The 70341-nt window shown below is 51.1% G+C and overlaps 1 protein-coding gene across 13 annotated transcripts; it reads left to right on the top strand.

Moving 5' to 3' along the window:
• Positions 1-30263: 30263 nt before the first annotated feature.
• ZNF362 (zinc finger protein 362) lies at positions 30264-69831 on the top strand. 13 transcript variants are annotated; one of them, XM_046010282.1, is made up of 11 exons: positions 30264-30629; positions 33768-33858; positions 43856-43981; positions 48622-48728; positions 49491-49554; positions 49731-49977; positions 53117-53438; positions 54192-54416; positions 64298-64376; positions 64524-64682; positions 68027-69831. In XM_046010282.1, exons 5-11 carry the CDS (start codon positions 49492-49494, stop codon positions 68141-68143), a joined length of 1212 nt encoding a protein of 403 aa, XP_045866238.1. In that variant the 5' UTR covers positions 30264-30629; positions 33768-33858; positions 43856-43981; positions 48622-48728; position 49491; the 3' UTR covers positions 68144-69831. The 13 variants fall into 13 exon arrangements, with proteins under 13 accessions (XP_045866238.1, XP_045866192.1, XP_045866176.1 ...); XM_046010236.1 differs by lacking the exon at positions 48622-48728; XM_046010244.1 differs by lacking the exons at positions 30264-30629; positions 48622-48728 and adding an exon at positions 30664-30860.
• Positions 69832-70341: the final 510 nt, after the last annotated feature.

Raw genomic sequence — 70341 nt, 5'->3', positions numbered from 1 at the left:
CAGAGGGAGAGGGGAGAGAAATCTTAAGCAGGCTCCATGCCCTGCACAGAATCCAATGCGTGGCTTGATCCCATGACCCTGAGATCTTGACCTGAGCTGAAATCAAGAGTCAGATGCTTAGCTGACTGAGCCACCCAAGTACTCCTTCCCCAAATTATTTTTCATTATACATTGCTGCCTTCTAACATATCATATCCTTTATTAATTTATGATTGTGTTTTAAAATTTTTTTGGTCTCTCTTAACTTATATAAATTTAAGCAGATTGATTCAATTAAGACTACTTATTTAAACTAACTTTAGCTGGTTTTTTTAAAAGATTTTATTTATTTTAGAGAGAGAGATAGAGAACACGAGAAGGGGGAGGGTTAGAGGGAGAAGCAGACTCCCCACTGAGTGGGGAGCCCGATGTGGGACTCAATCCCAGGACTCCAGAATTATGACTTGAGCTGAAGGCAGTTGCCCAATCGACCAAGCCACCCAGGTGCCCAACTCTAGCTGTTTTTACCAGGAAGGCTATTAAGGGTACTTAATACACCATGACGTCAGAGACAGAAGTCCCCCTTCATTCATCAGTTCCCTTGTTTAAACTTATTCTCATTTTTTCCTGTCTTTTATTGTAAAATAAGTCTAATTCTCTCTGAAAGCAGATGGGATGTAGATAGATAGAATCTGATATATGTTTAAGTATGGATGTTTTCAGTTGCAAGTTACAGGAAACCCAACCACTAGTGACTTAAAGAATAAGGATATTTATTATCTCACATAAGGAGTCATCCAGAGTGAGGGCATCTCGAGTGGTAGCTCGATGCTGACATCTATTTGCTTTCCATTTTCACATTTATCACACTCCACATGCTGATTGCTGTGCATTTTCACAAGAAGACATGACAATATGTTGCTAAAGAGGGATAGGCTACTTTTTCTGCATTTCTTGTTTAAGGGCTAAGAAACTCACTTTCTGCAGTACTCCCAGCAGACCTCCTTCCTGTCTCATTCACCAGGACTGTATCACTAGGCCATTTCAAGAACATTTATAGGAAAGGATGATGGATTACTATGATTGGCTTAGCTTAGACTGATCATGATTTGTCTGGTGTCGTGGAAGGGGTCCAGACCCATGAGACAGATGGTTTCTTCATGCTTGACCAAAATCAGGGTTCTGGTCCTGAGAAAAGGGGGGTGGTTGAGTAGCCGACCCGAAGTCTCTTTTACATAGTATCTGTCAGATATCATTCTGAAAGTCACTTCACATCCTTGAGCTCATGTGACCTTACGTGTTCAGGAGTATTTTATCATCCTATTTTGCAGAGGAAGCTCAGCGATGTTGGGTAACTTCCTGAAGGTCGTAGAGCTAGGACATGTTAAGATCCCATTGGGGGCCCACTATCCCTGGATGTCCTGTCTGTGGATCAGTGGTGGTTTAAAAAACTGGCCGCAAAGCTTGTCCGTGAATGTTCACAGCAGCATTATGCTTAAGAGTTAAAAGGTAGAAAATAACCTAAAGGTCCACGCACTGGTGAATGAATAAACAAAATACGGCACATCCATGTGATTTAATTATGATTTGGTCATAAGAAGAAATGAAGTTCTGACACAGGCTTCAGCATGGATGAACCTGGAAAACATGATGCTAAGTAAAAGAAACTAATCACAAAAGACTACATACGTGATTGCATTTATATGAAATGTGCAGAGAAATCAAATCTATGGAGACTGAAAGTAGACTGGTGTTTTTCAAGGGCTGGACGGAGGGGCGGAGACAGTGATTTTGGGGTATCTGGGTGTCTCAGTGGGTTAAGACTCTGCCTTCGGCTCAGGTCATGATCTTGGGGTCCTGGGATCGAGCTCCACATCGGGCTCTCTGCTCAGCGGGGAGACTGCTTCCCCCTCTCTCTCTGCCTGCCTCTCTGCCTGCTTGTCATCTCTTGCTCCCTGTTAAATAAATAAATAAATAAATAAAATATTTTCTCAAAAGGATACAGGATGGAGCTCCTGCGTGGCTCAGTGGGTTAAAACCTCTGCCTTCGGCTCATGTTATGATCCCAGAGTCCTGGGATCAAGCCCCACATCGGGCTCTCTGCTCCGTGGAGAGCCTGCTTCCTCCTCTCTGTGCCTGCCTCTCTGCCTACTTGTGATCTCTGTCTGTCAAATAAATAAAAAAATAAATCTTTTAAATAAATAAATAAGGATACAGGATTTCTTTTTGGGATGATAAAAATGTTCTAAAATCGAGTATGATGAAAGGTTGCACAATTTCGTGAAAATACTTAAAAGTATTCAATTATATATTTTAAATGAGTGAATCAGGTGATATGTAAATGATATATTACTAAAACTTACATAAAATGGCTGCAAATGGGGCGCCTGGGTGGCTCAGTGAGTTAAAGCCTCTGCCTTTGGCTCAGGTCATGATCCCAGGGTCCTGGAATCGAGCCCCACATTGGGCTCTCTGCTCAGCGGGGAGCCTGCTTCCTCCTCTCTCTGCCTGCCTCTCAGCCTACTTGTGATCTCTGTCTGTCAAATAAATAAATAAAATCTTAAAAAAAAAGTTTTCTCCTTTTTAAAAAAAATGGCTGCAAATGATTTTAAAAGTGCTGCTATGGAAAGCTGGGTCTAGGTCCCCAGTCCTTGAATCTGAATTGCTTGGACCGCTTTGACCAACCGTGTATGATGGAAGGGACAGTATGTGATAATATGTGACTTCTGAGTCTGGGCTTTTTAGCAGCTTCTGCCTGGCTTTCTCTAGACACAGGTTCTTGGGACTGTTCTTGGGACTGAGTTCTCACTCAGTGCTGTTAAGAAGGCCAAGTCATACCGAAAGGCCACATATAAGTGCGACGGGGGACACTCGCAGTCAAACCCGGCCTTCAGCCATTCAAAACCAGGAGCCAGACATGTGAGAAAAGGAGCCTCCAGATGATTCCAGTCTCCAGCCGTCGTAGTCTCCTTCCTTGAGGCCTCAGACACTGTAGAGCAGATACAAACCACTTCTTTGTGCCCTGTCCAAATTCCTGGCCCCTGGAAGGCATTAGCATAATAAAAAATGTTGTTTTATATTACCAATTAGGAGTGGCTTGTTGTGCAGGAACAGATAAGCAGAGTCACCTTCTTACCCCCAGCTGTACAACCATTATCTCTGTTCCATCTGTTCTCCCCTGTCTTGTAGGAGTCCATCCAGGTGCCCTGGAGAGACAGATGGTTCTCAGAACTGGGGAAGGCCGTCTTTCTTTTCCCCTCCACACCATTCTTCTCTGAGGGTGTTTCCCTCACATTACACATGGTTGAATATTTCACCTGCAGGTTCAAATTCCTAGTTTAATCCCTGGAACACCTGCATTGACACCTGTTTGCCCCGACTCTGGGAATTGGAAAAAGGGCTCAGCTTTGCGTAGATTTGCATCTCTTTTACATACATTTGCTGGAAGCTCAGTTACCCTCTGTCTCTCTATTTCTCCCTCTCTTGCCCAGACCTCACTCTGAGCTTATGGTCTCTAGACCAAACTGCCTGCCAAGCCACTCCCTGCCACTCTGTGACATCCTAAAGTACCTTGAAATCTGGTGTCCACAAGCAAACACTTCTCCTTTCCTTTGAAACCAGCTCCTCCTCCCATGTCCTCCATCGCCAAAGAAGGAAAACCATCCTTCCAGTAACCAGAGCCAGAAACCTAGATATCATTCTTCTCCTCCTGTACTCATTCCTGGATCTCTCATCCATTTCTTGGGTTTGAAATACCATCTGTATGCTGATGACTCCTGATTTTTGTCTTTGGCTCTGACCTCTTCTCTGAACTTCTTTCTAGTATGTTCTACCTGCCTACTGGACACCCACATGGGCATCTGAAAGGTATCTTGAACCCAACATGACCCGCTTCAACTCCTGTCTCCTTCCACGAATCTGGTTCCCAGGAGGCCTTCGCCTTCTCAGAAAATGTCGACTCTGTTCTGCTGGCACAGGCCACAGATTTTGGGCTCGCTCTTGACTCCTCTTGCTGACTCCTCCATTCAAAGTACATTCAGAATCCAACACTGCTCACTGTGACTCTACTCCGAAACCACTGTCATCTCTCCGCCGGATTATTGCAAAGGCCTCCTAACTGGTCCCCCGCTTTCAACTTTGCCTGTATCTATCTCTCACACAGCAGCCTCAGTGATCCATTTAAAATGAAGGTCAAGCCTGTCACTTGCTTGAAGCCTCTGACGGCTTCCCATCTCACTCAGAACAACACTCCAAGTCCTGACAGTGGCCGACTTCCTTTGGCCCCCTTGCCTCCCTAATCCCATCCACCGCTGGTTCCCCTCCCTCCTCTCTGCAGCCATCCTGACCTCCTTGCTCTTCTTTGACACCCAAGATGTCTTGTCACAAAGTCTTTGTGACGGCTCTTTCCTGTGCAAGGAGTGGTTTTGCTCAAGATACACACACAGCTGCTTCTCTCGTTTCCTTCCCACTCTGCTGAACTGTTTCCAAAGGACGGGGTCTTCTTTGGTTGCCCTCCACCCCACTCTGGTGCTCTCTATCCCCCCATGTGGCTCTACTTCTCTGTCCAACACTTAACCCCTGACTCATCAGGCACTGATGAGTTTATCATCCAGCTTCTTCCCAGTGGAAAAGAAACTCTACAAGGTTGAGGACTGACCTGTCCTGTGGAAGCCTGGTTCCCAGAACAACTGCAGCAACACGGGTCTGTACCTTAACAGTCATCTGTGGAATGAAAGAATGAATGGATCCTCCTTCGCACATGTTCAGTCAGTCACAAAGTCATTTCTGTGCTTGTCCGTACCTGCTGTCCACACCGCACCCCCCCCACTGCCCCATCAACACTCCGGTTCAGACTTCACCTTCTCCTTTTACATACATTTGTAAATAATGTTTATTATTATTAGAGTTGATCGCTGCAACTGTTTACTGACCTGACCTGTGTCCCTCCCTCAGCTTCTCATTCATCTAGGCACTTGCCACAGTCATTTAGAACATTAATTTGGTTTATTTTCCCCCAATGCCAAAGTAATATATGTTGCTAATGGAAAACTTAGAAGACACAGATCAATGAAAAAGCAGGGGGGAAAAATCCCCACTCATATTCCTCCCATCAAGAGAATGTGTTTTCCCACTGGCCTTTTCTCCTGTGCACTAGCTGCTTTTTTTTAAATGTTTAAAAGATTATTTATTTATTTATTTGACAGAGAGTCAGGCAGCAAGAGAGGGAACACAAGCAGGGGGAGTGGGAGAGGGAGAAGCAGGCTTCCCGCTAAGCAGGGAGCCAGATGCAGGGCTCCATCCCAGAACCCTGGAATCATAACCTGAGCTGGAGGGCAGACGCTTAATGACTGAGCCACCCAGGTGCCCTGTGCACTAGCTATTCTGTTTGCTTGTTTGTTTGTTTGTTTGTTTGTTTGTTTTTTACAGATAGCTATGCTTCTGCGGACTCTCCAGATGAACACTGACTTTGGAAAAAACCAACAAGCAGAGCAGCTAAGGTTCAAATGTACTGGCTAACTGAAAGCATCCGGTTTAACCTACGCCCTCAGGTGCCTCACCTGTAAAATGGGAATGATATCAATGCCTCCCTGGCTGGTAGGTGGCCAGGATTAAATCTAGAAAGTGAATCTGCTAGATGCTCAGCGTTAGCCGCCCCACTTGCCGGTGCAGTATTGGCTGCCGAGTGCTTCCGCCTTTCCAGGCACTACTCCGAAGACGAAGACGGCAAGCCGCGCTGCGCGTGTCAGATGCGCTAACTAGTGGAATCCTCCCCACCTCCCCCAGAGGTAGGTGTGGTTCTAACTTAGCACCGCGAGCTGAAGAAGCCTCAGTGGTTTACGAAGGGAAAGGAAAGCAGAGCTGGGGTGGCTCCCTCCGGCTTACAGTCCCATGCTCCCGCCATCTAGGGGGATACGTGATATTAAAAAGAGTCGCTAGTGCTCCCCAAGCCCTTACTGTCCGTTGAGCCCGGTGCTAAGTGTTTGCACGCGCAGGCATTCCTCCCACAGCGCGGCTTTTCAGAACCAGCTCGGTGCAGAGCTTGATGGATCAATTAGGCAACGCAATTTGCATCCTGCGGCTTGCGATTGGTTAGACAGTCCTGCAAGGAGAAAGCAGCCTGGAAGCCGAGGCTGCGGCGGCTGGCTGGGTCTCGCTTTGTTTATCCTAACAATGGTCGCTCCTCAAGGTGTGTTATGGATAGAAATGGGAAGGCTGGTACTCCGGAGGAAAATCTAGGTGCCATCAAGCTCGGGGACGCTCGGGGACGTTTAACATTCCTGGCCATACACGTATTACGATGACAAACACCTTTATTGTTGAAATAGCATTGAGAAGAACGGCTTTGCAGTCTTCAGCCTGAAGATGCCGAGCCACATTTTCATGTGCGTGTTTATGTTTCATTTCAAAACAACAAGCCGATAATAATAGCGCTCACTCACATTTCTGGAGCTTACATTATGGCAGGCCTGTGCCGAGAGCTTTGTAGTTAAGCTTTACCATGGCTCTATTTGTTATTGGCTCCATCTTGCGGATGGGGAAACCAAGGCACAAAGAGAGGATGCCATTGCTCATTGTCCCACAGCCAGAAGGAGCCGGAGCAGGTTCCCAGCAAGTGCACTCTGACTCTAGCCAGAAACCTCAGCGGCTGTGCTGTGCTGGATTGTGGAGAGCTAGAGGTTTCTCAACTACTGTAGGATGGTCCAAAAGGCCACCTTCTCTCCTTTTGTCATCCTACCAATCCCAGGGGACAGGTACCATTGTTTTTGCTGGTTTCCAATGAGAGCAGGGCATAGAGATGTCAATCAAATTGACTTTGAAGAGTCACACAGCCAGTAAATGGCTGAGCCTGGGCTCAAAATGACACTACCCAAGTCCAAAGCCCTTCACCTCCCTGCCTGGGTCAAGTTTCCCTGCTATGTCCTCTCATGGCATCAATGCCAGTCCGTCTACGACCGATCGTGGGTGTTGCTGCACGCACACACCTGTCTGCTTATCCCATTGGCTCCCCAGTTAGGGGGTAAGCTCTGTAAGGGCAGGGTCCATGTCAAGTTTTGCCCATTGTTTGTCCCCACTACAAAGTAGGTGCCCAATTAATATTCATGGATTGATAAGTGAACGATGGATCCTGCTGGAGGCACTGAGCTGGACCCAGGGGACACAGGACATGTAGCCCAACTCCCCCAGCCCTACTGAGGCGGTTTCTAAGGTACAGGGCATTGCGCTCAGTCTGTCCTGATCTCAGGGGTCGTAGAGTGATCTTAGGACCTGAATCCAAGCAGGTAGGGAAATGGGATTATCCTTATTGCCCAGAGCTTGGACCCAGATCCTTGGAGTCACAAATAATGCTAATGGTCTGGCCAAGTCTCTTTCCTTTTCTTCCTTGCTGGAAAGGCTTATTTTATTTGGGTCCTGTCACACTGAGGCCAAATACTCAGGGAAAAAGCCCCTTCTCAGCCCTGGCTGAACCCAATCATGATGATTACATTCCCTTTGCCAGGATTGGTTTAGTGAAAAGTATGTGATTTAATCCTGGCCAATGGGACCTGAGGGGAAGTCTGATAGGGAGACTTTTACTAAAAGTTTTCTATCTTTAAAAATGCATAGGAGATGGGACGCCTGGGTGGTTCAGTCAGTCAAGCTGCTACATTTGGCTCAGGTCATGATCCCAGCATCCTGGGATCGAGTCCCGCATTGGGCTTCTTGCTTGGCAGGGAGCCTGCTTCTCTCTCTGTTTCTACCACTCTGCCTGCTTGTGCACTCACAAATGCTCTCTCTCTATCTGACAAATAAATACATAAATAAAATCATTAAAGGTGCATAGAAGGAAATGCCTTCTTCAGTAAATATTATCATGTCTATGCGTGATGGCAGGCCCTGCTGCATCCATCTTGTGACTACGAGGCAAGGCATTGCCAACCAGGAAGGAGGCTGACACCTCTTTGAAGACATCATTGAGCCACTGAATTTCCAAACTGTAGAATTTCCCTCCGTTGTTAAGTTTGAAAATTGACTCTTTATGAATTAAATCATATTTAGTTGGAGTTTCTGTTCCTTGCTGCTCATAGCCTCCTGATTGGCATACAGGGAGCCTCTGGCTCCTGTGGCATTTGTCTAGTTGTTCAGCTGCAAATCCACATCTTGGCTCCTAACTTGAGGGTTGGTAGATACTGGAAATTAACATTTGTGAGGTTCCTACTACACATGCATTATTTCATCTCTTCTAGTAGGTTATTTTACTCGCAGTTTATGGCTAGGGAAACTGAACTGCAGTCAGGTAAAGTGACTTTTCCAAGGCTACACAGCTTGGCTTCCATTGCCCATTGGATAAAACCCAAACTTGTTGCTGTGGCATTCAGTGCCACCTTCAGGATTCTTGGTCCTTCTACCCTCTTCCTCCCCACCAGACTCCAAGCTCTAGTCAGACTGAACTTCCTTTAGTCTCCCCGCTGTGCCCATCGCACATGTGGCTCCCTCTGCCCGGGACCTATTTCCCTTCGGCCTGACTTGTCACTCCTTAAGCGCAGGGCTGGCTGTCACATTCTCCCAGAGGCTTTCTTGATCACTCAAGCCGGCTCACCCTTCCATTGCACACCTTCAGTGCCCTGCACTTCCCTTACCCGTGCCCTTTCACACTTTATAGTAATTGCCTGGATTCATGTCTGTCTTCCCGAGAAACTGGGAGTTTCAGGACGTTTAACATGGCAGTGTGGACCAATGGTCAAAAGCATGGACTGTGGCAGCTTGACTCCCAGCTCCATCACCTCCTAGCTATATGACTATAGTGCACGGCTTTTTATTTATTTATTGGTTTATTTTAAAAGATTTTATTTATTTATTTGACAGAGAGAGAGATAGTGAGAGCAGGAACACAAGCAAGGGGAGTGGGAGAGGAAGAAGCAGGCTTTCCGAGCAGGGAGCCCAATGCAGAGCTTGATCCCAGGTCTCTGGGATCATGACCTGAGCCGAAGGCAGAGGCTTTAACCCACTGAGCCACCCAGGCACCCTAAGATTTTATTTCTTTATTTGACACAGAGCGAGAGAGTACAAGCAGGAGGAGCAGCAGGCAGAAGGAAAGGGAGAAGCAGACTCCTCACTGAGCAGGGAGCCCTAAGTGCACCACTTTTTAAAAAGATTTTATTTATTTATTTGAGAGAATAAATTGGGAGAGGAGCGGAGAGGGAATCAGGACTCTATCCCAGGTACCCGGGGATCATAACCTGAGCCAAAGGCAGATGTTTAACTGACAGCCACCCGGACATCCCTATGATCCATCCTTTTCTCTCTCCGTGCCTGTGTCGCTCCCCATAAGACAGAGAGTATTCAACAGGTCCTATCTTGTATGATCGTTGCGAGGACTAAATGAGTTCATTCACGTAAGATACTTAGAAGAGTGCCTGGCACATAGCAAGTCTGACTAGATCCTGTCTGTTTTTATTATCTGTGTACCCAAAGCACTTGGCAGCTACCAGACATTTAGCAAGTATTTGTTGAATAAAGGAATGAAGCGGTTGTGATGGTTAATGTTGAACTTGACTGGGCCACAGGATGCCCAGAGGTGTAACTAACATTACTTCTGGGTGTGGCTGTGAAGGTGTTTCTGGAAGAGATGAGCATGTGAGTTGGTAGACTGAGTAAAGCAGATTGTCCTCCCCGGGGCGGGTGGGCATCACTGAACCAGTGGAGGATCTGGATAGAACAAAAAGGTGGAGGAAGGGCGAACTCACTGTCTGCCTGAAGGCTTGGGTGGGAGCTTTGGTCTTCTCTGGCACCCACACGGGGTCTGGCACCAGCAGCTGGCCTGGGTCTTGCACCTTTGGATTTGGACTTTCATGGGTCTCCATAATGAGCCAACTCCTATAATAAATTACATGTCTGTCTGTCTGTCTATCATTGGTTCTGTTTCTTTGGAAAACCCTAATACAGAACTGAGACTACCCAGAACACAACCCCTGGGGCACTGATGTGGCCTGAAGTTCTGTGCTGCTGAGGTGAATCAGACACACCTGGGCTCAGATCCTGGCTGTGTGACCTTGAACAGGTTACTTCACCTCACTGTGCTCCAATTCCTCATCTGTAAAATGAGGAGATCAATCTCTACCACGGGAGATAGTTATGTCTGTGAAAGATTCACCTGGCACAGAGCCTAGCATATAGTAGGGGCTCACATACCTCAGTTTCCTTGCCCTCACCCCATGTTATAATTTTTGCCAAGGGCCACATCAGAAGAAAGGACCTTAAGAAATTGGCTTCTGTCCACTTAAAATCTCGAAAGATAAAGTAGTCTTTGTGATTTAAAGACCCATTCTCTGCCCTGTGCTGTCCAGGCCCCTCCCCCACCATTCCAGGGGCCTTTGAACTTACTCAGCTCTGACAGGAAACGGACCCCCCACAGCAGAGAGATCGGAAGGAGTAGGCCCTCCCTGCCTGCTTCCCGCAGAGCCAGAGGAAGCAGGAGCAACCCTGATGAGTGGAGGAAGTGCCGGGTAAGTGAGCACCGTGGCCTTCACCCTTGTCCCAAATTGCCCCCCTCACCCCACCCCAGCTACCTGTGTGATCTTGACCAGGGTCTCCTCCTCTCAGGTCTCTAGCAGACCCATCTGTCCAATGAGGTTGGGCTCCATGACCTCTGTGGTCCCTTCCGGAGCAGGCATTCTGGGATGCAGGAAGTGGGACCCCTTGGCTGCTAGGGAGATCAAAGGGTGGCTTCCCAGAGGAGGCCCCACAGCTGCCTGCCCTCCAGAGCAGCTCCTGGCTTCCTGCTCTGCACGGAGCTTGCTGTGCAGCCCTGGGAACTGCGGAGGCCCCAGCCAAGGTCCAAGGTCGGACGTTAGGCTTCCTCAGCCGCCTCCCATTCCCACCCCCAGGCTGAAGTCATAGGCTTGAGATACTTGATTCCATTTTCCTCTGTCAGCCACCTGGGTCGGAGGGACCATGCTGTGTATTGCTCAAATTTAATTCACAGGAAATGCTGGTGTGTGCCTTAGGACCCTGGCGAACTTCCCTCTTCACTCTTCTGGAACCCCTCAGGACCATGCAGGGATCCTAGTGCAGGGATCCTAGTCACGCTCCTCATCTGGCCTTTGAGGCTCATCATAGTTTCTCTGCCTGGCGGCCCAGCCTCCGGTTCCGGCTGGCTGATCCCTCCTTGCTCTGCTCAGTGCCACTTCTATGCCTTTATAGGTGCTGTCCCCGCCCTGCACACCCTCTTCCTGCCCGCACTCCGCGTCCCCTCCCCACCCCCCCCCCCGTGGGCTATCCCCCACCCCACCCCCCGCCGTTCTCATAGGCTGACCTAGGACAGGTGCTTTCCTAGGTCATGTCACTTTTTCCCGGCAAAAGCATCTGAAGGAGATATCCTTGCTGCCTTTATTTTCCAGGAGAAGGAGACGGACTGCGAAAGGGGAGGCGCCCTGCTGAAGGTCTCTGGGCAGCTCCAGGCTGAGCCCAGTCTAGAAGCTGGCCTCCTTTCTCCACGTCCCATGCCCAGCCCACCCTCTCTCCTCCCTGCTTCCAGTGGCTAGGACTCTTGGGTTTGCATAGCACAGATATCCAACCTGAAGAAGCTGAAGCCGAAAGGGAAGTTACTGATTTCTTAGAAAGATACCAGGGTCGACTGTAGAGCAGGACTCAGGAGCCCAACTGTGGGCAGCAAACACTGACAGTGCTACTTCCCATCGTGCAAGTGAGGACACCTCTAAGGGCTTTGGTCTTCCTGTCTACACAACAGACTTCTAATGACACCCCTTCACTGGGTTGCTGGGAAGGGTCAATGAGTGAGGACAGTGACTGTAACCCACAATCAGAAAGCTATTATTTTATATCATGACCCAGTACACGCATGGTATTAAACAGAAGCCACAGAACAATATTTGCCCTTACTATGCGTGGTAGACTCTGATAATTTCGGTTGTAGTATAGTCTAGTCGCTTCCATTTATTATAAAATATTGGTACCGGCTCCTTAAAATGATTTCAGGGGGGACACCTGGGTGGCTCAGTGGGTTAAAGTCTCTGCGTTCGGCTCAGGTCATGATCCCAGGGTCCTGGGATCGAGCCCCACATCTGGCTCTCTGCTCCTCAGAGAGCCTGCTTCCTCCTCTCTCTTGCCTGTCTCCCTGCCTACCTGTGATCTCTCTCTCTCTCTCTCTCTGTCAAATAAATAAATAAAATCTTTAAATTTGTGGACTGAGATTAAAATCTGCTCCAGTATTACAAGTCTAGTTTCTTTCATATTAGGATTATAACTTTAAAAAAAAAATGATTTCACGGCCCCTCACTCTACTGTGGGTTGTGGCTAGAGTTTGAAAATTGTTAGCGTCTATCAAGAGCTTAGCAAGGCGTCTGGCACAGAAACGTTAGCTACTCTTCTCGTGGTTGTTATTAATTGCAGACCGACCAAGACTAGAGAAGGACAGGTTTGATTGTAGCAGGTAGCTGAGTGCCATCAGAAAGAGCTCTCTCTCCGCCCTCTGTCTCTCTTTCCGCCCTCTGTCTCTCTCTCTCCGCCCTCTGTCTCTCTCTCTGCCCTCTGTCTCTCTCTCCTTTCTGTGTCAGTGTCCCTTCCATACGCTTGCCCTTCCCCGCTCATCGGTGCCGAGCTGCTCTCAGATGACATCAAGATAGCTCTCCCACCAGAAAGAAGAAGAGTGCTTTTCTCTTCCCCACCTCTAGCTTCACGAAGGATCACAGCTAACATTTACTGAGCACTAATGAGGGCCAAACACTCTTCTAAATATTGACATGATTCTCTAACTCAGTCCTCATGACAGCCTGGAGTCCACAGCAGATATTGGCTGGATGTTCATTAGATCCTTTTCCTCTTCCTTGGACCCACAGATGAACTGCATTTCCCCATCCCCATGCCTCTGGGTGGGGCCACAGGACTGGCTCTTGCCAATGGATTGGGAGTAGAAATGATCTATGGTTCAAGGCAGCATGGCCTTCACCGTGCTCTCTTTCTTTAAGCTGCCAGTGAGCTGAGGACAGGGCCATCCTGAAGCCAAGTGTCAAAGATGATGGAAGCACATGAGGAGTGGTCTCCGCATGACCTCACAGAGCAGAACCGAGGGAGCACCCCTGGCCTCTGACCATCAGCGGTGGAGCAAATCAACACAAGAAATAACTTTTCGTTGTGCTAAAACCAATGAGATAGTGGAGCTGTTTGTTACAGCAGCTAGCATCGCCCAGCCTGATGAATACAAAATTACCTGTTTGTCCTTATTTTACAGATAAGGAAATCGAGGCATCGAGAGGTTAAATGATATACATTTCATGGCAAAGCTAGCAGGCGAGGAAGCCAGGATTTGAAAGGGAACTGCGTTATGAACCCGTATTCATTTTTCTGTGCAGTAGATCGGGGTTCTACAAGCTTGACCTGCTGCAGGCCAAATCCAGTACTATTCCTTTATATATCATCTTTGGCTGTGTTCACCTGCAAGGGCAGAATTTAGCATAGAATTGATCATTGTGAAAGAGACCCTATCTCCCTTCCCCACCAAAGTGGAAAATATTTACTATTTAGATTTTTATTAAAAAAAAAAAAAAAAAGCTGGGGCACCTGGGTGGCTCAGTGGGTTAAAGCCTCTACCTTTGGCTTGGATCATGATCCCAGCGTCCTGGGATCGAGCCCCGCATCAGGCTCTCAGCTCAGTGGAGAGCCTGCTCCCCGCCCCCCCCCCCGCCCCCCGCCTGCCTCTCTGCCTACTTGTGATCTGTCTGTCAAATAAATAATTAAATCTTTAAAAAAAAATTTGGAACCCGTGCTCTAAATTGAAAAATAACTTCTCTTCCGAAGTCAGTTTGAGTCATGGGTCCTTGTGTGGGCTAATCCACATAGCTGGGGTCAGTGAGGTGCTGTGATTGGCCAAGTTAAGGTCAGGTGCTTGTCCTTCAGCCCCTCAGTGCAGCCAGGAAGACAGAGTCCTGTACAAATATACATGGGGCACCTGGGTAGTTCAGGCGGTTAAAGTGTCTGACTTTGGCTCAGGTCATGGTCTCAGGGACCTGGAATTGAGCCCCATGTCTGGTTTCGTGTTCAGTGGGGAGTCTGCTTGTCCCTCTGTCCCTGCTTCTGTCCCTCCCCTCAGCTAGCGTGCACTCTCTCTCTTTAATAAATAAATAAAATATTTTTTAAAAATGCTGGTGCCTGGGTGGCTCAGTCAGTTGAGTGTCTGCCTTGGGCTTGGGTCATGATCCCATGGTCTTGGGATTGAGCCCCACATCAGGCTCCTTGCTCAGCAGGGAGCCTGCTTCTCCCTCTCCCTCTCATTCTGTTAAATAAATAAATAAAATATTTTTAAAAATATTTAAAAAAAAATATATAGAGCCAGAACAAAAGGAGAATGTTATGGACTGAACTGTGCCCCCTTAAAATTCTTAGGTTGAAACTCTAACCCCCAATATGACTACATTTGGAGATAGGGCTTTTAAGGAGGTGATTAAATAATAAGGTCATAAGGTCATATAAGGTCACTGGAGTCTTTATAAGAAGAGGATGAGACAGCAGAATTTACTCTGTCCATGTGCACACAGAGATGAGGCCGTGTGCAGAGAATGAGAAAGTGTTGTCTACAAGCTGAGTAGAGGGTCCTCGCCAGGAACCAACTCTTCCTGGCCCCTTGATTTTGGACTTCTAGCTTCCAGAACATGAGAAAATAAATTTCTGCTCTTTAAGCCACCCAGTCTGTGGTATGAGTAGACGAAGACAGGAGGACTGGCTATCCAAATGGTGCGTGTTGGTTGAGAGCATGGGGAACACGGATATGATGAATTCAAACTGAAACAATCTCTATGAGCCATGTAATGCCCACCCTATTCTCCAACCTGTGCTGCTGTGCCATTATCAAATACTATTAACATGGTATCTGGTGGGGAGTGGCAGCCAAAACCCAAAATAGGTCCCAGATTTGCTCTCTCCTGCTCCAATATCCTTGGTAAGACCCCACACATGGACCATAAGGAGGGGTTCCCTAGATCGTTCTCCTGGTACTCATCTACATATTGGTATACAGACACATAAACTTGTGTGTGTTATACATTTTGGCACACCCCAGAAAGCAAGGAAGTGCTCACATATCAAAAGACACGGGACCTAACTTAAAGAGGCTCCCACTGGCCAAATCCAGGACAATCTGAAAGTCAAAATAATAAATGATAATAGTGGATTATAACCTGTTGAATAAAATAATCTATGAGTCTGTACAGAAGGAAAGGAAAGAAGGATGGAAGGAAAGGAAGGATGGAAGGAAGGAAGGAAGATGCTTTTTCCTTTGTGGTAGTATGTCATCTACTAAATATAGAAGGAAAGAGAATTAGAAAATCACAGCGACTGACTCCCCTGGGGCGAAGCCCCCCACCAGAAGCATGGGGGCAAGGAGGCCCCAAAATGCAGAATAAAAATGCTAAGTTCGGATTATCATCAAAGGTTGGTAGAACTAGTGGGTAAAGTCCTAGGAAGGACAGCATACTAGTGTGGTCTCAGAGTATCTCTCCTGTGCTACTTGTAAGTTACAAAGGGAAACATGGGAACTTTACTAGGGCTTCTACTTTCACCGAGCAATCAAAGCGAACACCCCCAGTACTGGGAAGAGTTCACTGGTGTGCTTCCTGACACAATGGGCTGCATTAGTAGCATACCGCAGGTGTGGCGCGTGGTGGGGAGTCCCTGCCCTGGGTGCAGCCAGTTAGGGAGTAAATTGTGTTCTAAAATTTTAAAATAGTGAAACAAACTAAAATCGATTTCTTTTTTATTATCACCACGTGCCAGCAATTGGGTGAGGAAGCAGTCCCCTTTGAAATCATCCAAGCGATCGCTGCCATGACTTTGAGTTTTAACCGTATATCTAATCATATATTTGGTATATGTTTAATTATGTGTGTGTCTATGTAAACATAGACATGCGTATGCATTTCAAGTGAGCATATTTTAGTCACTTCTCATCCGATAAATGTTGGGTTTGAAGTGGCGTTTGTTTGGCGAATTCCCAGTTACACAGCTGGCCCCGGTGGATGTGGGCTCTGCAGAATATGTTTCTTTTTTCAGAGGGAGATAATTTCAGTTTGCAACCGTTCAAGCTAACTTTGGTGCGGTTTGTGCTTCCAAGCCCTGTGGAGCTGCCCATCCCGTGTTTAAACGGTGGATTCAAAATAAGCAATGGCAGCAGAGGGATGGCAAAGAAACGAAACGTGAGTCAGTTTAATTCCGACATTCGGTGTGATTAGCTGGAGAGTCTTTTTCCCATGTGTGACATTTTTGGGGGAACTTTAGAAAAAATGGAGTCGTTCTTTTCAGCCTGGCTTCATTGATGGGAAGTGCTGCAGAAGGAAGCACAGGGAAAAGGCTTTCCCGGACAAAATGATTGCACCGCATGAAGTCCTGTGTGCAGGGCAGATGATCTGGAAAGTGAACCTCAGCCTTTGAAGAACTGTGGAATCCAAAGGGGGATCCGTTCAGATGTTGCTCTCTGCTGTATGTGTCTATTTTTTCCCGAGTTATCTTTTATCAAGTGTGAAGTTTTAGGTGAGGTCAATCAGACACAGAAATATTTGGATCCTCCAGGACCAGCCTTGATCACGGAACAGTAAAGCATCCAGGCTGAAATGGCAGAGAAGTTCATTAACTATGCAACAACACATGTAAGGAAGTGGACATTCACCGAGAAAAAATAATCAAATTTCCAAGAAGAGAGCGGGGAGGAGCCGCAGAAGATGCCGGTCTTACTCTGCCAGAAGAAATAAAAGGGAAATGCTTGGATGCTGCAATCGTTTTCAGCAAGAATTGGATACACTTGAAAGACAATGGATCAAACAATGTTAGTTTTCAGCCATTTTGTCTGTTTTTGCAAAAGAAGAAAAACTTTGGAAGTTGTTTTTTTTTTTTTTAACCAAGCATAATAGAAATATGTGATGAATTTTCTGGTGAATATGTTCTAGTGGAAATTTTTTTGATGGTAGAGATGTTTGAATCAGTATCAATTCCAAACAAACAAAGCCATGAGCTGCATGGCAATTTCTGGGTTTTATTATGAAAGAGATTTTTATGAGTCTCTTCCAAACTTACTTCCGTGTTTAATACTTTTTTATAACTATCTGTATATCTGTTGATTCGTGTGAAATAAACTTTTTTTAAAAAGATTTATTTATTCATCTTAGGGAGAGAGAGCAGGTGGGAGGAGCAGAGTGGGAGACAGAATCCCCAAGCAGACCCCCCACTAAGTGTGAAGCCCAACTTGGAAATCCATCCTAAGACCCTGAGATCATGACCTGAGCAGAAATCAAGAGCTGGTCGCTTACAAGACTGAGCCACCCCAGGTGCTCCTGAAAGAAATTTTTCTAAATAATTAAAATTAATTAAAAGTATTTGATCAACAGTGAATAGACAAATTTACAAACCTGGCTACATTTTCTATTGGACATGAACATATGAATCAGATCGATTCTGATGAAGTCATGAGAAATTTACATCAGTTAAGGCACAAAAACCAACTGTACGGCTCTTATGCATTTCTGGGACAGATCCGTATGTGGTATATGTTTTTCCTCCCTTTTTCTAAAACTGCATTAATGTAACTAAATATCATTAAGCCATTAATGTTTTCGTTTTGTGTTTTTTAGTATTTTATGTTCTCATATTTTTAGTGGCATTTCTGTGTTTCTTTTCTGGGCCATTATTCTCATTCATATCATTTCATGATTATTTCTGAAAATAATTGAGTCATATAGAAGAGGGGAGTGTTCATTAAAAAAAAAAAAAGAACTGTTCTGGTGGTCAAATGCCCTAGGTCAGACGCTGGGAAGGGTACAACCTTCAACGGGATTCCCACCAAAAATATATGATCTGATTCTGGTCGCGAGGAAACACCAGGTAAACCAAAACTGAAAGACATCTTAAAAAATAACTTATCCATGGACTGTTCAAAAATGTCAAGGTCAAAAACAAAGGCCCAGAATTTGTTTCACATGAAGGGAGACTAAAGAGCTAAGAAAGGGGTGCCTGGGTGGCTCAGTGGGTTAAAGCCTCTGCCTTCAGCTCGGGTCGTGATCTCAGGGTTCTGGGATCCAGCCCTGCATTGGGCTCTCCGCTCAGTGGGGAGCCTGCTCCACCCCCCCACCGCCTGACTCTCTGCCTACTTGTGACCTTTGTCGTCAAGTAAATAAAATCTTTAAAATAAAGAAAGAAAGAAAGAACTAGGGAAGTTAAATGCAATGTGTCATCTTGGATTGGACCCTGGACTAGGAAAAAAATAATTATACAGAATATTATTGGAATAATTGACAAAAATTTGAACATGGATTGTGGGTTAGACAAGACAATTTTATTAATGCTAAATTTCCTGTGCTTGATGATTGTATTACTGCTCTTTAAGAGACCACTTTTGTTCTTAGGAAATATACTCTGAAACATTTAGTGAAAAGAGGCAGGATGTCTTCATATGAGTGTGTATTATGGATACATGAAGATACGTATACAGGTAGAGATAGAAAACAGTGAATGAGGCAAAATGTATACAAATGGTGAACCTGGGTAAAGGATATTTGGGAATTCTTTTGTGCTATTACTGTAACTTTTCTGTGAATTTGAAATTATTGCAAAATGGAAATTTACCAAAAAAAAAAAAAAAATCCAGGCAGGTGAAGCTGGACCCAGTGGTATGTGGGGTAAAGGCAAGGGAAGAGCTGAGAACTACAATTAGTCACCGATTGTGGGTGAATGGGAGAGAGAGGGAGGGGAGAGAAGGAGAGACACTAGGAGAGACAGACAGAATGAGGATATACCAGCCCAGCAAGATGAGGAGGCTGTGGACAAGTGGAATCTCAGATTCTTGAGGGATGATCAGGAGAGGATCCAGCAAGCCACTAGGTATGTGGTCCTGGTGTTCGAGGGACAGATCAGGGAGGGAGAACTAACCTTGTACAAATCATAGGAGGGATGGAAGAAATTACACAGAGAAGAGAGAACCAAGGATGAACCCTAGGGAGACCAAGATTTAAGAGCTAGCCAGGGTGCCTGAGTGGCTGATCAGTGAAGCTTCCAACTCTTAATTTCAGCTCAGGTCATAATCTCAGGGCCGTGAGATGGAACCCCATGTCCAGCTCTGTGCTCAGTGGGGAGTCTGCGTCTCTCTCTCTCTCTTTTTTCCCCTCTCCCTCTGCCTCTCCTCCTGCTTGTGCTCCCTTGCTCTCTAAAATAAATAAATAAATATTTTTTTTATATTTTATTTATTTTACAGAGAGAGACACAGCGGGAGAGGGAACACAAGCCCGGGGGTGGGGGGGGGGTGGGAGAGGGAGAAGCAGGCTTCCCGCTGAGCAGGGAGCCCATGTGGGGTTTGATCTCAGGACCCTGGGATCATGACCTGAGCCGCAGGCAGACGCTTAACGACTGAGCCACCCAGGCGCCCCTAAATAAATAAAACTTAGGGAAAAAAAAGAGCTAGTGAAGGGGTGCCTGGCTGGCTCAGTTGGTAGAGCATGTGACTCTTGATCTCCGACTGTGAGTTTTCGAGCCCCACATTGGGTGTAGAGATTACTTAAAAATAAAATATTGGGAAAAAATAGAAAAAAAAAGAGCTAGCCGAGGAAGAGAAGTCCGCAAAACCAACAGGAGGAATCGGAGAGGCAAAGGGATGGTTAAATGACAGTGGTGTCACAGAAGTCTGGGGAGGTGAGAATTTCCCCAGGAGGACATGGTCAGTGGGGACAAATGCCATGAAAACTCAAAGAGGATAAGGACAGACTTTTTTTTTTTTTAAGATTTTATTTATTTATCTGACAGAGAGAGAGATCACAAGTAGGCAGAGGCAGGCAGAGAGAGAGAGGGGGGAAGCATGCTCCCTGCCGAGCAGAGAGCCCGATGTTGGGCTCGATCCCAGGACCCTGAGATCATAACCTGAGCTGAAGGCAGAGGCTTAACCCACTGAGCCACCCAAGCGCCCTGATAAGGATGGACTTTAAAAATTGGATTCTGCGAGCAGCTATAGGTATGTCCCCAAATATACCTAAGAAGACTTGGAAAAAGACAAAAATTCATTAGACATTGAAAATCAACGCATGCTTATAATCAAGGCCTCCCACTGATCAGAAGGTGATGGAGGCAGATTGAAAAGTGGAATTGGCAAAGCACCTGTGATATTTGATAAGAAAGTGCAAGATGTAAATAGTCCATTTTCCCCACTCTCTGCCCCTGGTCAGAAACATAAGGATGTCACAACCAGAAAAATGACAGCCGTATTCGTAAGACATGGTCGATGTTTGGAGGAAGCCAGAGTGTTGTCTCCCTTCCTCCACATCAGTCCTTTAAAAAAAAAGTCCACACAGGGGCCCCTGGCTGGCTCAGTCAGTTTAGTGTCTGCCTCTTGATCTCCGCTCAGGTCCCAGTTTCAGGGTCCTAAGTTAGAGCCCCAGATTGGGCTCAACGCTGGGCATGGAGCCTACTTAAAAAAAAAAAAAATCCACATGAAAACTGCAAATCCTGGAAAACAACTGAGTAAGAGGTGGAGGGATGGACCTGGGGGTACATCCTGGTTTGGGGGATGGGGGATTCTGGTTAATACAATTCCCCCCCCTCTTTCTTTATGTACTAAGTTTATCCATGTATTATAATATGAGAGATATTAAAAACAATCATGTGTAAGTTTGTGCATTACCAAATGATCATGTTTGGTTAAAAAAAATGCCTTGGTGAAAATACCTGACCCAAAAAAAAAAAAAAAAAAGATTGGAAGGGAATACATCAAAATATTAGTTATCTCTGGGTGATGGGCCCAGAGGAGAGCTTTTCCCCCTCTTCCTTCAACCTTTAGGTATGTTCAACTAGTTCTATCATGAGCATGCACTGGAAAAAATAAAGGTAATTTTTTAAAAAGGAAAAGGGAGATGAATAAGAGTCCATGGCTTTGGAGATTAGTGCAAGAACTGTCAGCGGAGGGATGGGATGGGGGAGGCAGGATTGCAGCTCCCTTGATAATCGCTAACATTTATAGAGCGCTTTCTTGTTTTGCAAAGTGCTTTTACAAACATTGTCTCCTCTTGCAGACTTGGCCAGCTGGACCAGACCCAGGGTCATGAACTCCAACCTTGTAGCACCTGGCAGACCTCTGCACTCCCTTGGGCTCCAAGCCTCAGCAAGGCCTGCCTCCGGGCACCCCCCACCCCTACCCCCGATCCCCAGCGGCCCCAGCCCCTCCCAGCCTGCTCCACTCCCTGTCTGGGCAGTGGTGGCCCGGAGGCGGTGTCAGGTATGTCTGCCTAGACAAAGCTGGAGGTATTTCCCCCTCCCGTGTGTGCAGAGCACCAGGTACACGGTCTCACGTGTGCCTCAGTTCTCAGATCCCAAGACCCACCTGGGGCTCCTGTCTCTGGCGCCCTCGAACATCCCAAGCTTTGTTCTTGCCTCCTCTGAGATGCTCCTTCTGCCTTGCCTATTCCCTGGGGCAATGAGTGGGAAGGGGTGTCCTCTCCACGTCTCAGGGATTATCAGGTGTTCTCCTAAGTCTTCGGTCTTATGTCTGGGTGTAGGGTTTTGACAGGAGTTAAGTGCAGGATATGAGCCCTTTGTTATCTGGGCAGTCCGTCATCCCCTCCCAGGGGCGCTAACAGCAGGAACGCCCTCACTACCTGAATTAGTCTCTCCAACACGCACTTATGGAGTGTCATCTATGTGCCGGGGCACTGTTGTGGCCACAAGGGGTACAGCTGTGCCTCAGACAGTCTGATGGAGGAACAATGGCAGGTACAGGGCATTTTGTGTTGTGGGGGGGAACCCCTCAGATGAATGTTATCTCACTGGGCTTCTAAATACCTTGATGTCACTGCCCACAGGGAGGAGACACTCAGGGGCAGTTAGCTTTTGCTTTAGTGAGTAATGATTATTTTGCCTCCCCTACCTCTTCTGGGCCCTTCTCTCATTCCTCCATCCCTAACAGTCCCATGTAGGTATGTATGATGGACCCTGTGCTCCTAGCTCTTAGAGTAGCTGTTGGTGCACACCGTAACAAGGCAGGGAAAGAATGAAGTTGATATTTGAGGGAGGGAGGGAGGGAGGAAGGAGGCCTGACATGTCCATGTCCCCGGCTCAGTTGTTCCCAAGACCTCTGCTTCTTAGCATGGCTTGAGTTCCGTGAGCCACGACTAGCCCTGCTTTTGCTGCTGATTTGCTACTCTTGAGATGATTTCTATCTCTTGCAACCCAAAGACTGCAAAAAGAATGCCTCGGTATTTTTTTTAAAGATGTATTTATTTTAGAGAATGAGAGAGTGAGAAGGTAGGGGCAGAGACAGAGAGAGAGGGAGAGAGAATGTCAAGCAGACTCCATGCTGAGCTGAGCTCAGCTGCCCCAGAGCTCGATCCCATGACCCTGAGATCACATCCTGAGCTGAAACCAAGAGTCTGGGGCTTAACCGACTGCACCCCCCAGGTGCCGCAAGAATTCCTCAGTATTATATATGAATGGAGTAAAGCCCAGAACAATAGGCTTATGTCAGGTCAAGTGTTGGTTCCATCTCATTTTACATGTGGGAAAACAGAAGCCCAGCACCTGGAAGGGAACCACCCACAGCCACGCAGCTTGTGAGCAATGGGGCCAGGACCCCAAACACAGGCCTCCTGTTGTCTACCTCTCCGAGTCACCGCTTTAAGGACCTTTCATCACCCTGACACCCTGACTGGCATATGACAGAGGGTGGCTGGCCTTTTTTCTCTCTTTGCCTCAATTTCCCCATCCCGTCCCTGTGGGCACACAATTCCTGGCAGAAGGGAAGGGAACCAGATGTTATCCATGTGGGCTGCTTTGAGTTCTCAGGGCCTACAAAAGGCTATTATTATTTAATTACTGCAAATGGTAATTATAAGGGAAGGTAATTGTCTGCCCTTTCATTATGGCACTTTTGCCCTTTTCCTCTGGCAGCCCCGGGCCAGTCGTAAAAGACAACTGAGTCCAGATCTGCTGTGAAGCCCCCTAACTGGAGGATTGTTGAGAGCCGTGGGGGTTGGGGGGAGCTGTAAATAGTTACTGCCGTCATTTTCTGAAGGTGATTTGTGGATAATGCAGCCTTTCCATACCCATAGACTCCTTAGATCCTATAGGAAATGGGGAATTAACACTCCCTGAGAAGTGGCCAGGTCCTGGGCACTGTGCCTTCACTAAGTGAGATCATGCCCATAAAAAGTCCAGCAAGATGCCTCACTTCGAGCGAATGCTTGGTAAATGGTGGTGTATACAGTCTCTAATCCTGACACACTGCCCTGCGAAATAAGGATTATTATTCTCCTTTTCTAAATGAGAAGACTTGAGATGCCTTCACGTCCTCTAGCTAGTGAGAGTGAGTATTTGAAATGTGTGCATCCGATCTGAAAGCACTCACACTTTTCACCTACAACTTGCCACAGATACTACTGGCCCATTTCATAGCTGAAGAAATGGAGGCCCAGCCTTGCAAGGTGGCTTGCTTCAGCTCATTGAGGGATTTGACAGAGTCAGGACCTGGATTCACATGTTCTGCCCCGCCGACTGGGGCTCAGACTTGCTGCCGGCTCTGCTGTACCCCCTGCCCTTCCCCGTCACCTTGCCCACATCCCACAAGCCCTAGCTCACAACTAATGGTAGCAACACCAATGATGAGTAAGATATAGTCTTCACCCACTTGCTGAGCAAATGCTAAACTGAATGGTAGATCTGGGGGCTCCAGCATGAGGCTGGTCTAGGTAACCGGCTGTCACTGCCCATGATGGACATTGCTAATCAGTCACAACATTCTCCGTGTTGAGAGCCCAGATTTTGAGTCTTTTGAGATTTAAATAAAAATTTGCTAGAATTTTCTCCCTTACATCTTGTGGAAATCTGATGATGTCCCCAAGATTTCTTCAAGTTCCAGTGACTTACGAAGTTCTGGTCACTTACTGCTCCTTCTACTCCCAGGGCATCTTCAGTGTCTCCTCTGCCTGTCTGTCCTCTCTGCTCAGGGCCAATCTGGGCATCCCAGTCCCAAGGAAACATCCATCACGCAGCTCATTTTACTGAAGGTTTGAGGAAACCAAGTTGGGGGGGGGATTGGTGTCATGGCAACGCAAAGGGCAGAGAGTTGAGTAATAATATCTGTTTGACAAGTTCTGCAGCCGCCTGTCCACTGGCACCCCTCTCCTTCAGCTAACCCACGTCACTGATCATCTCCACATTTCAGGACAATGCTCACATATTTTGGCTTGTTCGCTTTTGGAGCCCCCTCACCTTCAAAAATACAACCCTTGTCATTTTTTTTTATTCGGATGAATGAATCAACAAAGAAGTATTGAGCTTACAGTCTGATGTCAAATGATGAGATTAGAAATCTGAATGCAGGGAGTGCCTGGGTGGCTCAAAGGGTTAAACCTCTGCCTTCAGCTCAGGTCATGATCTCAGGGTCCTGCTTCCCCCCCCCTCTGCCTGCCTCTCTGCCTACTTGTGATCTCTCTCTGTGTATCAAATAAATAAAAAAATCTTAAAAAAAAAAAGAAATCTGAATGCAGAATTGCAGCTGGGATAAGTGTACCAAAAAGGGAGATGTCCATGGAGCTATGAGGACATCCTGAAGATAATAGAAGGCCACCCTCAGCATGTGGCTATGAGCCATGGTGTGCTGGGTGAGTAGGTGTCCATTAGGTGAGGGGGGACACGGTGGGTGTGGTTAGGTGGCGAGCACCCGCTAAGAGAAGGGTACTGCAAAGGCCGTGTGACAACAGGAATGAGCATGCCTTCCATGAGCTCACAAGAGGCCTGCACGGCTGGAGCCCAGTGGCCAGGGGCGAAAGTGGTCCTGATTGAACATGGAGGCTTTTGGAGGTCAGACCGTGAACAGACACACTTGGGGACCACAGTCACTGTCATTTCATCGTGTAGAGCAATTTAGGTCTCCATCTCTCTCTCAGCTCCTGGACAATGTTGGTGTATCTGAACCTCCATTAATAGCTCTGCTCATTAATAACCCCCAAATACTCCGAGTCTCTCTGGAGGGAGCAGAAGTTTTTCCTTCCCCATTCCACATCCCCCCACCCCAAAGGGAATGGATGGCAGAGAGAAATGTGGTTTCCCCAACAGTGTGAGTTATAATACTACCTTAACAAGGCGGAGGGGCCAGTTTGGGATTTAAACAACCTTCTCCTCGTGATACCTTGGACGGTATAGACCGAAGAGCTTGGGAAGAGTGGGCTTGTGTTCTCAGGGAAGATTTCCCAGGGGAGGTGGGGTCGGGCTGGGTCCCCGATGTACAGGAAGCCGCAGTGCCATGGTTTCACATGTGATCTCCTATATGCTTGGCCCGCGAAGTAGGTGTCATCACGCCGTTTGCACAGGAGAAAAGGGAGGCTCGGAGAGAGGAAGAAGCTTGCCTGAAATTAGCAGCTGGTAAGTGACAAGCCAAGGTTCAACCCTGCTCCAACTGGACTCTAGAACCTAATCTATCGTCTTAAACTCCATGGCCTCCTTGAGGGGAGCAAAATGAACAAAGGCGAAGAGGGTGAATGGACAGAGAGCTCACATACTTACTCATTCAGTCTCTCAGCTAACAGCCCATAACGCTCACCATGCACCAGGGGCTCTGGACCCTGGGTTGGAAGATCTCAGCCTAGGCCAGGCCCCAAGACCTAGCCACTATTTTCCTTCCTGTGCCTCAGTTTTTCCCCCTGTGAAATGGGGGATAACATCCCCGTCAGCCTCCCAGGGCTCCTATTAAAAAGTGCTTGTGTTGGGGCGCCTGGGTGGCTCAGCAGGTTAAAGCCTCTGCCTTCGGCTCAGGTCATGATCCCAGGGTCCTGGGATCGAGCCCCGCATCAGGCTCTCTGCTTGGCTGGGAGCCTGCTTCCTCCTCTCTCTAAAAAAAAAAAAAAAAAAAAAGTGCTTGTGTTGATGTTTGAAGTTGGTTTAGTTCTGACGGGAGGTATACCCCGTGGGGAGAATGAAGAGGTGACTAGTTGAGCAGAGGGCAAAGAGAGAAAGATGGAAATCTCTTGGCATTAAGGTCCCACTGTGAGCAAGCTGGGGGTGTAATGTTAGGAAACCCACCTTGTGCTTCATGTGACAGGAGTTACGGGGCCCAGGAGTTGCCTGGACATCCCCTGCTTTGTAACTCCCTATAGCAGCCACCAAGTCCTTAACATGTCCCACACTCGTCCACTTCTTTCCACTTCTGCTAACGCCACCACCACTCTTCACCTGGGAGACCCTGAAAGTCTCCCTGTTGGCCTCCCTGGTATTCTGCTTTGCCTATTCCAGTCCATTCTTTCCCCAGCAGCCACATTAACGCTTTGAAATGAAATGTGATCACATCACGTCTCTGCCTAACGCCTGTCTCCTCATGACTTCCTCTTATTCTCAAGCTAAATCCTTGCCAAGGAGCCCCTGGGACGTCCAGCCCAGAGGGTCACTTCACAAGTCCTCTCCATTTCAATCCCATTCTATGGTCCTTTGTGGCCCTTCAGTACGGCCCCAGAACCTCCATACACAGTTCTCTCCACCAGAAATGCTCTTGTCCCATCTCTTCCCTGGTCTCAGCTTCCAGGTCCCTTCCTCTGAGAAGCTCCCCGCCGAGCTTCTCTTATACACTCCCGGGACATCTCAAAGCTCTCTTTCGCAGTTCTTGGGAGACAAATAATTATCTGAGTGACTATTTGTTAAATTCTGCCTCCTGAAATTAACATCCACTTCTCTTCTCCTTTCAGAGAATGCTGCCCCTCCTCGCCTCCCTTGTGGTTGGGCAGGACCACGTGACTTGTCTTGGCCAATAGTGAGGAGAGGCGGTGCGCATTCCCCCTCCCTGCTGAAGGGGTCTACTACCGTGCTGGGATTTTGCAGTCTCCTTCTGCCGTTCTGCTGTGGGAACTAAAAAGGGCATGCATTTCCTTCGGTGGGTGCAGCTTCAAGATGGTAGGAACTCATCAGCCAAGTTCTCTGAGCCACTAGAGTAGAGGACCCAGGATGGGCATGTGGCACAAGCGAGAAAGAAACGGTAAGACTCTCGTGTTATGTCCCTGAGGTTCCAGAGTTCTTTGTTTCTGCAGCAGAATCTGGTTTATGTTGACTAATTCACAGTCCTAACATGCTCTATCAGAGCAGGGCCTGGATCTAATTCACTGCCTTTCCGGTGTCTGTGACGCAGAAGACGTGCTTTGTAAATACTTGTTAAATGAGTGAATGAGTGAAAACAGAACATGGAAGACATGGTTTCTTCCTCAAAGAATTTATTCTTATCCGAGGGACAGATAATTACACATACAACAGTTAGAGTATAACCAGGGGCTAAACTGTAGAAGTTAAAGAAGATGGAGGGAGCTCTTGGTTAGAGCAGTCATGGAGGGCTTCCTGGAAAAGAATGAGGACTTGAAGAATTGGAGAGGATGAGAGCAGACTTATAGTCTACACCATTCATTTGTCCGTCCATTCAGCAAACATTTACTCTAATGCATCATGATATGTGCTTTGCCAGCAGTATGGCCAGAGGACCATGGTGTATTGGGAACCCATGGAAAGTACCTCTTTCCATGCAGAGGATCTAAAACAGCTTCAGGGAGGAAGTGATGTTTGAGCCAAGCCTTGACAAGTGGGTGTTCTACAGAGACTTAAGAGATGGGGAGAAAAGGACCGAAGGTCCCAGGCAGACGTGAATAGCAGTAGGTGCAAAGTCCTTAGAAGGGAGATGGCCAGGTCCACGATGGCACCCCACCTTGACTGGCTGGAGCATAGCTTTCCACGTGGTTAGAAAGGAGGTTAGTGAGGCAGAGAGGGACCACACTGTGGTACCTTCTGCCCATAATCCCTTATAAATACCCCAGCTCAGCAATCAAATTCAGGATTCTGTCTCCCATCACCCTCTCCATTCTAAACTCCAGTGGTTTTACATGCGTATTCCAAGCACCTATAATTACAGTGATGGTGATAGTAGTAACATAATAACATTTGTTGGGCCCTTAGAATGTGCTAGATGCTGGGTCAAGCATCATTACATTGTACAACAACATCAACAATGATGTGGGTTAGTATACTTTTTTTAGGATTTTTTTTTCTTAGTAGTAGACTTTATTGGAACAGTTTTAGATTTACAGAAAAATGGAGCAGATACTACAGAGAATCCCCAAATATCCTTCCCCCAGTTTTCCCTATTGGTAACATCTTAAGTTAGTGCATTTGTTATATTTTGTTATACTTACTGATGAATATTTTATTGATGCATTATTATTAATTAAATCTGTAGTTTATTAAGATTTCCTTAGTTTTTGCCTAATGTCTTTTTTTCTGATCCAAGATCCTACGTAGGCTACCACAGTATATTGAGCTGTTCCGTCTCTGTAGGCTCCTCTGGGCTTTAACAGGGTCTCAGACTTACTTTGTGATGACCTCGACAGTTTTGATGAGTACTGGTTGAGCATTCTTTAAGTTGTTCCACCATTTGAATTGGTCTGATGTTTTTCTCATGACAAGACTGGAGTTGTAGGTTATGGGGAGAAAGACCTTAGAGGTAAAGTGCCACTTTTATCACATAATATCAATTCACACAATATCAATATCACATAATATCAGGTACCTACTGAAAACATGGTTTGTGACTGTTGGTGTTAGCCTTGATCCCCCAGCTGAGGTAGTAGCTGTCAGGTTTCCTCCCTGTGAAGTTACTCTTTTTGCCCTCCCTTTCTGTACTGTACACTTTGGAAGAAAGTCATTAGGCGCAGCCCATGCCTAAAGAGCCTAGAGTTTGCTCCTCCTCCTTGAATATCTCCATAAATTATTTTGAATTCTTTTGCAAGAAAGATTTGTCTCCTTTCCCATTTATTTTTATCTCACTGAACTTCTCAACAGGGGGTTAATACTTTTACCATCCCCTAGAAACTGGAGGGGAAACTTCCTCACCTGGCTCACCCCAGATCCAATTTCCGAAGCCCTTCTCCACCCCCAGAGAAGAGTGGCCTCCTCTCTGTGTCCTCCCCACCGCTCCCCTCCCTGCCCCTTTTTGTGCTTTGTAATCCCAGCTAATTCCGGCCACACTACGATTTGTGCCCCGCTCTGTGCTGGCGCTGTGCTTGGGGCTTGAAAGCAAATGGCCTAAGTAGGCCCTTTCTTCCAGTCGCTCGCAGTCTCGACGTCCTGTGCGAGACTGGACTCCCCATGGGGGCAGGAACTTCGTGCAACTTGTTCATAGCTGGGTTTTCAGCCAATCAGCACAGCGTGGGATCGTAGGTCCTCAATCACTATTTACCCAATTGGGGAATGCTTCCGGGAGGACCAGCAAACACTGGCAGGTGATTATGTATGTGTGCCTGCGTGTGTGTGTGTGTGTGTGTGTGTGTGTGTGTGTGTGTGTGTGTGTGTCCTTCCCTGGGGACTGGGAACTCCCTGAGGGTAATGCCAGCCTGGATTCTTCTGGCCTAGAGGCTGGGTGGCAGTGAGTGTCACAGAAGTCTGAGTCAGTGAAAGGACCCAGGGACGGGCCGCCTCCTCAGGTAGAAGTGAAGTTTGGAAGCGGACACAGCCCGGGAGGCCGAAACCGAAGGACTTGGTGACTGATTGGCTGGGGAGGGTGAGGCGGGAGGAGGAGTCACACGCAGATGGCTCTGAGGTCTGGAGCTGGGGGACAGCCGGTGCCACCTCTGATAGACTCTGCGAGAGGAGCCGCTGACAGCCTTAGGCGGCTCCACCCTTTAGGGGCTCGGGCCTAGGGCCAGGGACGCCCGGAGCCTACAGAGGGAGGGGTGGCCTGGCCAGTACAAACTTCTGCCCCCATCTCCATGTCCTCGCCTTAACAACAACAACAAAAATCTCAGCCTGGATTTTTGAACACGGTCGTTGGTTACCAGGTGTGGGGACCCATTCCGGGGGTCCCCTCCTGCCTGCCGTCTGCGCAGGACACCCCCCCAACCCCACCCCAAGGGCAGCCCGGTCCCGCCGGACCCGGGTCCCCAGCCCGCCATCGCCGCGGGGAGGGGGCGGCGAGGCGGCGGCCGGGCCTGGGCGGGACAATGGCCGCGGCCGCCGGGGCCCCGGGAGCCCCCGCGCTGGGGAAGGGGCTGGCCTAGGGCCCGGCGCCGGTGCCCTCCCCGCGCGGCTCGGGCGGGCGGAGGGGGGCGAGGAGTTCCTTTGTGGCTCTGCCTCGGGCGCGGCGCGGGCGGGGGGCGCGGCGCAACTTTGCCAGGCGGCGGCGGCGGCGACGGCGGCGGTGAGCGCGAGACGAGGCCCCGGGGCCCAAGTGGGGCCCCCAGCGCGCGGCCCGCCCCCGCCCCCCGCCCCGCGCCCGGCCCCCTCCCCTCGCGCGCCGTCGCCCGCGCCCGGCGCTGCCCACTCGCGGGAGCCCCCGGGGCCGGACGGGCTGCGCAGCCGGAGAGGCGGGGGCCCGACGCGGCCCCCCCTCCCCCCCGGAGCCGGGCGCCTGGCGCGGGGGCTCGCCGAGCGCACGGGGGGCCGCGCGGCGCTGCAGACCCAGCCTCCTGCCGCCGCCGCCGCCGCCGCCGCCGCCGCCGCCTCGGCGCTTGCAGAACCCAGAAGTGAACAGCAGGCGACCCGGAAGGTTTGCGCGCGGCTCCGCACCGAGCCGGAGCCCGAGCCGGAGCCCGGAGCCGGAGCCCCAGCCCGGCCCTGCAAGGGCCGCCGGGCGCGGGGCTGCGGCCGCGTCCCGGAGCCGCCGCCAGCACAGCCAGGTCCGTGCGGGCCCGGGGCGCGCGGGGAGCGGGCCCGGCGGCTGCGGCGGGCGCCCGCCCGAGCGCCCGCCCGCGGGAAAGTTGCGCCGAGTTTCGGGCGGGGGCGCGGGCCGGGCGCGGGCGCTGTCAGCGCGGGCCGGGGCGCTCCGAGGGCCCGGGGCCGCCTGCGCCTCGGGCCCGGCCCGGAGCAGCAGCGGCGGCGGCGGCGGCGGCGGCGGCGACGGCGCGCGGGTAGGAAGTGTCTCCGGCGGCGTGTCTAGGTCTGCTCTCCGAGTGTGTGCGTGTGCGTGTGTGTGTGTGTCTGTGTGCGTGTGTGTGTCTCTGTGTGTGTTTTCTTAAGCCGGGCTATTCAAACCTGCTGCAATTCTCCGGTAAACAATGATTCATGGGGCTTAATGCAAATAAACGGATTGCAAACGGCGCGGTTCGCGCACTTTGCAGCCGGCCCGGTGGAGCGGCCAGTGCCGGATTTCTCCCCTTTTTTGCAGATCTGCAGAATATGGCGTCCCTGTCCTGTTTTAAAAATAAGCCAGGCTGCCATTTTTGTTTTTCTTTTGTCTGAAAATTTTAATAAAACTGTCTGAGAATGTGGGAGAGGCGGCTGGAAGCAGAGGGGGCACCCGAAGGGTTGGCTTTTTTTCCTTTTCTTTGGCGAGAGCCGCGAGCCTTTCGGGGAGGTGAGACACAATGCAATTGCACTTTAAAGAAAAAAAAAAAAAGGAAGCCGCTGGGTGATTTGGGGGGGAGGGTTGGGAATTTAAAGTTAACTCCAAAAGTTTTCTTTTCTTTTTTTTTTAAGCTCTTTTTTTTTCTTTTTTCTTTTTCTTTTTTTCTTTTTTCTTTTTTTTTTTTTTTGGAAGGCGGTGAAATGCCGCGAAAGGATCTCGGGGCCCATTTCTCCCCCCAGCCAGCCGCATTTGCAGGATTTTTGGGAAAAAGTTAACTGCCGGTTTCCTCAGAGCTGCGGGGGGCACGTGGAGGGTTGGCGATGGGGACTTGGGGGGACCAGGAAATGTCTTTTGGAAAAGGCTCTATTAAAATGGCATTGTAAGGAACTAGACCCTCAGATTTGGGAGAGAGGGCTGGCAGTAGGGGCTCTGAGCCGGCCCACGGTTTTCAGCTCAGACCCCGGGCATGAGGAAATAATTCTGCTCTCCCCTGCCCTGCCCTGGAGCAGTGTGTGTGTGGGGAGGGGGGGGGTGCTGTTTCCTTCATGGGTGGCCGGGGTGTGAGGGGGTTGGCCCCTGTAGGCGGGAATCATGCCCTGGGCCTTGGGGTGGCTTCTGGAGCCCTCTGGCAAATGTGTGTGTGTGTTTGGCGGTTGGCAGTTGGAGAGCCCCTTCTTTGATCTGGTGGGCCTCCTGGCCTCTGGAGGTGGCATCTGGTGGCAGATGCCCTTGGGTGGTGGGCTTTTGTCAGGGTGCAGGCTAGGGGCCCCAGTGGGTCTTGTCTGAGGGGAGGGGGAAGAGAAGGTTGGGGAGGGGCATGGGTTTGCTAGTCTGAGCCTCTCCATAGTGGTGCCCTTCTACCCTTTTCTACTATTCCTGCCCGCACCCTGAAGGCTCCTCTGTTGGAGGCAGTTTGTACTTGGGTAAAGTTATTGAAGTATCTTGCTGGACGGGTCAGAGCCTGCTGGCTTTGAAGGCTGCAGGAGGGTCTTAGGACCAGGCCCAAAGGTCTGGAGTGGCAGGCGCTGTCCAAGGCACCAGGCAGGTTGGGCCTGGTCTTTCTTTACCTCTTTGGGAAGGTTTGTCCTGGGAGGACCCTGAGCCCTTCTAGCCCCTGTCCCAGCATCTCCTGGAAGGGAGACCCTCTTGTCTCACTCCAGGTTTGTATCCTGGCTCCAAAGGACAATGTGAGCTTCCTGAGAGCAGAGTCAGGGATTGAAGGGTGGGCTTTAAGGGTTCAGGGCTGCAGAACTTGGCATGCCTGGGCCAGAGAGTACCAAGCTAGGTATTTTTCAGATGCAGAAACAGGTCCAGAGAGGGGAAGTGATTTGCCTAAAGTCACACTGCTTGTTAGAAGGAGAGCTAAGCTAGGAACTCTGATGTTCAGACTCCCACTTCTGGGCTCTCTCCACTGTTCTCTGTGGAGGCCCTGACTCCTAGAAGAGTCTTTCTGGACAGAAGTGGACTGGAATGGGATAGCATGTTCCCCTTCACTGCTCCTACCCCGGTCAGCATAATCCTTCCTTGTGAATGGAATACAGTTTGCCTATTGGAGTGCGTGCTTATTACCCCATCAGCCTCCCCCAGAAACTTGCTTGTGGTGAAATTGTTGAGGTGGGGATATTTAACTCCATTTCAAAATTTCGGAAACTGAGGTTTGGAGAGGTTGAGCAGTGGCAGAGGAAGACTTAAACACAAGCCCCCCAACTCCTTGTCCAGGCCTTTTTCTAGGTGGACTTTGATGCTTATAGATAGGGCTTTTCCCCACCTTCTGGTGTTTGGGCTCTCTAATTCTTCCTGCTGACCCAGGCACTGTGTAAAATCCAGAGGCCCCAACCCTGTAGAATATCTTAACTGAAAAGGCCCTGAGAGGGCTCTCTGGGCTCAGAGAGGGGAAGCCACTGGCTTGAAGTCACCCAGCAGTTTGGGTCCCAGCTAGGACCAGAGCCCTGGTCTCCTGTGTCCCTTCCTCTACAAGAAACTCAGAGGGAGAGTGAACCACTCTGCCCTCCGCTAGGCTCCACTGAACCCTGGGGAGCAGTGATTGCTGCTGCTGCTGCTGGTGAATGGTGATGGGTTAGTGGGTGCTACAGTGGCCAACACCTCACAGAGACATGGGTTTGTCTGAGATGTTGAGAAATAGGCTATCTGCGGGCTTGGGATATGGAGGCAAGATGGCCCCAGGTGGAGAGGAAGCTGGTGTGTGGGTGAGGTCTGAAGCCGACCTGGCGCATCCTTCTCTGGGCAGACACTTTCTTGCCCTGCCTCTCTGTAAAGCAGAGTCCTTCCCCCACCCCCTTCTTTCCTTCCTTCCGTCCTTCCTTCCTTCCTCCCTTTCTTCTTCTAACTAGCCATCAGTTATTCATTCATTGGCTTTCTAGATCATTCCTTTATTCTTTTCGTTGTCCTTTTGTTAGTTTAGTGGTTAGCCATTTCAGTCATCCATCCCTCTGTCCTTCCATCCATCCAGACTCCAGTTCACCCAGCACGGGCTGGACAGCCACATGAGATACAAGGACAGTCCTCCTGCACTCTGAAGCCAGCAGGGAAAAAGACTGCAGGTAGGAGGGGCACAGCCAGGGCAGTATTTGTGGCTGCCTGCATGTGTCACAGGGGAGTCTTGGTTTGAAAATACTAGAGAGTTAGTTCCACAGATGGTCATGGTGGTAGATCCGGGTCCCGGGACCAAGTCCCATTTGTGGATTGGACTTCACAGTTTGCACCAGGTGGTACATGGCTTATATCACTTTGGGCGCGTTCTTCCCTTTTTTGAACCTCAGTTTCTTGATCTTTAAAATGGGTACACTGCGAATCTCTTGTGGGCTTGGGGGGTTGATAACAAGAGCCCGTGGGATAACAAGAGCCCTGACCAGGCTTGTGATAGGAGCTCAGAATATACCAACTGAACGATAAGGAATGTTGGTCACCACCCTAGCCCCCACCTTGAGTTTTGAAAACCATCATGATATTTTCAGGGTGAGCCAAGTGATCTGGGAACCCTGGAAGCCCAGCCCTGGCTTGTCATTCCCCTGCTGAAATTCTTCAGATGTTTCCAGGGCATTTCGAGGAACAAAAACCCAAAGTCCTTTGCGGAGCCTACAGGGGCCCCTTATGGTCCAGCTGGGCCTACCCGCCCCTCCGCTCCCCTGCCTGCACCCCCAGGCTCACCCCCTCCAGCTCCAGCAGCTGCTTTCTGCACCTTGAATGTACGGATTGTTGGTGGGGCCCTTGCATATCCCCGACCTGGAGCTCTCTCCCCCTAGATGTGTGCATGGCTAGCATGTTCTTGTTTCACCGGTTTCCACTCAGGTCGCCTCCACCGGGGGGCTTCCCTGACCACTTGCCCTGGGATAGCTTCCCGCACTTGTGACCTGGTCACGTCAGTGCCCTTTCTACTTTCCCTTGCGGTTCTTATCGGTATCCGGAGCTTTCTCATCGATTTGTTTATTTGCGTTTCGTGCCTGTCTGCACTGCTGAACCTGCTTCCACCTCATGTGGGCTAGTGGACAGGTGGTTCCGGCTCCGCCTGGCAAGGGCTTTCGTGGAGCTGGGGTGGCACTGACCCTGGCTGCAGGGCAGTGCCTGGGAGATGAAGGAACCCTAAGCTCTGTCCTCTCCTCCCCCGGGAGGCTCTAGGCTATGGTTAGGAAATAACGAGATGATTAAATCATGGCCTCTAAGAATCACAGTCTCTTCCAACCTCAGACCCTTAGCATCTGAAGAGCTTTCCACCTCAGGACCTTTGACGCTTGGAGTCTTCGTATGGTCTGATCTGGGATTTGGAAGCTTACAGAAGGGACCAGCACCGAGTACTTTGTGTCAGGCCATGTTCCAAAAGACTTTATAAACGTTAACATACTGAATTCCCATTGTTTTCATCCCCCTTCCATTTTACAGATGAGGAAATTGAGGTACAGAGGGATTAGGTAACTTGCCTCAGTTCACAGAGCTCATCAGGGGCATGGCAGGACTCGAACCTGGCACTCTGGGACTCCTTAGAATCCCACAGCCGTGGAGGGGAAACCCAACCTCAACCGACTCCTGCACAGAGAAGGAATCCCCTTCCCACATCCTTGACAAAAGGGCCTCTGATCTCAGCCAGGGTGGTGGGGAGTTCCCTTCTCCCCAGGCTCCCCGCCTGTCTTCTTGTCAGACGGTTGTCATTGTCGGAAAGAGTTTCTTCACAATGTAAAGTGCCGCACTTGCCCTGTGAGTAACACTTAGGGAATGATGTTCGTAGATTCCTGGTGCTTTTGACCTTGTGGTTTCATGGCTTCCATAGCCTTTTTCTCCCCACTGGGTCGTGAGCCGCTCGAAGGGCAGGCAGCCTTGGTGCGTGGCGCCGAACGTGTGAGTCAGTCAGTGAATGAGTGTGTCCAGAGCACGCGCTGCGTGCTCCTCCAATCCCCGGAGCCCTGTGCTGGGTGCTCGCCTGGTGCTGGAGCACTTGGGGACAGAGGACCATTCTCTCTCCGTGGAGCCTCAGGAAAGCCTGTCTCTGTCGGTAGAGCTCAGAGACTATCCAGGCAAACCTCACTTGTCCACTGGGGGAATAAAGCAGGAGGGGAGAGGAGCAGGGCTTGTCCAAGGCCACACACACCTTAACAGTGCTCGTGTCCACGCACACTCAGGCGCACGCCTGCTTTCTCGTCTGCACGCAGGCATACGTGTGCACATGCATGCCTTACACGGGAGTTACAACTTACACACACACGTTCATTTCCACCCACGAGGACATAGCCTCCCATCCTGGGCCTCGCGCATGATCTCTCAAGTCTGCCCTTGCACTCGCGTGTGTGTCCACACCCGGCCAGAGCTCTGCTGCTCGCCTGCTTTTGATGGTGTTTCCGGAGCATTTACTCTGTATCAGGCTGCAGGCTCGGGGCTGCAGACAGAGGTGAGAAAGTTGATGGAGCCCCTACCCTCCTCCGGGAGACAGACATTCCACAGAGGAGCCCACGAATGATGACTGATTGCAGGCTTTGGTCAGTGCGAGGAAGGAGAAACTTTTCTGTGACGGCTTCCATATAGCTTCTTGGTGTTGGGTTTACCCTAACGAGTAAGGATCAAGGTGCACATAGGGCTGGGGTGCTTCTGGGAGGAACTGATCATCCGAACTGTGACGTTTTCCAGGTGAAGGGCCATCTGGGCAGAGGGTACAGCCCGGGCAAAGACAGTGAGGCAGGAAATCAAGGAACATGGAGAAAGTGATAACCCCGAGACCTGGGGGAGGGGAAAGTGGGTCTGGTCTGGCCAGGCCAGGCCACTGGTAGGTCTTCTGTGACCTGTTTTTACTCCTCCCCACATGTGCACCCCAGGCCCTCCCCACTCCTCTCTCTGACCAGCCCAACCTTCCCATTGCTGACTTGCCCTGCTCAGGGCCCACTCTGTCTGCCGGCCTCCACCCTGGTCCTCAGCTCTGTCTGACCTGCCCTGCAGGCTGCCTGCCTACTCCCCCTACTCACCCCCGTCAGGGTTCTGAGGTGCATACAGCGTGAGAACCGGCTATGACCACCTGCCAGGGGTTCCCAGCCCCCCGACCTCTAGGACCTGTCTAGAAAGCTCCTGGGGGGCCAGGCCAGAGCCGGGGTTCGGCAGTTGGCTCTCCCTTTTGGACTTAATCCCAGACTTGGCTCTCTAGCAGTCAGGGAGCAGCCCCTGTGGGTCCTGAAAGCCTCCCGGAGCTGCTGTGTCCCCCTGCCCCCAGCCCAGTTAACCTCCCTGGCTGGCCAGATTTCCCTGTGGGTCTTTGGAATGTTGGGAAGGGCTACCCCATGCCTGAGAGAACCTTCTAACAGAACAGCAGCTAAGGCTTCCAGAGTCCTTCCTGCACCAGGCACTGCTCTCCAGACTTGACTTAGTTACTCCAAAAGCCAGTGCTGTGGGGACAGCATTGCTGTCCTCTGTTGGGGAACAGTCCCAAGGGTGAACTGGGGCTTTGACCTGGACTCTCTTTTACAGAAACTGTACTTTTAACCCCTGATTTGCCACTTTGTCCCTCAGAGGTCCAGGAGCCCGGGCTGTGATTGAGCTGCAACTGTTTTTTTCTTTCTTTCTTTCTTTTTTTAAAGGTTTTACTTATTTATTTGGCAGAGAGTGTGCGTGAGCACAAGCAGGGGGAGTGACAGAAGGAGAGGGAGAAGCAGACCTGGCTCGAGAGCCCAGCGTGGGGCTCAGTCCCCATGACCTGAGCCAGAGGCAGATGCTCAACCCACTGAGCCACCCAGGTGCCCTAGTTGCAGCTGGTTTAGGGGAAGAAGCAGGGCGCCTGCGTGGCTCAGTCAAACATCTGGCTCTTGGTCTCAGCTCGGGTCTTGATCTCAGGGTCATGAGTTCAAGCCCCGCCTTGGGCTCTGCACTAGGTGTGGAGCCTGCCTTAAAAAAGAAAGAAAGAAAGAAAGTATAGAGGAAGGAGCAATGGCCCAGAGAGGAAAGGGACTTGCTAAGGGTCCCACAGCAAGCTGGTAGCAGTGGGTTTGAGTTTCCTCTGCCCTCACCAGCTGTCGTGACTGGGTGGGAGCCTCATTCCTGACTCCAAACAAGGAAGAGATTAGGGAAGAAGCCAGGAGAGTGGGAGCCTCGGGGACTGGCAGAAGGGGCATCGGGTAAGGGCTTCTTGGGTGCCTGGATCTGTGTTTCCTAAGTCATTAAGCTGTTCATTTATGTTCTTAGCATCTTTCCGAATGTGTGCTGTATTTCGAAATGCTCCCCAAGGTGCCTGGCATGAACCGAGTACTCTGTCCCTCTTCTTCTTGTCCTTTCATGCTGGCAGAAGGACTTTGCTGTGAGGATGGGAGCTGGGGGTCCCCAGGGGAGATGGAAGTAGAGAAGGGCTTGTGTTCAAAGCCTGCAGAACACTTTCTCAGTCTGAGAAGGGTAACCTGGCCCGTTCTCTAAATGAGAGCCGGTGGTGTCTCTGGGTGGCTCGTGTGGGGGAAGGGAGAGACAGGGAGCGGGAGGGACAGAGAGGCAAATGGCAGCATCCTAGCTTCCACTGACCAGGGCACGGGTAGCAGCCCTCTTTCCAATTAGTCCCTCCCTAGCAATGAGAACTGCCCTTCTAACTCAGCCTAATTGGATCCAGGACCCTCGGGAGCCTCGGTCCTCACAGGAAGTTCCCAGGAGCAAGCTCCCGAGGCTGGCCTGGGTCCTGGGGATGGGGTGGGGCCCAGCAGCTGGGGCTCGGCCCTCTGGGCCGCGTGGAGTAGGGACATGTGGAGGGCAGAGGGATCGTGAGAGGCAGACTTGGAGCACGTGGGTGTCTCACAAGCTGGGAAGATGGGAAATCTCAGCTTCTCCCCTTTAGACCATATCCTGCCTGTCACTTCCAGGCCGTCCTTCTGGCCACATATTGTCCTGTCTACTGAAAACCTTGACTGTGGCCTTCCCCTGCTCAGAGACCTTCCATGGCCCCCCATGGCCTTTTATCCAAGCACCATAGCCTAGAACTCTGGCACTTGGTCAACTGCCCCAGCCACCCTTCCCTTCGTCTTCTGCAAATCCCTGCACTATATCCACACCTGACCAAACGTGATGCTTTGTGCTTTCCTGCCACTGGGCCTTGGCACATGAACTTTTTACCCCCTGACCTGCCCTTCTCTGGCATCTCTTGACCTCTCTGCTTTCTCCCATTAGTACGTCCCACCTTCGTGAAAGCTTCATGCATTCCCTCAGTGGGATGAGCTCATCTTCCCAGGAACACCCCTACCCCATAGCTCAGCTGAGCCCCAGCAGCAACGTGTCGCTCTGGGGCAGGAACCATGGTTGGGAACCCTCAGCTACCCTAGGAAGCTAGCAGTTTGCCGTGTCTTTGCACACACCGCCCCTCTGCTGGGGATGTCCCTCTACCCTCTGGCTCTCCTGGCAAACTTCTCGGTCTGTAAGGTGCACGTGGATAGACCCCCTCCTCTCTCTCAGGGACAGCCCTTCCCTCTTAGTGAATGTTTACTGAGCACCTGGCGTGAAGTAGACATCTGAACACTTACTACCTGGCCAGAGCTTGGCCCTGGGGCCACATTGGTGGCCCTGTCCTTGTGGGTCACGACTGGAGGGATTATCTGGAGGCATGATAGAGAGGCAGCAGAGAAAGCAGGAGGCCGTGGGTGTGTATGACAGAGCAGTCCACTGCATGCTGGAAGAGAATTCGAAGGTGCCCTTTAGCTGAGACCTAGGGAAGAGCCGGGTGAGCTGTGGGGCCAAGTTGGGGTGTGGGGTTGTAACTAAGAACCAGACCCAAGCCCTAGTCTCAGGGAGCTCACAGCTACGTGGGGGACTGGGTGGACAAGGAAGCGGGCAGTTCTAGCAGAGTGGGATCAGGGCTGGGGTGGAGGAGATCCAGGAAGCTGGGGGTGATCAGGGGAAGAGGCTGCAAATACAGCTGTGGAGGGGCCGGTGAGCAAGGAGGCTTCCCCAGGGCTGTGGTGCCTGTGCATGATGGCATGAAAGCGCAACTTGTTTTGGGGGACCTACGGGGGGGTAGGTTGCGGGGGAGGCTGTGGGGATGTACTTGCTGGGGATACATGTGGCCTGTAGAGCCTCATTGGCAGAGGCCGCTGGGTGCTGTGCTGGGGATTTGGAACTGTGCCCTCAAACTGATGGGAACCTGAGCGAGATTTCAAGGAGGCATGAGTGACCTGGGCAGGCTTTGACCTGGTCCTCCCCTCTGAAGCCCCTTCTTGACTCTGTGCTCCTGGCTGGAGTCTGGGGTGGGGCTGGAGGGCTCGTGGTGGGACTTAGCAAGCCCCCCCCCCCCCCCACTCTCTCTGAGCTCTTCTCTCCTCCTGGGAAAACTGCAGGGCCTGAGCCCAGAATCCTCGTGGAGCTGTGGACAGGGGCTGGGCTGTCCTGCTTGGCTTAAGCTTGCTGAACCTTTAGTTTCATGAAAAATATGCCTTAAGGAAGTCACATAACTACCCTGCAGAAAAGTCAGAGACTAGGGAAATGAGGTAAACCCAAACCTGCCATTTCTGCCCTTACCCCAAGCCTGAGGCACCATCACTGCTAGCCGTTCGGTTTTTCCTTCCCTCCTCTCAGTAAATGATGTTTATATAGATGTCATTGCCCTGTCTACACATACAGTTTTTAAAAATCTGCTTCCCCACCCCATCCCCCTGACAACTGCTATATCATGAGTATTTTCTTTCTTTCTTTTTTTTTTTTTTAAGATTTTATGTATTTATTTGACAGAGAGAGAGAGATCCCAAGTAGTCAGAGAGACAGGCAGAGAGAGAGGGGGAAGCAGGCTCTGCCATGAGCAGAGAGCCGGATGTTGGGCTCGATCCCAGGACCCTGAGATCATGACCTGAGCCAAAGGCAGAGGCTTAACCCACTGAGCCACCCAGGCGCCCCTCACGAGTATTTTCTACACGACTTCAGGGTGGTTCCAGTCCTTCCTTCTAACAGATCCACTGTCAGGCGGAAAGCATGGGCTCTGCAGCCTGACTTTCTGGGTTCCCATCGCACATACTTGGCTTTGGGCAAATTACCTAATTTCTCCTTGCTTCAGTTCCGGATAAGGTTGATATGAGTGTTGACTGAGTCATGACAATGCCAGTAAACATTGGCTATTAATGATTGCAGACCACGTCTCTGTGTACCATGACTGACAGAGCCATCCTCCTATTTAAAATTTTGGCTCTTTCCGTTTTTCGTTACTGTAAAAAAAAAAAACCACAAACACAAACCAAAACAAAAAAACCTCACTGAAGCAAACCGCTCTGTGCATAAAACCTTGTCTATATTTGGGTTATTTTCTAGGGATAGATGACCAAGAATGGGATCACAAGGCCAGGAGGTCTGAACATTTTGTGTGTGTGTTTGTGTGTGAGTTCTTGACACATTACTACCAGACTGTTTTCAGAAATGATTGTGTGGTGCCTGGCTGGCCCAGAAGGTAGAGTATGTGACTCTTGATCTCAGGGCTGTAGGTTCAAGCCCTGTATTGGGGGGAGAGGTTACTTAGAAATAAAATCTTGGAGGTGGGGGGGAAGAAACGTTTGTTCCAGTTTACAGTCCCACCAATGGCTAGCAGTGCCAGTTTCATCTTACGTTCACTAGCATTGGGTATTATCATTTTCTTCTTTCTTGTTGCTATTTTAAGAGGTGAAGCTCATTTAATTTTCACTGCCTGGGAAGCACAGCCATTTTCTGTGTTTATTAGCTGTTAACATCCTTTTTGGTCTGTTTGTCCTTATGGAGCACATATAGCCCCTTCTCAGCTCACTTAGGAAGGTAGGGCTTAGATCTAGGAAATAGGGAACAGAGTGACACCGGGGATAGTATGGTGCCAGGATGAGGGAGAGGACTTTCCTCTATCCAGGCCATGACCCTTTCAGTTCTCCATCTAGTGCATTCATTCATTCCTTCAAATGTTTATCAGGTATTGTGCAGGGCTTAAAAGACAAATTACTCAGCAGTGATTGCGCCCTGACAGCATGCCTGACAATGGAGGTGGGCAAGGAAACAGACAGAAAATAGGGGGATACGTGAGCTGATGATGGATGTGCAGGGCACAAAGGGAACAGAGGAGAGGCACCTGACACAGCCTAGGAGGGTGGAGGTGGAGCAGTCCTGGAAGGCTTTCAGGAGGAAGTGGTTCATAGGCTGGAGCTTGAAGATAATTTGGCGTTAGCCAGTGAAGTGGGGAAGATAGAGGGTTCCAGGGAGAGGAGGTAGCCTGAGTGAAGTTTAGGAAATAAGAAAGGGAGTGGAGCCCTGAGGGAGCTCTCTGGCTGGCTGGGCAGAGTGTAAGGTGGGAGGAATCACTGACATCACAGAGGTCAGTGGGGGCCTGATATGTAAGGCCCAAGGAGTCCAGGCCTTGTCTGGAGAGAAGTAGGGAGCCATGGAAGGTTTTAAGGAGGTGAATATCGTGATCTGCTTTTGTATTTTAGAAATCTCACAGCAACTGCAATAGGAGAATGGAACGGGGGCTGTGGGTAGAGGCAGGGAAACCAGTGAAGGGATTCTTGCAGTAGCCAAAGGGGGCTTGGACCAGGGCAGAGAAGGTGGTGGAGACCTTTCCCCACCCTCAAACAGCTCCAGAGTGCACGCTCAATGTTCCATCTGCCAGGTAGCCTTTGCTGACAACCCCTGCTGCCTAGCTGGGTTGTATGAACCTGGAGGACAGAGGGCCATGCGGGGCCTGGCAGCCAGCGGTCAGTTGAGTGCCCACCATCAGCTGACCCTGGCTTCCACCTGCGCCGCCATGCCTCCAAGACCCTCCATCTGTTCCCCCCCTGCCCTTGGGCTACCAACAATTTTCTGTCTTTTTTTTTGAGAATAAATTTATTGTTTTCATTATAAACGCAACTGAATGACATTACAGAGAAGCGAAATCAGACAAACAAAGACAAAAACCAGATCAGCTCCGGCCACCTCTCCCAGCCCTCCCCCTGGGTGTGGTTCCCTGCAGCTTGCTTTTTCTGACGCAGGTTTTTATTTTTGCCTCCTCGTAATCATAGTGTCCAGACAGTTTTGGGTCCTGCTCTCTCCCATTTGCTTTGTTGGGAGCTCATTCCTCTGTGGCCACGGGGTCTGGGCAAATCTCAGTTTTGTTTTTTTTTTTAAGATTTTATTTATTTATTTGACAGAGAGAGATCACAAGTAGACAGAGAGGCAGGCAGAGAGAGAGAGAGGGAAGCAGGCTCCCCGCTGAGCAGAGAGCCCGATGCGGGACTCGATCCCAGGACCCCGAGATCACGACCTGAGCCGAAGGCAGCGGCTTAACCCACTGAGCCACCCAGGCGCCCCAAATCTCAGTTTTTAATGCCTGTGGGATGGTCTGGGGACCCGCATCCTGCCGCCCTCCCCTGGGCTGCCTGTCCTCTTTGTGTCTGTTTGTTTGTACCTGGACCTCCCTAGGGGCCAGGGCCTGCCACCCGGTGTGCACCTTCCTCGGTGCCTCCTCTCATAGTACCTCTCTTGGAGCTTACAAGGCTGCCCTCAGGCCATCTTCCTGGGAAAGGGTCATGGGCAGATCTGGGTTCAAATCTAGACTTGGCTCTGGGACCTCAGGCACATCACTTAACCTCTCTGGGCCTCAGTTTCCTCATCTGTGTCATAGGTCTATTGCAATAGTAAAATAATGGCTGTAAAATCCCCTTAGAAAGTTCCTGGCCCACTGTGAGTGCTGAAGAAAAGGGAATCGATATTATTTTATTTTTTTATTCTGCAGAGAGTTTCCGAGACCACGTTGGGCCAGGTGCCGGAATGGCAAAGGTGAACGAGCACTAGTTGTAACTGTGAGGAACTCAGTCTGGCGGGGAAGTCACCCGGGGAAACAGCCACACCGGGTGTGATGGCCCTGTAGTGCTGCACCAGATCTGGGTGGTGTCCTAACTCCATTACTTGCTAGCTGTGTGACTTTGGGCAAGTTGGTCAACCTCTCTGAGCTGCAGTTTCCTCTTCTGTTAAATGCACGTCTCACAGGGGCATCGGGAAGACTCAGTGACGTGATGCATATGACATACTCAGCACAGTGTCTGGCACGTAGTGGGTGTTGAAATTGACGGTAGCTGCCATTTTATTATTATTGTTATTGTTATTCCCATATACAAGGTGCTGTTGGGAACACAGAGGAAGTGACTGACTGGGGGTTCAGGGAAAGCTCCGTAGAAGAGGGAACACTTGAGCTGGGTCTTGAAGGATGAGTAGAAGTTCACCAAGTGGGAAAGGACACTCTAGGTAAGGAGCCTGTGATTCCAGGTTGAAATCTGTCAATGAGGGGTTTGTTCTTTGGGGGGGATTAAGGCATTATGTTCATCCCAACTTCCTCGCGTGCCCTCCCTGCTTCCTTCTGGGTCTGTCCCCGAGGTCATGTGCACTCACCCTCCTGCAGCAGCGCCCACCTGTGACTCCGTGTCCTAGTGGCTGTGGGTTCCTGCTCCATGTCCCCATCTGTCCATGTTTGGGACCATAAGTCTGTGTCTGTCACGTGTGTCCGAGTGTGGGGCTGTCTGCATGTTCCTGTGACCGTGTTTGTCGGTGGGGGGGATCCCGAGGTCCTTCTGGGCCACACGGTGGGGGGGGTGAGGTGCATGCTTCCTTGGTCTCCAGCTCCAACTGGATAGCCAGGCCTCTTTGATCACTCTCCTCCGAGTCCCAGCTCAGGTCCTCCCTGCCTCTCCCCTCCATCCTCTTCTCCAGGGGCCTCCTAATGGGTGTCTCCTGCCTCTTCCCCTGGTCTCTCCAGTCCTGTCCATACTCATTAGTCAGTGGAGTCTTTCTAAACCACAGATTCTGCCCCATCACCCATTGCTTTGAGTCCACACTCCAGGCGTAGGATGCTGTCAGCTTTCCCTGGCTGCTGGCTCCAGCCTCATGTCCCCTCCCCCAGTCCACACCGGAACGCTTAGCTCCTTGCACACGGCGTGTCGCTTCTCACCTCTGGGCCTTTGCTCAGGCTCCTGCTTCTGCCAGCCATGCTCCCCACTCCTTTGTTGCCTGGCTCGCTCCCGCTCATCCTTTAAGACCCAAAGCAGGCATCACCTCCACTGGGAAGTCCCCCTTGATCCTTTTCTCCATCCTGGGTCAGGCCCCTGGCTCTGGGTTGCTCATCCCTTAACTTGGGGGGCAGGAGCAACTGATTTGCCGCAGATCACACAGCTGGTGAGTTGGAGCCGAGATTTGAACCCAGGTGCATTGGGCTCTAAACAAAGCAGGCTGTTCCATGGTCCAGGTGAGGTGATCATAGCTAGGACTCGTGGAGAGGAGTGGGTGGATTCGAGGGAGAATTTGGAAATCCAGTCCCGGGGCGGTGGCTGGTGGTGGATCTGAGCTGGGCAGGGAGGGTGGGGAGGTATAGGGACACGTGTGTCTGTGGCAGGAGCATCTGGGCAGATGGGGGTGCCCCCTCAGTCAGGAATGGCTCGAGGAGGCGCATGTCTTGGGGGAAGACCCAGTGCAGCTTAGGCTTGCTGAGTCCAAGCGGCCTGCCAGACAGGTGAAGGGAGGTAGCTGGAAGGTGGGCCTGGAGCTCCAGGGACAGGCCCCGTCTGAGAGCGGAGACTTGGGACTTGGACTGTCTTTAGAGTCCTAGAGCGGGTGGGCCAGCCACGGATGAGGTGGGTGGGACACAGGAGCGTAGCTTGTGGGTGGGAGCTCTGAGAGATACCAAGATAAGGAACCCAGGGCACAGTTTCATGGAGGGTCCAGGCAGCACGAAGCCATGACGAGGTGGTCTGGAGGGTCCTCGGTGGCATGTAGCAGGGCTCAGGCGGAAGTTCTTTCGTGCAGAAGCTTGTGGGTCACAAGTCTCCTTCCTCCACTTAGCTGGGAGCCCCCAGACAGCAGGGTGCCCCCTTTTGCCTCAGGTCCCCCAGCTCTCGACCCCGTATGGCCCATAGGATGTATCCAGAGCAAATGGATGGGCAGATGGTGGATGGGCCCGCTGTTTTCAGAAGCAGCACTAGGTGTTTCGTTCCTCCACCTTTCTGACTTTCTTTACCTTGTGGAGCAAGAAAAACGAAACGGTAGTGCGCTTGCCCTGCCATGAGCGTCCGGGCTGTGTGTCTCGAGGCTCACAGCAGTCTCGCCTTCCCTCGGGGGCTTGAAGACCAGTGGACACACCCTGCCCAGCCAGCAACCTGTCCTGCCTGTCCCCACAGGACCTCGCAGGTGCAGCCCACCTTGCTCCTACACCCCTGCCCGGGCCCGGCCCTCAGGCTGCTGCTCCCTCTGACCTCAGTCCCCCTTGACTTTGGAGCTTCTGATGCCTTCTCCCCACCAGCATTCTTGGCAGGCCTTCAGCGCCCCACTGGCTGGCCGGTCCCTCACTACCTCCCCTCTCTGGCTCTCTTTTTGGTGCCCGAAGGTGACGGGCTCATGGACCCAAACCTGCTTTGTATTTGCACACATCCGTGCCTCTGCTCGGGCTGTGGCCTTCTGCCCTGTCCACCTGTCCTAAATACACACCTGACCAGTCTCCTGCTTCAGACCCCTCCCTTCTGACAAGGTCGGAGCAGCTTCGCCCAGTCCTTGCCACCCTATCGGCTCACCTCTGGTGATGGCCCGCCATGTCGTGCAGGCCCCCAGGTTGCACAGGGGGCCCCCCCCCCCACCTCCACGGGCTGGCTGGGAGCCTCCCTGGAGATACTCCTGAGCTGTACCTGGCAGTGGGCCTGACACCCAGCAAATGGTCACCCCCCGCCCACCTTCCTCGCCTTCGATGCACAGGAGGTATGTGCCAGGGCCAGGAGCACAGACCGAATCATGAAATTACTTAGGACCAGCCAGAGAAGGACATGGAGAAATTAGGCGGAGACCATGGGGATCAGATTAAGTGACCCAGGGCAGACCATTCCCTCCTGTGAGCCTGTTTGTCCAGCCGGGTCGAGGGGCCATCCCTGCCGGCCTAGGGACCTGACGAGTGGCAGAGAGAATGCTCGACCCCAGCCATGGGACCGTAGGCCGGCCACCTTCCCCGTATCTCCCTGACCGGGCTGGGCCTTTGGGAAGCCTAAACTTGGCATTGAGCTGAAGAGGAGGAGGAGAGGGTATCCTCCACAGAACTCCGAGAACAGCTGGGGCAGTAGGCAGAGCCCTGGGCCATGTCAGGCCTGAGGCAGAGCGGCCTGTTTCACCCTATTTCACAGATGAGGAGCACTGAGTCTCTGAGAGCCGAGGCTCAGCATTACAGTGCGGTGCTCCCTTTGGCCTCCCCATCCTTGTGGCCTGGAGCAGAGTGCTTCCCTCTGCAAAACGGGGGTGAATCTATTCCCTGCTTCCTGGGGGCTCTGAGGAGAATGCCAGTGGGCACAGAAGAGCTTTGAAAATTGCCGCATTGTGTGTGGTTGTCTTGAGTTCTGATCATCTTCCTTCATTTATTCACTCTGTCATGCAACTCATGTTGTGGGTCACCTCTCGGCGTGGCTGCCGGGGATTCTGAGATGGGTGAGACAGGTGTATCCAGTTCCCGTCTTCCCTTCCCCCCAGCCTGGAGTCTCTTCTCCCTGGCTCTCCAGCTCCGTTCCCTTCACACTTTCCCTGGTGGACAGCAGGACCTGAGGCTGCTGGATGAGTGGGTGCCTGCCCCCCCGGGCGGTGCCCGTTGTATCCTAAGACAGGACATGTTCACGAGCCTGCAGTCAGGATGCCTTGCCTTTCCCCTGAACAGCTAAGGGACCGATCAGCTGGACTTTAGAGTTAGGCAGATTAGAGCAGGGATCTCAGCTCTACTTCCATGCTGTGTGACCTTGACCAAGTCACTCTACCTCTCTGAACTTGAGTTTCAGTTATAAAATGGGATGACAAGAGTACCTGTCTTTGAGTGTCGATGTGCCTGGCACAAGGGAGGCAGTTGATAAGTGGCAGCCTCCTCACTGTCATTATGGTGTTGAGGTCTTTCTGAGAAAGGGATCTGGAACAGTCAGGGAGAACTCTAGTCAGGAAGTGTTTTTTTAGTGTTGGGCTGTGAGGGAAGGGCAGCTTGATGTCTGTGGGTAGAGGGAGCAGGAGAGCCCTTAGAGGCCAAGGGCTGTCTGACCCTCAGCCTGGCCAGGTTCAAACTTCAAGCGGTCCCCAGGCTGGGAAGGAAAGGCAAAGGTGGTTTTGTGTAGGTATCCAGCCATTTGCATGTGGTTTATTGGCTCAACCAGGGACTGGGGTTTGCAAAGCAAATTCCCCAGAGGAAAAGGCTTGAGCAAATCCGATTTCTAGTTTGACTCTGGCACCCAGCCCTGTCGTCTTGGACAGGTCCCTCTCCGTCTCTCCAAGCCTCAGTTTCTTCACTTATAAAATGGCATAATAATACCTCCTGTGCCTTTTTTTTAAGTAAAGATTATAAGGATAATCTGTATCAAAAGTCTTTATTAAGAGTGTTGAGATTAGATTGTTTGAGAGTTTTCTCCTAAAACCCTCTGCCTGCAATTCCACTAGGGGCTCCTTGGGCTTCTAGGACCAGGAAAAGAGGTTGAAGGCACTTCACTTTGGTCTTGCCTGTCAAAATAAACAGTTTCACTTAAGCACCAATACTAGTAGGTATTTAGGCTAGTAATTTCTGTTAAGGGAGAAAGCAATAGGAGAATTTTGGTGGAGAGCAGTTCTGTTCAGAATGGTCCCTGTAAGTCACTTTTTTTTTTTTTAGAAGATTTTATTTATTTATCAGAGAGAGTGCGCACAAACAGGGGGAGTGGCAGGCAAAGCAGGGAGAGGGAGAGGAAGGCTCCCTGCCGAGGGAGAGGAAGGCTCCCTGCCGAGCAAGGAGCCCCATGCGGGACTCGAGCCCAGGACTCTGGGATCCTGACCTGAGCCAAAGGTAGAGGCTTAACTGGCTGAGCCACCAGGTATCCCTGTAAGTCACTTCTTGACTTACTCTCGGGTTGCAGGAAGATTGGAACCCTCTGGAAGAGTAAAATAGTTCTGAAGGCCCATCCTTCACGCTGCCCTGGTTGAATGGCCTAATTGCCCAGGCCTGCCATGGAACTTGCGAGAGGTGAGGGTCATCAGTAGACGGTCACGTAATTCTAGTGAAGAGCCCCAAACTGTCCTAGCTGCAGGTCTCCCCAAGTCGCTCCTTAAGCAGAGTGTGCTGACACATCCTTGCAGGTAAAATGTTGCACGCGTCCATGCGTGTTTCTTGAAGACAGCTTTCCAGAGGTACAATTTTTTGGGTCAAAGGGCAGTAATCATTTGGGTCTCTGTAAACCATAGTCCCAGATTGCCCTTCAGAGTGGCCATATCTGATGACCCAGGCTACCCTCTTGTTCCAATGAAGATGTCTGACCTCAAGGGGACAGAGGTCAGAAGGACCAGGATCTGGGTGGGGCAGTTGCCTCTGTTCTGTGGCCGTTTACAAAGTTGCCCCCAAGACTCCCCAGTGTGTCTCTGTCTGGTGGGAGTGGGGGTGGGGTGGGGGGCTTCTGTGTGAAATCCATGGGTCCATGGGGTGGGCTCTACAGCCTTGGGCCCTTTTGGGGGATGGGGATTGGTCTGTGGCATCAGGGTGAGGGGTGGACTGGGAGCATAGCTGATCTGTCTCTGACCTTTGCCCTCTGGGGCCCACGGAGGGAGACACTGAATTCCTGACTTTTCAGCCTAGGGACATGGTTGCCTGGGCCTGGGAGGGGGCCTGCTCTGCTGCAGGGTGAGTGTCCCACGAGGGTGGGGGTCCCAGACACTGGGCCGGACTTGAGTGGGCATGGCTCGCCCCAGGCGGGTGGGGAGGGTCCTTGTGACAGTTGCTCTCTCCCCGCAGGATGGCCGAGCCTCGATTTAACAACCCCTACTTCTGGCCCCCTCCTCCCACCATGCCCAGCCAGGTAAGACGAGCATCGTCCTCTGGCGGCCCAACCCCTCTTGGAGCTGCTCTGCTTTGCGGGGGGCTTCGGCCTGGCCTGCGGGTCTTGGGGCTCCCGGCTCGCGGGGACCCACGGCCTGGGGAAGGGGCCCAGATGCAGCCCCAGCCCCCTCAGGGCCTCTCCTCTCCCGTCGGCAGCTGGACAACCTGGTCCTGATTAACAAGATCAAGGAGCAGCTGATGGCGGAGAAGATCCGGCCGCCCCACCTGCCGCCCACGTCGGCCTCGTCGCAGCAGCCGCTACTGGTGCCACCGGCGCCGGCCGAGAGCAGCCAGGCCGTCATGTCGCTGCCCAAGCTGCAGCAGGTGCCCGGGCTGCACCCGCAGGCTGTGCCGCAGCCCGACGTGGCGCTGCACGCGCGGCCGGCCACCAGCACCGTCACAGGTACTGCCGGCTGGGAGGGGGCGGGGCGAAGGCCGGGGAGGGGGGGGGGTGGCGCTTGTCCTGGGAGGACCTCCGCCCCCTAAACCTTCGGGACCAGGGAGGGGCGCTGAGGGTAGGGGGGTGGGGGCGCGGATTTACAGAATCCGGAGAAGAGCCCTGACCAGACTTGTGGGTGAGGGAAGGGGCCGGTGTGCGGGGGGAAAGGTTGGCTGTTCACGAGGGGAGTGAACCAGGAGGAGGGAACAGCATGTGCTAAGCGGGTGTGTGGGTGGGAAGCACGAGTAGGAAGGTCTGCCCCAGTGGGAGGGCCAAACCGTGATGACCATGATGGTGTTTACGCTGGTAATATGGCAGCTGGTTCCAGGTGAGCGCCTGTGTGTGGCCAGCAGTGGTCACTTACTACTCCCAGCAGCCTGTGCGGTGGGCACTGACAATATTAGGTTGAACACGCGATCGTTTTTGACTTAGGAAACAATTTCTTTCTCTCCGTGAGGTCTCCACTTAATAGATGAGGAAGCCGAGGCAGAGTTGCACAGTCAGTAGGAGGCAGAGGCAGGCAGTGTGGTTCCAGAGCCCAGGTGTTAATGACCCTTGGCTCTAGCTGGTCTCTAGAGAGGAAGCAGACCAGATGTGAAGGGCGCTGTGGGCCAGGCTGGGCAGTTGGACTTTACCCTCCAGCAGTGCAGAGCCGTGGAAGATTTTTAAGTACAGGAGGGAAATGCTCAGATTCGGGTTGGAAAGCTGGGTCTGGGTGCGAGGTGGGGGACTGGCTTGCTGGGAGAGGGAAGGAGTCAGGGAGATCTATAGGAGAGTGGTGGCCTGGATCAGGCAGTGGCATTGGGGACGGGGAGAAGGGGACAGATCTGAGAGTTGTGGAGGGGAATGGACAGGGCTTGGTGCTGGGCTGACCACAGGGGTAAAAAGGGAGGACCGGAGAGAAGAGCCCAGGCACGGTCAGGGGGCAGGAATGACAGGAGGAAGCACGGGGTAGGGAAGGAGGTGAGCTCAGTCCCGAGGTGGTGTCACGCGGCCTGGGCTGCCTGATGTCTACCTCAGAGCCTGGCGGGCACGCTTTCTCTGGAGGCCACTGCAGCCGGGCCTTTGTTCCTCCCCTGGCTCACCTCTGCCTTTAGTCAGGCGCCTCTGCCTTTCTCCTCATTCCCCGCTTCTCTCAGAGATGCCCAGGAATTATGGGACCCAGTGAGCCTCCCTGAGGCCCCAGCCACACTCTGCACATCCCCCCCTTATTATGATTTTATTAAATTTATTTTTTTCATTATAAAAGTAATATTAAAAAAGTAATATAAGCATATTAAGGGAAATTTGGAAAAAAAAAAAAAAGAGAGAAACTAAGGAAAAAACGCACTCATAATCCCCAGCTCCTAACCCAGCAGTTAAGGAAAGCCTTTTGGTTCATTTCCTTCCTTTTCCATCTTTTTTGTTTATTTTTTAATATGCGTGTGTGTGTTTTGCTGAGCTTGTAGTAGGGCTATACCCATGACTTCAACTCACTTTTCCTACTCACCATTCTACCATGAGCATTTTTAATGCTTTTTTTGATTATAAGGGTAATTCATAGTCCTTATAGAAAATGTAAAGATTGCAGACAAGCCGAAAAGAGAAAAAATTAGCTTTCGTCCTACTACTGTTATCATTTTCATATGTTTTCTCTATAATTTATTTTGTTTTATCCTTTAATCACAGATCTTAAAAATGGATGAATTCACCAGGTAAAAATTCAAATAATATGAAGTAGATAGCAGATAGACGCAGTATGAAAATCTCCTTTTACCAGAAAATTCTTTCTCCCTAGAGCGAACCACAATTTAGACACAAATTTAGTTGGGTGTGTCTTCTCAGAGCTATTTCTGTGCATTAACACACACATCTGTATTGCCTGTTACCTACATAGGAAGCTTAGGTGTGTGTGTGTTTTTTAAATAGATGGGTTCCTACCGTCTACGATTTGCTTTTTTTCACCTGACGACAGCACATTTGGGCGTTCTCTCTCCATCATTGCACAGAACCTTTCTTGTTTTTGTGGCTGCTCAGTCCTTCATAGTGAAGATGGACCGCGTCTCTTTACACAGCCTCTGCTGAGGACAAACGGGCTGTGTCCAGTTTGGTTGTACAGAAGGTCCATATACACAGATCTTGTGCTCAGTGGCAGATATTTCTTTATGGGCAGTTTCTAGAAGCCACGTTGCTTCGTCAGAAGTCCTGTACATTTGACGTTATTAATGGCTTCTGCCAATCAGCCCTCCATTGAGGGTTATAAATGCAGCGGCGGACACGAACGCTTGTCCATCTCTGGATCTTAACCTTTCTCAATGGCGAGATTTTTGGTTTCTTTTTAAAAGAAGCCTTCTTTTAGTCACATGAAAGGTACCATTTTCGTCTTTTTGTTGGCTTCACCTGATACTGTAAATGTATCAACAAGTCCCCTTGTTTTTAAAAGAATGACTTATGTTACAAAAGTTTATTTTATTTTTGTTTCCTTTTCCCCTTTTGTAAAGGCTTTTATTTATTTTTAGTAATCTCAACACCCAAGTGGGGCTTGAACCCACAACCCCGAGATCAAGGGTCAAACACTGCCCCTCCACCCGAGCCCGCCAGGCACCCCTGTATTACAGAAGTTTTTTTGAAAAGTACATGGTCAAAGAATCAAAGTACAGTTAAGTCAAAATGCTTTAAAAAAAAAATTACTCCTAGCTGTACTGTCCACATCACTTTAGGTATATCTTCTTCTCCTACTTACTTTTTCTATGCATACATGTGCTGGTTTTGTTTGTTTTGTGTGTGTGTGTGTTTTGTTTTACAAGCATAATTTTTTAGTCGGCGGTTAATGTTCAGTGGAGAAGACTGATCACGATGTATGGACCCCTTCCCTAATGTTCCGTATTTCAGTTCCTCTAGTTTTTTGCTATTGCAAATAACACAGTAGTAAACATCTTGAAAAAATCCTGTGGTTTGGAGTATTTCCAAAGTGCCTCTGTTACCAAACCAATTTAGTTCTTCGGTGTGTCAGGCCTCTTATACATACATGGGCCTCTCATGTAGTTACCCCGGGTAATTTACGAAGGGAAGGGGAGGCTTGGAAAGGCCTCTGCAGCTGCCCTCCCCTCCATGTCTTCTGCAGGTCTGGGGCTCTCCTCCCGAACCCCAGCTGTGAGCACGTCGGAATCGAGTGCAGGCACGGGTACCAGCACCCCGTCCACACCCACCACCACCAGCCAGAGCCGCCTCATCGCCTCGTCCCCCACCCTCATCTCAGGGATCACCAGCCCCCCCCTCCTGGACTCCATCAAGACAATCCAGGGCCACGGCCTGCTTGGCCCCCCAAAGTCCGAGCGCGGCCGCAAAAAGATCAAGGCAGAGAACCCAGGGGGGCCGCCTGTCCTCGTAGTTCCCTACCCCATCCTGGCCTCGGGCGAGACTGCCAAGGAGGGCAAGACATACAGGTGGGGGTCTTGGTGGAAAGGGGTCCACCAGGGGGTCCACCATGGGCTTGGGCCAGAGGCTCGCACGAAGGGCTGCCCTTGGAGCCCAACAGCTGGGGCTGGAATGGGACCCCAGGTCCTGAGGAGCGGGGTTCTCTGACAAGCCCCATCCACAGCCCCTTCGCAGGTGGGTGGGGCGGTCCTCCCCCTGCTTATTCGGGGCTGCTGGGGGCCCAGCTCACCACAGCCTGGAGCGGTGGGAGTCCATTCGTCCTCCCATCAAGCAGTGTTCTCAGCCCTCAAGTTAGAATCATCTGGGGAGCGCTCAGAAAATGCCCATCCCAGGAACGTACCTCCAGAAATTCTGATTTAGTTTGTCAGGGGTCGGTGGGGAACATGCAGAGGGCCAGTCAGCCCTTTTTGAAGGCTCCCCAGATGCTTCTGACGGGCACCTAGGAGGAGAACTTCTTACTCTGAGTGTTAAGGACTGTGGCCCCGGGCACACCTCCCCAGCATTGCTGGGCCTCTCTCCTCCAGGAAATGTCAGGCAGTCCCCTGCTGCTGTGACTAGAGTCCCCCACGGGAAGAGCCTTGGCCTCCAGATTGGAGGTTTTCTGGGCTGGGAGCCTGCCCCCTGGCTTTCCCTGGTGGGCCTGTGTCCCCGGGGCTCCTCGCTGTGCGGGCCACAAGGTCTGTGGGTGCGGGAGGCCCCCTATGCTTCCGGACAGAGGGTGGGGGTTCTTCCCAGGTGTGAATGTGCCTCTTGCCCCGCAGGTGTAAGGTGTGCCCGCTGACCTTTTTCACCAAGTCTGAGATGCAGATTCACTCCAAGTCGCACACCGAGGCCAAGCCCCACAAGTGCCCGCACTGCTCCAAGTCCTTTGCCAACGCCTCGTACCTGGCCCAGCACTTGCGCATTCACCTGGGCGTGAAGCCCTACCACTGCTCCTACTGTGATAAGTCCTTCCGACAGCTCTCCCACCTCCAGCAGCACACCAGGTAAGTGGCCTGCCTGCTGCTGCCCTCCCACCAACCCCTCTGCCCCCGGCGGTCGGTCTCGGCTCGGCACCTGCGCTGGGTGCATGGACCTGGTATGGGAGGGGCGAGGACCTGCTCTAGGTGCCCGCTGCCCCGACAGTCAAGACCAGACTCCTTTACTTGGCATTTGAGGCCTTTGATGATATGACCTTTGTAGACCTCACTGGCCTCTGCTGTCACTACTGTGTCACCCTTCCCCCCCGTTTCTCATCTGCTGTGTCCTTTACCTGAGACACCCTCCCTTTTCTTTATCCTGTTTCTCTGGCCCTCTCCTAGCCATCTCTCCTTTCAGCTTCCTCCGGGAAGTTCTCCTGGGGCCCCACAGGCCACGTGCATCCCCATCAGCTCAGTGGCAGGCTGCCTTGCATGTGTCACATTCTCTGTCTGCCACCTGAAATATATTGGGAGCGCTTGAAGGCGAGGGCTTGGCCCCATATCCCCAGCGTGTAGCACGTAATAAGCATCTGGGCGTTTGTGGGATATCTATGGAATAAGTAGAACTGTCTTTTATAGAACATATGATTCATCCGTTTAACAAATATTTACAGAGCCTCGGCGGCAAGACAGGCATGGTTCTAGGTGCTGGGAACACAGCAATGAACAAAACACAAAAATCCCTGTCCTCATAGGAATTCTATCTAGTGGAGTGCGTGAAAGAGAGATTCAGAAACACAAATGCTCTAAGAAAAGACAGATTTTTGCAGGGGAGTACAAATATCAGAAAGGCTGACTCACCACTTGCCAAATAAAAATACCACAGGTGTTTAAAGAAACAAACCAAAGGTTACCAAGATTATAGTAGTTCAGCTCTTCAGAGGGGAAGGAACACAGCCCTCCCTGCCCCCCTCACCGCCCCCAACGATGATCATATATGTCCACGAGCGTTGCTGTGTGTTGGGCAGTACCAGCTTGGGAAAGTCAGGGATACAGTAGGTTTTGCTACAGAGCTTGTAACTTGCAGGAAGCGATCAAGTTTTCTCTTTTTGGGGCACTGATGTGAGACAGACCCTAGTTTTTGCTTTTAGCATTTTTAAAAATTGTCGTTACTATTGTGATTTATTCAGCTGTGTCCGCTGTCTTTGTAGGCTTTATCACGGGGCGCAGGAATGCCTTGTTGGTCTTTTTCTTGGACTCGGAGGCATAATGTGTAGGTTTGGTAGTAAGACAGCAACGGGGGAGTGCCAGCAGGATGAGGCCTCGGTCCGTTCCTGCTGCTCCTGTGCCTCCTGAGGTGTAAGGATTGGACCACAGTGGTTTGTTGCGGCAATTTTCTCATATTTGTCATTACTTTGATTTTTGTTTAAGTTTGGCCAGTTTTCTGGACATAGGCCATTGTAACGAGGTGATGATTAATAAGCAAAGTCTCACTGGGTGTATGGCTGTTAAGATCAGAGCATAAGATACCAAGGCTTTAGAGCTAACTTTGGTCAGGAGGCTTCGTGGAACCTCGGGGTCATCATTTGAATCGGTGGGTGTGAAAAAATTTCCTAGGATATTGTCTAAGATCAGAAACCTCAGACCATGCCGGTTAGCCTCGTCGGGTAGTGCCTGTACAACCTGTAATGATAGGGGTGACTTCTTTTTGCAGAATCCCCGTTTGTCAGTGTTTAGGGCTGATAGGAGTAACTTTTTCTGTAACCTTAAAGGCTGGATGGGAATCTGCAAGCCAGGGAGCAGATCCTCGGCAGCCTCCCAGGGAGGCCACATCCCACATGGGAAGGACGGTCCGTGTGTTTTACTCTCAGGCTTGTCATGCCTAATATAATGAAATTTCTCATTAAATGTGACATTTCTGGCACGGTCATGGTTACAAATTTGATTTACCCAATTATATCCTGTTGGGAAGGAGGACAGATTCTTACTGACCTTGTATACCAAACTAATGGCCATGAAGAGAAGTGGTCCCAGGGAAGACACTGTGAACATTTGTGGGCAATTATTCTGAGCAGTTTTATAGTTTGGGGCCCATAATATGCTGTTTTCAACAAAACTGTTATTTTATTATATATTTTTTTAGAGATTTATTGATTTATTTTAGAGAGAGGGAAAGAGTATGGAGGCTGGGGAGGGAGAGGCAGAGGGAGAAAGAGAGAATCCTCAAGCAAACAAGCAGACTCGTCGCTGAGCACACAGCCTGACGTGGGGCCCACGACCCCGAGGTCATGGCTTGAGCCAAAATCAAGAGTTGGACGTTCGTCTGACTGAGCCACCCAGGCACCCCAGTAGAACTATTATTTTAAAATTTCCTTGATAAGTCGTGAGTTTATATCTAATGTTAAATTTTTATAGTTAGTCTCCTCCCCCAGAATTCTGAAGGATTAGTTGGAAAGGCACCATTGAAGGAATATTTTTTAATTTTTAATTAAAATTAAATAATAATTAAATAATTAAATAATAATTAAAATTAAAATTTTTAAAATTTATTTTAATAAATTAAAAATTTAATAAATAAAATAATTTAATTTAATTAATTTTTAAATTAAATAATAATTAAATAATAATTAAAATTAAAATTTTTTAATTTTAAGAGGTTCCAATATAACCTCTTAAATCAAGGATTAGAGGTAGAGATCAAAGAAGAAAAGGGTCTTCTCGATCCCCTTTTGGAAATAGGAATGAACCCCACTTAAATCACTTTCGTTCGGCTCGAAGTCGTAGTACCCGTCTTGCTGGTCTTGGGTGGTCCATCTGCTTCGCCAGGTTGTCTCCTTCTGGACTGCAGACTCGTGGATCCTGCCTTGGCCTCGGGCAGTGTCTGGTCAAAGCGATGGTATCAGCGTGGCTGGAGGCTGTGCCCATTCATCTGTTCTCTGGAGCCTAGAGAGCCAAGTGCATGTGCTACAGTCCTCTACTGAGGCCATAATCTCTTGATGTCTTCTTCAGAAGACTCCACTTCTGACCGGAAGGAGAGGCCTCTAGGCAGGAGGGACTGGGAACTGCAGATTAGCCTGAATGACTGGTCCCTTTATTGTAACAATAAACATTTATTGTAACAATCAATGTCAGAATGGAGGAGAATGGAGTCTTCTATTAAGATAGAATGCATGATCCATTTTTTCAGATTAAGAACTTATTTTAGGTAGCAAGGATATTGACCCATCTTCAGGCTCTTTAATTATCTCATAGAGCATATGTTAGGACTGTCGCTAATTGATAAGTGTAGTTAAATGTAGAAAACACTTTTTTAAGGACATTTCTTTTTGATTTTTATTGTACATGAAAATAAATTACTGGGTTTTTTTGGTCTTCACTTTAAAAAGTGCGCAAGTTGGGACCGCTAGGTGGCTCAGTTGGTTAAGTGTTTGCCTTCAGCTCAGGTCATGATCCAAGTATCCTGGGATTGAGTCCCATAGGGTCTCCTTGCTCAGCGGGGAGCCTGCTTCTCCCTCTGCCTGTCACTCCTCTCCCCTGCTTGTTCTTTCCTTCTCTCTGACGAATAAATGAAATATTTTTTAGGGGTGCCTGGGTGGCTCAGTAGTTAAGCATCTGCCTTCAGCTCAGGTCATGAGGGATTAAGCCCCGCATCGGGCTCTGTGCTCAGCGGGATGCCTGCTTCTCCCTCTCCCACTCCCCCTGCTTGTGTTCCCTCTCTAGCTGTCTCTCAGTCAATTAAATAATAAAATCTTAAAAAAAAAGAATTTTTTAAATAAAGTACACAAGTAATATATATTAGATAGCATATATAATTGTGTATGATATACTATATATTTGTATATAAATTACATATAATCATATATGTAATATAAATATGTTTTCTGTGTATATATATGTACACATAAAATATAAATGAATACACGGAGATTGAGTTATCTCTTCTTTTTTTTTTTTTTTTTAAGAGAGGGAGGGCAGGAGAGGGGCAGAGAGAGAGAGGAAGAGAGAAAATCCCACACCCTGCCCAGATTGGAGCCTGATGTGGGGCTCGGTCTCACACTGAGATGATGACCCCAGCCAAGTTCAAGAGTTGGGCGATTAACTGACTGAGCCACCCAGGCCCTCCTCTGAGTGTCTCTTCTTTTGATTGCCAGCGTTCTTACACTTGCATCTTCATAGGACAGCTCTCATTCTAGTGTTTTTGGTAATGAGAAATTCAGAAAATACATCGGTCATTTTGGAGCATCACTCTTCTTATAAAGCAACGAAGGAAATCTTTGGTGTTGTTTGGTGGCCATCTAGAAAGTCCAGTAGCGTTGGGGTGTAAAAGATACTTTGATAACTTTATTGTTCTGATGTGGGGCCTGGATTTAAGAAGGCTAAGGGCACAGAGTGGATAGCCTAGGTGAGGTCTGAGCATCAGTCTGGTAGAAAATAAAAGTGGTAGCAAGTAGTGATAAGTATGAAGAATCCTAGTTTTGGGGCACCTGGATGGCTCAGTCGATTAAGTGTCTGCCTTCACCTTGGGTCGTGATCCCAGGGTCCTGGGATCAAGCCCTGCGTCGGGCTCCCTGCTCTCCGGGGAGTCTGCTTCTCCCTCTTCCTCTGCCCCTCCCCCTGCTTGTGCTCTATCTCTCACTAATAAATAAAATCTTAGGAAAAAAGAATCCTTGTTTTTTTCAGAAGTAAGCTTTAGTTCTAAAATATTAATCAAAACCATGACCAGAAGAGCAACAAAAAATTAACAGGCTCATGAAGGAGGGTATTTTGCTGATGTTTCTTGATCCAGCATTTTGCTCTCTGTTCCCGAGGACACACTTTTTTTCCCCCTTGAGTGATTTGAGTGCGTAATGGTGGGAAACCAAACAAGCCACGTAAGAGGGTCCTGTTAACATTAGAGACAAATTACTAGTCAGTAGACAGGGGCACCTATAATTAAACCAATGTGTCCTAACCCAGTGAATCCAGAAGCCCCAGAATCCATTAGACAAACAAACAGAAAAAGCCAAGCATAAAGATGCAACCAGATTCCAAGTTCCTTGTTTTAGCCCATTCCACGGGGACTCCTTCCTGTCTTTTGCTCCTCCATGGAGAACCAGTCAAATCTATCATCCAAAGGTGACTGCCAGTAATGACGGGAATAAAAGAAAGTCATGTCCAAGGCTGACCCAGCCCTGGTCTCGTAATAGAAATGGACTTAGAAACGGGTTGTGCAAGATTACTCTGTTGAGAAAGATGGGCCTGGAGCATTTTGGGGGTAACGTAGTTCAGAGGAGCTGGAGCATCCTGCTGGGACCTCCTTCTGGGAAAGGAAGACACAGCAAGTAAAGAAAAGTGGGGGGATGGGCAAAGTGTTGAGGAAGTCCAGAGTTCAGGGTTGGCTTGGTAAATAATAAAGACCCCATGTGTTTCAAAAGGAAGCAAGCAGACCTCTGTAGTGAGTCTGGTGGCCGTGCGAAAACAGCACAAGTCCCACATACGGCAGCCGTTAGCACACGGATGAGATCGCAGCTCTGCAGTGTCGCGACACGAGGGGATAGTGGGGATGGCGCCGGTTTGCCAGCGGGTTACAGAGCTATAGTTTAGCTCAGGTGGCTGGATTTGCTTACTCAGGCTGCAGACGGTTTCTCACGTTTGCTTTTCTTCTCTCAGCTCTGTGACACGTACGTTGGGTACATGTGGCCCGATGCCGGTGGCGCGGGGAGGTGTCGTTTGATGACAGTCGTGGTTGGTAATAAACTCATAATAACCACCCGTCCTTGTCAAAGGCTCCTGGGCACCTGGCCTTGCAGAAGGTGATTCCCTACCCCATAGAGTCTGCCCACAGTGTGACTTTGTGTTTTTAAGTAAGAGACAGCCAATCTGAAAAACGCCACAGGGCGGGGGTCATCTTGAGGAAGGTTGTCACCGAACCTGCTCTTGTGTGAGTTACCGAGTACAATGCACCTGAGGTCAGTCCCCCTGGGGTGCCGTTTATTACCTGCAAAATAAAAGAACAATTGAGAACTAAGGAATCTTCAGTGATTTTATGTAAACATGGAATAAATTCTTTGTCGATTTTCATCAATTGTCTTAACTAGAAAGGAATGTATTAGAAAGCTATCACTACAAAAATGTCTTAGAAACCTTTAGAATAGGTCACTGAATCCTTCCAGTCCTTCTGATCCTTATCTCCGTTTTCGGGCTGAGGGAACTGGGCTTGGGGAGGCTGAGTCACTTTCCCAAGGTCACTCCGCAAAGAGGAGGTAGAAGTGAGGTTCGAGCCCAGACCCCCCAGGAGCCTGCGCCTCAGAGGGAGGAAGGGGCTGCGGCTGTCAGGCTGCAGGAGAAGCTTGGCTGGGCAAGGCTGCCGGGCACTGCAGGCCAAGTCTCTGGGGCAGTCCATGGGCCCCGATTTCAACTCGGCTTTCCTGTGCTCCCTGGGGTCCGTGGTGAGCTCCTCTTCACTGCACTTTTGGGAGGCTAGGCTGGGTGCTACCCTGCTGAGAAGATGCTCTGCAGGGACAGGACTCTGATGTGGGAATCGAGGGCTTGGTCCTAGCTTGCAGCTAAGGGACTGAAGGGCTTTGGGGCTGTTTCACTGGGAGCAAGCAGCTCAGCCCCCCATTCACCCAGCTGGCAGTCCCCGATGCCCCTTCGGAGCCAGCCCAGTGCTGGGGGGCACACACAAGGGCGGATCGGTGGTCACAGGCAGGCTCTGGCCCAGAGGAACCCCACTGTGACCTGGGAGGCTGGTGGATGTGGAAACTTCTGTGGAAGAGTGAAGTACGTGGGGGCTGTGGGGGAAGACCATCTGGGTCATGTGTTGAAGGGTCCATAGCCCTCCCTAGGGACAGGGACAGCAGCATGAGCAAAGGCTCGGAGCATCCTGGGGGATGCATGCACATTGTGGGGAAGTTGGAAAGATGCTGTGTCGGGGAGAGCAGTGGTGGAGGGGGAGGCTTTAGAAACCAAGGCCTTGAATGCCGGGGCACAGGGTTTGGACTCTGTCCTGGAAGAGGGAGAAACCATGGAGGTTGCCAGGGAGGGTCCTGGCAAGGTCAGATGCCCGCGCTGCTGCTATGGCGGAGGCCAGGAGGGGAGAGGCTGAGGCTGGGAGTCTAGGGAGGAGGCCAGGCAGCCATGACACTTGGACTGGATGAGGCCGAAGGGCGGTTTCCCATTCAGGAGGGCTTGGCTGGGTCCCTGAGGAGGGACCTAGAGTCCTTTGGAGGGTGCTCGGTCAGTCAGTCAAAAAATGCTTGTGCAGTGTGGAGCGCGTTGGTTATATTGAGCAGATGACTGACCTCACAGAGAACTCTCTTTCCTTCATTCAGTCCACGACTCTGTATCGGGTCCTCTCAGCCGAGCCCGCGCCTGGCCCTGGGGTGATGGTGGTGAACGGGACCCAGGGAGCACCTGCTCTCAGGAGGCCGAGGAACTCAGGAACCAAAACAGGGATTAGATGGGGACAGAATCAGTATCCGTGCTTGGGGGCTTGAGAGGGCCTGCAGGGGCCAGGCCTGGTCCAGGGGGTCAGGAAAGGCTGGCCAATCAAGGGCTTCTATGCTGAGAACAGGAGTGTGGGTTTTTGCTGGGCGTTCGCTGAGGGAAAAGTGTGCCTGGAAGAGGGGCTAGCCTGGGTCGAGGAAGAAGCTTGGAAGCTAGTGGAGCTTGCGGGGAGGCCAACGGGGATGGGGGCTGAGGGTGGCAGGGAGAGGCCCAGTGAGCGGTGAGGACTCTGGAGTGGGTATTGGGGGGGTTTTAAAGCAAAATCAGTGCATGTCGGGGGGGGGGTCCCTCAGTCTCCCCTGGCACCCAACCTCAGCTGAATGAATTCCCCAGCCCTGGAGGGGAGTGAGAATGGAATGAAATGGAGGGGTTGTGACCTCAGTCGGAGTCAGTCCAGATGGCCTTGAAGGTCCTGTGTTGGAGAGACAGGGTGCTGTGGCTGGGATGATGTCCCCAGAAATATGCGGGTAAAATACGGGTTCTCAACGCCAGGCCAGCCCAGCTCCACTTGGCAGGTGTCTGAGCAGCCTTGGCCAGGCCCTGGGCTTGCCCTCGGATCCCCGGCTCGTAGAGGAGACGGGAGGGGCTGCCTCCCCTACCAGGGGTGCAGTGGGGACCCAGCTATGGCAGGCAGGATCATCAGTCAGGCAAGGTTGCCCAATGAGAAATGGATCTCCAAGCAGGATGGAGGGTGCAGAGGAGCAGGGAGGGTACCCCAGAGCCCCTGGCGAAGGGCCTTGAACGACACACTCTGGACTCTACCCGTGTTCACAGCCGGCAGCCAGTGACTTCCTGGTGGCAGGGAGGGGTCTTTATTCCAGCCTGTCCAGCAGGAGGCCTGCTGCGCCAGGGACCTTAGTTTGTTTGATGAGTGTGTTGACGGCCAGAGCAGCCCAGTCAGCGAGGTGAGCTGGGGCGTTAGGGGAAGGAACCGAAACTGAGCGGCCGGGGCCGGGTTCTCCCTCCACCCGATGCTCAGTGGCAAAGGAGACAAACAAGGTTCAGGCCAGCCAGCCTTCCGCTGCACCCCTGCTTGGCAAAGAGGATTTGCCAGAACAGGTGACGGAAGACAAGCGCAGGCTGAAGGTGGGGGGCTTGCATGGAGGACGGGGCACCCCCACGTGGGCACCTCATCTGGGCCCAGCTCTGTCCGTCCTCACCTGGCCTGTCAGACAAGCATGAGCAGCACCACAGACCTGAACAGAAAATACAGCCATCAGCTCTGAAGTGGTCATTCTGGAGTTACCCTCTCAGGGAGGCCTGCCCTGACCACCCTGTTTAAAATTGCACATACGGGGCGCCTGGGTGGCTCAGTGGTTTAAACCTCTGCCTTCGGCTCAGGTCATGATCTCAGGGTCCTGGGATCGAGCCCCGCATCAGGCTCTCTGCTCAGTGAGGAGCCTGTTTCTCCCTCTCTCTCTGCCTGCCTCTCTGCGTACTTGTGACCTCCCTCTCTGTCAAATAAATAAATAAAATATTTTAAAAAAATTGCACATACCTCACCACCCAGGGCATTCATGCCCCCCCACCTTATTTTTTTCTTCTCACTGCACTTATGACATTCTACATGGAATTTACTTAGTTCGTGTTTGTTGTTTGTTTCCACAAGCCAGTGGTTTTGTCTGTGTTGTTCATTCCAATTGCCGAGCGTGATGCCTGGCACACGGGTGCCCTGTGGGATAAACATCGCAGGTGTTTCGTGAGTGCCGACTTTGTGCCAACACTCAGAGAAGCCCCTTAGCATGTATTATCTAACATTAGCTTCACAAAGTGAAGTGAGAGCATATTTTGATGCCCATATTGCAGATGGGCAAACTGAGGCTCAGTGATTCCCCCCCCCCCCCCAGGGTCACTGAGCTAGTAGATAGATGGTGGAGCCAGGATGAGAACCCAGGAGTGGAAAGGGACAGAGGAGCTGAACTACAGGGCCTCCCTGTCCCGCAGTCTCTCAGTAGCTGGGGTGACCAGATTGCCATTACACAGACGTGTCTCTGATATGGAGACAGGGCACGAGGCAGAAACTGGGGGCCAATCAGAGAGAGAGAGAGAGAGAGGCTTCCTTCTGGGGGGAGGAGGCAGGGTGGACAGGGAAGTTCCTGGCAAAGCCGTGGGTCTGTGTTCTTGGCAACAGTGGTCTGTAGGTGGGTTTTGAAGAAGAGGAGGGCGCAAAGTGGTCAGAGCAAGTGGCCACTATTTAGCTGGAGGGTTGGGCCGGGTGTCTGAGTGGGTGCGGGTGGTGCGTTGGGTTCGGCAGGGACCTGTGGGGAGCAGGAGGGCTCTGGTCACAGACTGGCAGACTGGGAGACCAGAGGACAAAGGAGAAGCGGCAGCTCTTGCCTGGTGCTCTCTGGAGAGTGTGGGGAGGGGAGACTGGGAGGCTTGGGGACCAGATATATAGTGCAAGGCCTCCAAGGCCTTGGGGGCTGGAGCTGGCCGGGTTATCTGTCAGGGACTGTGCCTCACTGGGCTGCCCATTGCAGAATCCACACAGGCGACAGACCCTACAAGTGCCCACATCCTGGCTGCGAAAAGGCTTTCACTCAGCTCTCCAACCTCCAGGTGAGTGCCCATCCGCCTGCCTCTTACCTGCGGGTGCTTGGCCGCCTGCCCCCTGCACAGGGAGCAGCAGAAGGGGGTGGGACTGGGCGGCTCCCCTTCCCCACCCCGTGGGGCCTGGCTCCCGACCCCCGACTGTGCTCCCCACAGTCTCACCAGCGCCAGCACAACAAGGACAAGCCCTACAAGTGTCCCAACTGCTACCGGGCCTACTCGGACTCCGCCTCCCTGCAGATCCACCTCTCGGCCCACGCCATCAAGCACGCCAAGGCCTACTGCTGCAGCATGTGCGGGCGGGCCTACACCTCGGTGAGTGCCTGGGGTCCCTGATTCTCCCCACTTTCCAGGCAAGGAAACTGAGGCCCAGAGAGGGGACGGGATTCCACCAATGAGTGGTGGAGCCAGGACTTTAGCTTCCCAGCTCTGATTTTGGCTGCCCTGGGCCGAGCTGCCAGCCTCCTGGCGGCCTTTAGCCTGGCTTTCCCAGGCGTGGTTTGCTCCAGGCCCCAGGAACACTCAAGGCAGTGGTGGGGGGCCAGGAACCCTGCTCTCCAGAGCCAGGAGGGGGACGGGACTCGCCACTGGGGAAGCTGCAAGCCCCATTGTGGCCACAAGGGGGCACAGTGACCCGGCCTGGAGCCACCTCACCTCAGGGAAGGCCTGAACAGTAGATCACCTCATCCAGCCCCCTGTCCTGGGTGGGAATTTCCCCGAGCAGAGACCTTTCAGCAGAGGGAGCTTGGCCTGTCACTGGGGTGTCTGTGTTCAGTTAATGAAATATCCTGGTTAGCAGAGCCCCAGGAAAACCCACACGGATGACTGAGCCTCAGTTTCCTCATCTGTAAAACGGACGAGGTAACTGTTCTTACCTCACAGGGCTGTTGGCCGGCCCAGTCCGTGTCTAATAAACGTCCACTAACGCCATTATTTATTCATTCAGTGTTTAGTGAACATTTGTGCCAGGCGCTTGGGCATCGGGATGAATCCAGCAGACACATTCTGTGCCCCCAGGGAGGTTGGAGACTATTGCTGGAGACAGATATTAAACAAGTAACCACCAAATAAACACGGAATGACAGATTGTGGTAACAGCCCTGAGAAGGTCTGTCAGCCTCAGCGCATGGTCACCAGTGGGCAGGGTCGCTTTCTGCTGGGGGGCTGTCCGGTGACTTGTAGGATGTTAGCAACGTCCTTGGCCCCTGCTCACCAGCAAGCCCCTCGCCAAGCTCTCACAACCCAAAATGCCTCCAGAAGTTGCCAGATGTCCTGGGGCAGGGGTCAGCTGCCTCTGGCGGAGAACCACCGGTCTGAAGGACCACAGGTTGATGAAGCAGCAGGGAGGCTGGAATGGATTTGGGAAGGGGACGCCGGTCTGGGTAGGCCGGCTGAGGGGGTCACATTTCATTGGAGCCCTGAAGGGTAAGGAGGGTAGGAACCCTCCAAGCAGGGAAGGGTGAATGCACACACCCTGAGGTGGAACCAACATGGCGCGTTCCGGGAACTGAAAGGAAATTAGGTCACACGAGGCTGTGGGGGGCCCTGTTAGGGAGTTTGGATATGTGCCAGGTGGAGTGGAAGGCACTGGGGGAAGGGGACTGCCTGGGAGGGTATTTTGAAAGGTCACTGACGGGCAGGGGCCACACCTGGGGTGTCAGGAGTATGTTAGGTGCTGGCCAGGCCTACAGTTTACTGGGTGCTGGGTTCGTCACACTGCTCCTTCCCTGGAGTTCAAAGGGCAGAGGAGAGGTGAAAGACAGAGGGCAGAACCTGTGGGGAAAGGGCCCCAAGGGGCGAGGTGGGGCACCACAGAGACCTAGGAGCCCCACTCAGCTGGCTGACCTTTGGCTGGTGTTGGCCTCAAGTTCTCCACATCCGCCTCCTCACACCTGCCTCTAGGGGACGGGCTGCTGGCATTTACGGGCTGTAGCTCTAGATGGAGTCCGTCTGAACTCTGGGGGTAAGGGCTGTCCCTGGGCCCCATCCTGAACTGGGCCTGACTGGACTCTCTAGAACAAGAATACTTACCTTTATTTTAAATTTATTTTTGTTTTTAATTAAAGTAAGTTGACAGTAAGTAAGTAAGTCTTGTTTTTAAAGTAGGCTCCATGCCCAGTGTGGGGCTTGAACTTATGAACCTAAGATCAAGAGTCAAAGGCTCCACTGACTGAGCCAGCCAGGCATCCCAATGTACCTTTTTATTTAAAAACAAAACAAAACAAAAACTTTAATGGATTGAATTTTCAGCTACTTTAACATATTTTAGAATAGTGAACCTTCATGTTCCATTAGCCCCCAGAACCATCAATCAGTCTTACCTCATTCATATCCCTATTTTTTGAAGTAAAATAGACATTATAGTGTTTCATCTGAAAATGTTCACTGTGTCTCTAAACACAAGGACTCCTCTTTTTGAACATACCCACAATATCTTTACAACTCACCGTTAAGTCCTTGATATCATCAAATCCCCAGTCGGCGTTCACATTTTTATCTGCGGAAGGCCAGAATTTTATTTACTTAAAATTTGATTTTGTAATCAAGATGCAAATAAGAGCCCTACCTTGCACCCAATCAGTATATCTCTTAATCTGTTGATTCCCCACCCTGTCCCCCGACTTGGGCCTTTCTGTCCTTTGCAAGGTATCCATTGACGAGTAGTTTCCTGGTTTGGACATTGCTGATGGCTTCCCTCTGGTGTTGATAGCACGTTGCCACCACATTTGAGGTCTTCCTGTACCAGATTCTGAGCAAAGTGACATTTGAGCCTGGGGCCTGGGGGGCGAGTGGTGGCTCCCTGGGTGCTCTGCCTCCTCCCAGCTGAGTGAGGGCCTCTGGGCCTGCAGGTGAGCCTTTGGGTCACAAAACCCACCCAGCCGTAGGTGCCTCAGGTCAGACTTAGCAGAGCCTGTGGGGGCACTCAAGGGACGAGCGGAGCATGCCCCATTTATGCTTCCGTGAGTCACTAGTCCCATCAGATCCAGCTGCTTCTCCAGGGAGCATCAAGTTGTGGGGCGGGCGGGGGGGGGGGGGTTGCTGCAGTGGCAGGGACTCCCACCACCACCCAGAATGCAGTGTAGAGACCGGGGAAGGAGGAGTCCCCTCAACCCATACTGCATGCTGGGAGCCCTGTCCACCAAAGCAACCCTTAGAGGCTGTGCCTTCAGGAGGAGGAAACCGACTTGGACACCCGGGATGACATGTCTGAGGTTCCACTGCTAGGAGATGGCAGAAGCCAGCTCAGACCAAGGGCTCCTGCTACTTCCCTCTTGCTGGAGCCAGCCAGAAGGGGGCAGCCATGCTCGATCCCTGCCAGCATACTCCACTACTGCCTATTGGCCTGGCGCTAGGAAATTCTGGATGGGCACTACTGAGGGATGACCCTGGTGCCAGGCAGTTTTCCAGCTAGTGTGACCTGTAGGCTCAGAGTCTGGGAAACGAGCCAGCATCCACACCGGGTGAAGATGCTGCATCACTAGAACTAATGCCCAGTGCCCATCTGATGGCCTAGAGCGGTGGGGACTGCTCACCAGGAACTGGCCCCCCTCCCCCAGCAAGGAGCCCTCCAGTGGCCACTTGTGGGAATTGCAGCCTCCCCTGCGTCTCTTGCCCATGGTTGGTTGGTCACATGTTGTGAATCTCACCCCTGCCCACAGGAGACCTACCTGATGAAGCACATGTCCAAACACACAGTGGTGGAGCACCTGGTGAGCCACCACTCGCCCCAGAGGACGGAGTCTCCCGGCATCCCGGTGCGAATCTCCCTCATCTGAGCCGACCCAAGGCGCCGCCCCACCCTGCCCACTGGCAGACACAGACCCAGGCAGCACCAGGCCCCAACTTCCTCCAGGGGCCCTCCAGGAACAGCCGAGCTCTCTCATGACCTTCCTGACCTTCCAGAAAGCCTGGGCTGCAGAAGCCCTGCCCGGTTCAGCTCCCGGGGCGGCCAGGCCAACTGCAAGATTCTGGACTGTTTTGGTGGCATCCAAAGACGATCTCAGAGCACTTTGAACCTCTCTGTTGGGTTTCTTTTTGTTCCCCACCCTCCACTTGCTTCACTGTTTGTTGTTTTTTTTTTTAAGTTTGTTTTGGAAATAACAAAAAAGATATTTATTGGCCAAGAAGTTGGTGCTGCTAAGACCGAGAAATTAAAAGAATCGGACAGATGGACACAGAGAACCAGAGGGCAACGTGGGACCTTCTCTTGCCACAGCCTCAGGTCTTGAGGGAAGGCTCAGGCCTGGGTTTCTGGACTGCAAAGGGGACCCTCAGGTGGGAGGGGACAGGAGGCAGCTGGAGTGAGCCACTCACCCCTGGGTGCCCCACTCACACCTCTCGAGCTACGCCCTGGGCATTACTGAGCAGAGGGATGCAGCAGCTCCCAACGCTGCCCAGGCTTCAGGAGGCAAAATGAGAGAGGAGCCGGGAGATCCGCAGGACCAAAGGGTGCAGCGTTGGGCTGGGCTGGGCGCAGGCCCAGGGAAATGGGCTGAGGGTGGGCTGGGTAAGACCCAGCCCTCCACTGCCCTGAAGACCACCCCAGTCTACCTCGGTGCTGGCCAGGAAACCTATTGGCTACCTCTCCCACCAACCCAGACTGTGGGCAGCGGAGTGGGGAGGGAGTGGGCCTGGGCTTAGGACCACCCCCCTCCAGAATTTCCTCCAGATGGGGCAGTGCCCAGGGAGGGGTTATTTGTCTTCCCTGTTATGGAGGGGGAATCCCCAGTCCAGGCCCTAGGCCCCTCAGCAGGGAAGGGATCCTCGGGGAGGAGGGTCCCAGGAGCAGACCCTGCCCTCAGCCCCCACAGACACACCCCAATCTGAAAGCCATGCGTGTCCGTGTATATAGGAACTATGTACAGAGCCCGGAGAAGCCCCCCTTCATCCCCCGGGGAAAAAAAAAAAAAAGAAAACTAGACAGAAACTCATCTATATATTCTGTATCTGGAGTTCCGTTTTGAATATTAACTGTGTTATTTTTATACACTTTTTAAGCCTTAACTCGCCATTGATTTACCAGTTTAACGTTTCCTGGTTTTTTTCCCCCCCATGGGGTTCTCTGCCCCCTTGTTTGACTTGCGTCGTCTGATAACTCAGTATTGTAGCTTTTTGTCCGCATGTTACTACCCTGTAAATACGCTGTTATACATACTGTTAACACCCCATTTGCTTTTTTCTATGGGACCTCCAGGCCACCATATTTAGAACTAGTTACCTTATTAAAAAAGAGAAAACAGTCTGTTGGCTTCTCAGTCTGCATCTTGGTGGCAGGGAGGCGAGGGCAGGTGCCCCTCAGTGCTTCAGGAAACAAGTTTGCATTAGATTTAAGAAAGGGGGTGGGGAGCAAAATAAAAATCGAATGTGGGGGAAGACACTAAATGGGGCAACAAACAAAGGAGTTCCAGAGTTCCTCTGCTCTTTGTATTTCTCTGTTGTGAAGAATAAACTGTACCCGCACCCGGGTGGCGGTGGTGTGTGGCGTGCTCTGTGCGAGGGCAGGGCTGGGGGGCACCTTTCCATTGCTCCTCTCCCCTCCCCCGCCCCCCAGACTTGGGGAGGAAGAGACATGGCCCCTTACAGCAGCCTCACCCCAGCTGCTGAGCCAAGTGCTTGGTGTTGGTTACCCTACAGCCCCCTGTGTGTGAGGGGGGGCAGCAAACCAAGAGGGGTTATTTGCTGAGGCTCAAGTTGCAATTCAGTGGCAGGAACACAAATTTCACCCATGTTGGTCTCATTCTGAGTGAAGCCTTTTGGGATGGATGGGGTCCACTGGTGAGGTTCACAGCTCCCACTCCCAGAGGGGCAGCCACATCCCGTTACCGTGCCTACCATTGGGGGTCCATTATGAGTGCCCGGACTTGTGGGAGCAATTCCAATGATTGAGAGAATGAAGACGTCCCCTTCACATACATCTTCCCCATGTGGATCAGTGTTTTGATTGCCTGAGAGGGAAATGCAGGAATTAATTCCC

This window comes from Meles meles, chromosome 1 (assembly GCF_922984935.1).
Source record: "Meles meles chromosome 1, mMelMel3.1 paternal haplotype, whole genome shotgun sequence".
Taxonomy (NCBI): domain Eukaryota; kingdom Metazoa; phylum Chordata; class Mammalia; order Carnivora; family Mustelidae; genus Meles; species Meles meles.
The sequence above is the reverse complement of the archived record's forward strand: the minus strand, read 5'-3'. Positions and strand labels throughout refer to the sequence as shown.

Bases quoted from the DNA above. Each gene is read 5' to 3' on its own strand.
- ZNF362 (XM_046010220.1), top strand. From the start codon at position 43,944: ATGAGTAGAAGTTCACCAAGTGGGAAAGGACACTCTAG. The intron at 54,417-64,297 runs GTAAGTGGCCTG...TGCCCATTGCAG, and splicing joins CACCTCCAGCAGCACACCAG to AATCCACACAGGCGACAGAC. The intron at 64,377-64,523 runs GTGAGTGCCCAT...TGCTCCCCACAG, and splicing joins CTCAGCTCTCCAACCTCCAG to TCTCACCAGCGCCAGCACAA.